Source organism: Neovison vison, chromosome 5 (genome assembly GCF_020171115.1).
Source record: "Neovison vison isolate M4711 chromosome 5, ASM_NN_V1, whole genome shotgun sequence".
Taxonomy (NCBI): Eukaryota; Metazoa; Chordata; class Mammalia; order Carnivora; family Mustelidae; genus Neogale; species Neogale vison.
This window is the reverse complement of record NC_058095.1, coordinates 69,138,466-69,207,021: the sequence shown is the minus strand read 5'-3', so window position 1 is coordinate 69,207,021 and position 68,556 is coordinate 69,138,466. Positions and strand designations below refer to the sequence as shown.

Below are 68,556 nucleotides of genomic sequence, written 5' to 3'. Positions count from 1 at the left end.
AAGGCTGTGCTCCATAAAATGACTTCCAGAAACAGGGGGCGGGTCTGATTCGAACCATGAGCCATACCTTGCCAACCCCGCCATTTCCCTATTTATGGCAACACTTATCTTTTTCCTCTCTTCAGGTTTATTGAAATATAATTGACATGTAACATTGTATAAGTGTACAATGTAAAATGTGATGATTTGATACATTTACAAACTGCAAAACGATGGCCGCTGTAGCATTAGCGAACCCTCCTATCCCATCAGAGAATTTCCGCTCCTTTTGTAGTGAGAACATCTAAGATCTACTCTCTAAGCAACTTTCAAGTAGATAAGACAGTATTGTTGCTGTGGTCGCCATGTGGTATATTAGATCCTCAGAACGTGTTCATCTTATAATAGGAAGTTTGCGCCCTTTGACCAGCATCTCCCCCCATTCCCTGCCCCCACTTCCCACCCCTTGCTAACCACCATTCTACTCTCTTTCTCTGAACCTTGATCTTTTTATTTATGCTTCTTAATTTTTTTTAAAGATTGTATTTATTTGAGAGAGAGAGAAGTTGCGAGAACGAGTGGGAGTAGGGGGAGAGGGACAGGGAGAAGTACAGGGAGCCCCACACAGGACTCGATCCTGGGACCCTGGGATCATGACCTGAGCTGAAGGCAGACACTTAGCAGACTGAGCTACCCAGGCAACCCATGCCTCTTAAAATTTTTTTAATGGTCCGTCCTTAGGTCATCACAGTCAACCCTCAAATAATAAAATACCACTTTGCATAGAGTATAAGAACCTTAAAACAGTAGACTCCCAACACCCCCAGCTTCTGTGTTGCCGTTCTCATGCATTTTCCTTACATGTTCTGTCAACTCTTTAAACATCACTACTATTTTTGCCTTAGAAGTTCGGTACCTTTCAGAGCAATTAAAAATAAGAAAAGCAATGCCTTTTAAATTGACCTTAGTTTCCGGAAACCCTCACTGTCTGGTGTAGAGCCGAGTGTCTGGTAACATGTTCCTTCTGTCTAAAGAACTTCCTTCATTCCTTGTCCTGCAAGTCTGCAGAACATGAATCCTCTCCATTTTTGTTTGTTTGGAAGTCTTTATTTCTTTTGCATTTTTGAAAGATGTTTTTGTTCCTGGGTATAGACTGGGGTTGCCAGTTCTTTCCTTTCAGCATTTTGTTATCCATGGTTTACAAATTCTCTGAAAAGACATCTACTTTGATTCCTCTCTTTGCTCCTTTGTAATCTGTGCCCTCATTTTTTTTCTCCTTTTTATTTACTTTTTAAAGATTTTATTTGACAGAGAGAGAGCAAGCAGTGGGAGTGGCAGAGGGAGAGGGAGAAGCAGGCTCCTTGCAGAACCAAGGAGCCCAAAGCGGGGCTCGATCCCAGGACCCTGAGATCATGACCTATGCAGAAGACAGTCGCTTAACCAACTGAGCCACTCAGGTGCCCTTCTTATCTTTTTAGCAGTTAGAATATGTTGTGTCTAGGAGTTTTTGTTTGGCTCAGGGTTTTGGAGGTGTTTTGTTTTTTAAAAGATTTTATTTATTTGACAGAGAAAGAAAGAGAGATCACAAGTAGGCAGAGAGGGAGGCAGAGAGAGAGGGGGAAGCAGGCTGCTCGCTGAGCAGAGAGCCTGATGTAGGGGTCGATCCCAGGACCCTAAGATGACCTGGGCCAAAGGCAGAAGCTTAATCCACTGAGCCACCCAAGCACCCCTGTTTTTTTGTTTTAGTTTTGTTTTGAGAGAGAGAGAGAGAGAGCGCACATGAGCAGGGGAGGAGGGGCAGAGGGAGTGGGAGACAGAGCATCCCAAGCAGGCTCCAAGCCCAGCACGGAACCCACCATGGGGCTTGATCTCATGCCCTTGAGATCATGATGTGAGCCAAAAACAAGAGTTGGATATTTGACTGTGTGAGCCACCCAGGTTAGGTTCAGAGGTTAGGTTTGGTTTTTACCTATCCTGCTTGGGGTTCGCTGAGATTTTTTTTTTATCTGTAGCTTGACGTCTTTATTATTTCATTATTTATATATTTCATTATTAGAAATAATATATAAATATTATATATTTATATATAAATGTAACTATTATATATTTCATTTTTTCATTATTTATGCATATGGCATATATACATGCCATTCATTATCTCTTCCAAATCTTTGATATTATCCCACAGCTCTGATGCCCTGTTACTTTGTTGGGGTTTTCCCCCCATTCTTTTTTCTCTTTCTGGATCAGTCTGGGTAAATTCTATTGACCTTTGAGCTTACCGCTTCATTCCTCAGCTGTGTTGAGCTTACTGAGGGACTTTGTCTCAATCACACGGGTTTTTCTTCCAGAGTTTCCTTTTGACCCTAATAGCTTCCATCTCTCTGTGGAAGCCCCACCCCACCCTGGCCCCATGCCCTTCTCTCCAGGCATGTATCCCACAGTTTCCATGAGCGAATTCAACATATGAATCCTTTTTTTTTTTTTAAGATTTTATTTATTTATTTGACAGGCAGAGAGATCACAAGCAGTCAGAGAGGCAGGCAGAGAGAGAGGGGGAAGCAGGCTCCCTGCCGAGCAGAGAGCCTGATTCGGGGCTTGATCCCAGGACCCTGAGACCATGACCTCAGCCGAATGCAGAGGCCTTAACCCACTGAGCCACCCAGATGCCCCTCAACATATGAATCTTAATTCTTGAACAATTCCTGCCTAATAGTTTCAACATCCATATCACTTCTGACTCTGGCCCTGAGGAGGGATTTGTCTCTTGGCACCGGGTTGCGTCTTGTAATCTTTCTAACGAACACCAGGTCTGCGTGGGACAGTAGGCGGACTGAAGGAAGGGGGGTGTGTGTGGGGACACAGGCATGCCTGCTCTCCTCCAGGCTGTCAGGGTGAGGGGTCGAGTTGACCAAGCTGTGAGTGGGGCTGGGTTCGGGTTTTGCTGCTGTGCGCTCGCCTTTTGTGCCGTGCTGGCTTCAAGCGCCCTGGGGTTACCATCTTCTTGGTGGCAAGGGTCCTGGGTTTGTAATATTCCTGCTACCCGCTCAGCTCTCTACCATCCCTGTATGCTTCCGCTTAAGGTTTGTTAGGGGCGAAGAGTCTGGAGGGGCCTGGGGACACTTCCAGCAGCCGGGGCCCCATGCGGGCATCTCTGAGGGAGGCTTCCTGCAGCCTCTGCTCTGTGCCCGATATTTTTACGAGATCCAGTGGAAGTCTGTGACAAGAACCTGCAAGAACCTGTCAACTCCCCATCTTCGACGTCCCGGAAGTTCTGTGCTCTTGTGCTAACCCGCACTCAGCCTTCAGAATCCTTCCAGGTGTCAGAGGATCTCCTCTGCCCCTTTCACACGGTGGCTCTGCCATCTTCCCTGTGCTTGGCCACCAGTGGCCACTGCTCATGTCCCCACTCTCCTTGGAGGCAGCCGCCCTCCTTAGACTTCAGGCACCTCTCAGATGGGCTCCGGGAAGATACGGTTTTATGGATTATCTGGCGCTCTTATCACTTGGGAGGGTGTGGTCCTCTCTCTGGCTTTCTCCTTCCTAGGTGGCCCCGGAAGCCTGAGTGATCTTACAAGCATATCATTGACATCATGTCTTTTCACTGCTTAAAACCACCCAATGGGTTCTCAACACAGAAAAAAATCTCAACCTCTTACAAGGGCCTCTGATGCCATGTGCTCTGGCCCCTGGCCTCCTCTCAAACCCATCTCATATCACACTCTGGGCACCCGCCACCCTCCAGCCCCTCTCACCCTCAGCCTCCTGCCCTGGGGCCTTTGCCACTGCTGTTCCCTCCACCAGGGGTGCTCTTTCCTCCATCTTCTCCCTGGGTTGGAGGGGGTGCTCCTAGCGGGCAAAGCTCAGCTCAAATGCTCCCTTCTCGGAAGCCCTTCCCTCCCACAATTTCCCTTCACCCTGATTTCTTAAAGTTTCTAAAATCTTACAGATAATGATTTGGGAAATATCTCAAAATTAATTTTTGGAACAAAGGAGAGATTTCCTCCAGCTGTGCTTCTCTGGCTCTTGATATTTTATTTGGCACATCTGGCCAGCTGTTCTCAGTCCTAGCTGAATGTGAGAATCCCTGCAGGAAAAATCTACTAAAAAAAAAATCCCGGGTAGGAGAAGAATCCATGAAACAAGATGGGATAGGGAGGGAGACAAACCATAAGTGACTCTTAATCTCACGAAACAAACTGTGGGTTGCTGGGGGGAGGGGGGTTGGGAGAAGGGGGGTAGGGTTATGGACATTGGGGAAGGTATGTGCTTTTGGGTAAATTGGAAGGGGAGGTGAACCATGAGAGACTATGGACTCTGAAAAACAATCTGAGGGGTTGGAAGTGGTGGGGGGGTGGGAGGTTGGGGTACCAGGTGGTGGGTATTATAGAGGGCACAGCTTGCATGGAGCACTGGGTGTGGTGAAAAAATAATGAATACTGTTTTTCTGAAAATAAATAAATTGAAAAAAAAAAAAAGAAAGAAAGAAAGAAAAAAAAAATCCCAATGCCTATGTCACACCTCAGACCAATTAAAGCAGATTCTCAAGAGGAGGGAGGACCAGGCATCAGGAGGCTCCCAATGGTTCCAGATGGAGAACCAACTGGTCTGGTCCTATAACGGACCATGTCACCTACCCTGACATTCAGTCTCTTTCCAACAGCCCAGGGACAGGTCCCACATCTGCTTAGTAAAATACCTTGTTTCTTCTTCCTAATTTCTGTTCACACTCTCTCATTTATAGACTAATCAAAGGAAAAACCCCAAACCTATCCTAGGAAATGGACGTATGGGCTTGGTATGGACTTTCCTTTTGAGTTAGAAGACCCATCACTGATCCCAGAGGGCCCCAAGCTTGGCTCTCAGGTTTGGGGTTTTAAAAAGTATTTATATAATTCCTACTCCATGCCAAGCTTTTTCCTAAGCACTTTCCATAAATTAACTCAATTTTTCCTATATAATCATCCTATGAGAGGATACTATTAGTGTCCCCATTTTATGAATGAGGCTCAAAAGTTTAAGTAGCTTATGCAAAGGTACCCAGAACCAGGGTTCATGCTCAGGTAGTCTGGCTCCATATCCTGTCTCTTTTTTTTTTTTTTTTTTTTTTTTACCTTTTTTTTTTCCCAATTTATTTATTTTCAGAAAAACAGTATTCATTATTTTTTCACCACACCCAGTGCTCCATGCAAGCTGTGCCCTCCACAATACCCACCACCTAGTACCCCAACCTCCCACCCCCCCGCCACTTCAAACCCCTCAGATTGTTTTTCAGAGTCCATAGTCTCTCATGGTTCATCTCCCCTTCCAATTTACCCAAAAGCACTACCCTCCCCAATGTCCATAACCCTACCCCCCTTCTCCCAACCCCCCTCCCCCCAGCAACCCACAGTTTGTTTCGTGAGATTAAGACATATCCTGTCTCTTAATCACGAGACTATACCACAGAAAACGTTAAAATTACAATTTAAAACACTAGGGAAGCCGAAACTGCCATTTTAGCATATGCAGTGACATGCCCATGACCGGGTAGAGAGACCATGTGAATCCACCGGCATGGAAAGCACGAAAAATTCTGGCTGGAGACCAAGAGGAATTTTTCCACTGGCTTTTCCGGAGAACCCGCCACAGCACAGGTCAGAGACACAGCGGTCACACGATGTCCTTCCTGCAAGCCTTAGAGACGGGGCTTTTAGAATTGATGGGAAACAACCAGTGCGGGCTGGATCTGACAGCAAACCCAAGGGAGCTGGCTAAGGTGTCCCTCTGGGCCTCAATTTCCCCATCTTGAAGGACACGCTCTTCCTTTTACCTGGAATGTTCTACGTCTGATAGCCCATGCTCAGTCGCTTACTTCACTCAGGTCTCTGCTCAGGGGTCCTCTAACTGGAGAGCCATTTAGCCACCAATAAATAGTACAGCCCCCGTGGTCACGCTCTGTCTCAAGCCTCTCTTGTCTACACACTGCTTCCTACAACCTGACATATCCATGTGTCTGCTCCGTGAGAACAGGACTGTGGTCTCTCGCACCCCAGTGCCCAGAACAGCACAAGTCCCGCAGGATACAGGTTGTTAAATAGTTGCCAGACGAATCATTCAGAAGTCCAAGGGGACCACTGCTGAGCCTTTTCTAGTTTGAAGGTTCTATAAAAATGCAACGTATTTACCTTTCATCTTCCTCTCCCAGCAGCTGGCATTGGCAGCATTCAGGACTGATTGATGTTGCCATCTGGAGAAGCCAGGAGAAAACAATCTTTAGAACAGCCAGACATCAGGGTTGGGATGGAGTTTCCTGACCACCCATTTTTTTCCCCAAGATTTTTTTTTTTTTTGAAGATTTTATTTATTTATTTGACAGAGAGAGATCACAAGCAGGCAGAGAGGCAGGCAGAGAGAGAGGAGGAAGCAGGCTCCCTGCTGAGCAGAGAGCCCGATGTGGGACTCGATCCCAGGACCCTGAGATCATGACCCGAGCCGAAGGCAGCGGCTTAACCCACTGAGCCACCCAGGCACCCATTTTCCCCCAAGATTTTATTTATTCATTTGATAGAGATCACAAGTAGGCAGAGTAGCAGATGGGGGTGGGGGGGTGGGGGGTGGCACAGAGCAGGCTCCCTGCTGAGCAGAGAGCCCAATGTGGGACTCGATCCCAGCACCTTGGGATCATGACCTGAGCCGAAGGCAGAGGCTTAACCCATGGAGCCACCCAGGCGCCCCTTCCTGACCACCCATTTTAAGCTCTGCCTCTTCTCATCTCATAGACGGGGTCAAGGGGCTCAAGAGAATCACTAGCCCCAGGAGCAACGCCAGGGAGCATGGAGCCCCAACTAGAAGGCTCATCTCTTGTCCCCTGAAAGGAGACTTATCTGCTGCGTGAAACTGCTCTTGGCCGGAGCAGGCCAATCTGCTGCCCAAGACAGCACAGAGTGGGGCACGTGGAGCTCTGGTCAGTCCGTATTTGTCTTCACTGATTTACTGCAGGAAGAGCGTTTGTCTCAAATGTACATGTGCTCCCCCGCTGGGATACAGTGCGTGAGGTTCCAGGTGGATACATCAGTCCCCAGGAAGAAGGTGGCATACACCTCCCTCACTGGTGGAGTCCTGTGTGCAGACAGGGAGCTGGGCACCTGGGGAAGGCCGGGGAGATTGGTCCGGGCTGGGGCCCTAGGTTGGCTCTGAATTACAGTGGTTGTTATGCCCCTCACAAGGTGGTGGGGGGGGACTCCCCACTGGTATGAAGGCATGAATCTCAGAGTCCTGGGCATCCGAGTTGTCACACTGGGAGTGGTGGACACTGCGGTGTACACGCCGGGCACCCCCAGGACTAAAGCGCCTGGCTCTGCCCCCCCAGAGGAGTGCCGTCCTCTCATCAACAGGGCCACCTCCCCCACACCACCATCGCCCCCATCCTGCTCAACGTCACATCCTCAGGCCCCCACCTTCCGGGTCAGCCTGCCAGGACACTCTGCACCTGGGTTTGTCCACATTTCTCAGGTTCTACATCAAGGCTATTTCCCGTCCAGCAAGTTCCTTGGGGCCAGGCCCTGGCTCCTTCCCCCTCACCATCAGATTCCTACCATCCAATCACGGCCGCTGCCCATTCACAGCCGCTGTCACAGAGGCAGGGCCACCAGCACTGCGGCAAGTCACTGTGGCTCCAGGCGCGAACTATACCGTCAGTGACCTGACAGTGCATTCCACTCCCATGCCGATTTGTAAAGGCCAGTGGGGCACTTTGCTTTTACTTGGCAGGGTCCACAGTGTACCTTCCCGGTGCAGACTCGGGGCTACACTAATTCTGCTTTCTGCTGTTAAGAAGCGTACATAGGCACTGACTACCTCGATATTCCATCATTCATTGCTCTGGTCGACCATACAGAGGGCGTTCTGCTGACTGGACCTGATAAGCAGGTACCAGTAAATTCTACAAAGGTTTCAATGAAACAAGTGAACCAAAGCACGAGAAATAAGCTTCCTGGAAGTCAGGCCCTTAACTCAATGACGTTTCTGGGAGCTCAGGGATCTGAAGCCTGTCAGGAGAGCCTCGTCAAGGAGAAGGACACACGGCTGCAAGTCACACCACCTGCTACGTGGAAAGAGGTGCAGTGCCGGACCGTCTTGCAGGCTTGGGAGGTGGCAGACACCGAGTCTTGAGCGTGTTCATTCGACCCATCTCTGGAGGCACCGCGATCGGCTCCTAGCTGCCAGGACTACGTTCAGGCCGTCATACACGCTGTACAACCACCCAAAGATACTCGAAGTATCCATAGCAAATAAGGATGCTTCACGGAGCCTCCAGCAAGGGCCAGTAGAAGAGAAACAGCACCAGACCCTCAGGAGTTCAGAGCAGCTCCCAGCTCTGTCGTCCTCTCAGAGGAGGAGGCATATCCTCTTTTCCAGAAATAGCTCCTGCTGGTTTCTTGGACTTAGCAGACCTGTGTGTAATCACAGGACAGGAGCTGACCAGGTGCCCACATCAAAATGAGTGGCCTGACCCTCTTGACCTTAAGGCTGGGCGTGGGCAGCAGCCACTGATCATGCGACAGGAGCGGCAGGTAAAGAGTGAGCGTCCGCACGCGCGGAAGGTAAACCGCAGGAAGAGGCGGCTCAGACTGTCAACGGACACCTGCTGCACGGCATCTGTGTTTTTTGTCACCAGGTGACTGAGAACACCGACAGACTGTGATGGAGGAAAATCCCGAGGGGAAACTTGGGCTGTACCCCTGGTTACCCAGCTGCCTGGAACGGGCAGGGCCAGAAGTACTGATTTACGCTGATTTGTGGTGAGCTGCTAACAGCTTGGCTGGATGGCCGAACATCTGGAACAGGATTCAAAGATTAGAAACATGGTCTGGCAGGGGACAGATGTCTCAATACGGGCAGGCACAGACTATGACTGTATCCACGTGTGCCTGCCAGAGAATCCCTTCAGGCTCTCAGTGATCAGGGGGACAGAACAGCCTGCCCTGTGGACGCGGCCAGCTGCTTCCCCAGCCACCGTGCTCCCTTGGTGGACCCACAAACCAAGGGGCCATCCAGACAGGGGTGGGGCTAGAACTAGGCTCGGTGTCTTCAACCTGCCCTGCCCACGGCTCACCGAGCCAACTACTGCTGAGGGACTAACCAGCTAACGAACACCGAATCCTGAGAATGGCATTTCCCCCGAAGACCAGCTAGCCACGGTGTCAGGTAGACTACACTGGGCCCCTTGCATCATGGAGGGGGCAGAGACCGGTCCCCACTGAATAAACAGATAGTCCAGTCATGGACACCCCCACCCCACCTATCAGCACCACCGCCCACGGTCACCTTCCACAAATAGCTGTTGATCACAGAACCCAAATCACAGCAAGGGACACTCACGACAACGGGCTTGTGTCCATGGAACAAACTGTTCTTACTATATCATCCCCCACCAGGAAGCAGCTGGGCGTACTGAGCTATGGTGAAGGAATGTGGTGCCGTCTCTCACAAGGACTTCCATGCCTTTAGCCACAGACCATGATCTGGTGCTGATTCCCCAACAGCCAGAACATACAGGTCTGCAGATCAAGGAGTGGGAGTGGGGTTGGCACTCTGCAGTATTACACTTAATAAGCCAATCACAGAATCTTTGAGAGAGAGACACACACAGGGAGAGAGGGAACACAAGCAGGGAGAGTGAGAGAGGGAGAAGCAGGCTTCCTGGTGAGCAGGGAGCCCAACATGAGGCTCGAGCCCAGGACTTGGGATCACGACCCAAGCCAAGGGCAGAGGCCCAACAACCGAGCCACCCAGATGCCCCTCACATAATCTTTTTACTCCAGGCCTGGAAAATGTGGGCTTTGTTGGTATGGTGGTCTTAGACGCTAAGGGGGTAACTTCCCCTGAGGGACACAACATTGGTTCTGGGTAAGCCCAAGGAGAATGCCACTCAGTGGTGACAGAGAACTAAGCCTGAGGTCCAGAGAGATTCTCCAGTGTCTCCTGGTGTCTCCACGCAAGGGAAATAAAGCAAAGGGAAGTAACTCACAACAAAGGTTTGTAGACAGACACTTTAGCAATGAAGGTTTGGGTTACCCAGGTAAGGGAGGTTCTGAGGACAAGGTTAAGTGTGGAGGGTGGTTGGGGGTGTCACAAACGTCCACTACAGTCCTGTGAGAGATCACGGAATCCAGGGCAGGACTAATGGCACATTTTCTCTGTACTGACTCACACATGCTCTTTACTCATCTGGGGCGATCCCTGCAAGAGTACATTGCTATACTGCACCCTGGGGCTCGTCGCCAAATGTTGGCAAGGACTCCTACATTTCGAGAACTCCTCAGGTGACAACGGTGACAGCGACCAACTCTGAGAGTGCATAGTTGTCCTGACTCCCAGATGCCTCACCATTATGCCAAGAGCAGGAAAGAGAAGATCAGGGAAGCAGTGAGCCAATCAGAGAAAGTGAGGAAATGCGGGGTGCGCGGACTTCCTGCTACCAGAGCCCTGGCTGCTGAGCTCAGGGCGGCTGCTGCAGCTCCAGGGTCCTACCCTGGGAGCCCTGCAGTGCGGCCGCGCCTCTGCAGCGCCCTCTCTGGCTGCTGTCGGTAGTAAGGGGAGACCAGCCAGTGTTCAGAAGAAAATGTAGCTTTATTATGACATAGGAAAGACTACAAGCCATTAAGGGAGAAGACTTGACAGGTCCTCAAAATGACAGGTAAAAGGGAGGTGTAAACATCTTGGTAATAAAATCCACAGCACGATCATTGGAATCTTTTTCTTACAATTTTTGTTTTCAAGATTATAGTAAACGAAACAGTCACTTGAATTGTCAAAAGAAGGGCCATGTGGCCCAGGGAAAGCATACACACCAAGCCGAAGGACAAGAGCGAGGGGCTATGTGTTGTGGGGTCAGGGGCATTGCCGCGGGAAGGAGGCCTCAAGATGACCCTGCGCCCTGGAGAGGCGGCCTGGTTGCTCGGGCTGCCCGCTGGACCCCCACACTCCCAGCACGGACCCAGCTTAGAGCTCATGTCACAGCTCTGGAGATGGAAAGCCCGGTTCCCTATGATGCGGTGAAAGGGCTGCCAACGTCTCAGAAACACAGATTATTTTAAAACCACTGGTGGGAATGTGGGGGGGCCAGTGGGGATCACCCGATGATCCCTTTAGTGTCAGATGCACTTGGTAATGACCTGAACATGTATATAGGGGTCTTTACAAGGAAACAAGAGAGCCATGTTCCTGAATTTAATGCCTGGCCTGGGAGCAAAAAGAAACATTCCCAGGCCCACCATGGAGCATTCTGTGAGTCACAAAGTAAATCCCAGCGACCGACATCCTGCTGGCCAACACTGCCCACGCACGGTTCCTACAGTCACAGGAGCTTCCCAGCGGCAACTTGCTAACGCTGGTGTCAACAGGGAATAACAATTAATCTGGATACAAAAACTTAGAGTCATGTCTACAAAAGAGAAATGTGGCCTCATCACCTATCTCCAGACCTCATGCTCTTGGATCAGGTGAGCTCTCCCGAACATGAGCAGACACAGATGTGGAAAGCAGAGCTGGCCAGACCACAGGGAACCTGCCAGAAAACCCAGGACCATCCAGTATAGCCAGGTCTCACAGCGGCAGAGCTCAGGGCTCGAACTCCACAGGCCAGCTTCAGCCAGTTTCTTGCTTGACTCGCTCCTTATTAAAGGGCAACGGCGCTCCCACAAAGCAATCTTCACAACAGTTCCTCTCTTACATACACCACCCAGCCACGTGGGGCCATTTCTGAAAATCTGCACCCACCCTTGTTCCTGATCATTCCTGCTATCACAGAACACGTATTCCCAAACAGCAGAAATACACTGAGCATGAGCTGAGCAAGAGCTTAAAAGCTGCATCACTAAAGGCTCTGTCATCCAGGATGCTGCCGCAGCATCACTGCTGTTTCACATATTCCAGCACGCTCCACACGGAGCGGTAACAACTCAGCGGCTGCTGTTCCTACCCACTTCCTACCTTGACTAGCTGACGAGCCAGATCAAGCCCACTGTTTCTGCATGGCCTACCAGCTCAGCATAGTTTGCACATTTTTAAATAGAGAAAAAACCCAAATTCCATAACAGGTGAAGACTGTCGAATTTTAGTGTCCGAAAGAGGTCTTCCTGGTACACAGCCATGCTATTCTGTTTCTGTACTATCTACAGCAGAGACCCCGCGGCCTGTAAAGCCTCAATTTATTTACTATCTGGCTCCATAAAAAATTAAAAAAAAAAAAAAAAAAAAAAGGAAAGTAAATATGCTGAACTTGAAACAGAGGGTTCTCTTCTCCAGGAACAAACATTCCACAGCTCAAAAGCAGACCAGGCTCCTAGGACAAGCACTGCTTGTTCCCCAAAAAGACATTAAAGCAGCTTTTCCACCCCCACGTCTGGGTTGTTAAGTTCTCAGAAACGGACAATGGAAGTTTGTGTTTGGACAGACAAGTGCATGCAGGGTATCTTACAAGGACCAAGGCAAACTGTCCTGTCTCCTCCAGCAGCTCCTCCCTCTTCCTACTAGCTCGCTGGCCCAGCAGCCTGCCCCTGCTGCGGCTCTAACTACATCAGACATAGGGCGGAGGCAGCAGCACGAACCGCAGGCTCCACCCGCCGCCACTCCAGCTTCCATCCGACCCACGAGCCGCCACGTGGCCACAGGGAGAGCGAGTGGGACGAGGGGCCAGGAAGAAATAGGAGGAAGGAACAACGAAGCCCCTGGAAACACTTCACTTACTCAAAAGATCTAACAGGACAGAGACACTTACTAGCCTCAGCCTGATCCTCGGCCGCCGCCCCCACCAGCCCTCACCTGGACGGCGGATGCTTCCAAAGGGGAAGGGAGGAGGGGAAGCAACAAAACCAGCACCGATGAAAAAGCAAGATTCACTCTCGAGAACAAAGGAAAATGATCTAAATTTCTGTATAAATGCAGTAATTCATTCACGTTACTACCATTACATTGATGAAAGTCACCATTGTGGAGAAAGAGAAAAGGGGAGAGAGCTATGAAAGTGCCTATTTCTAAAAAAAAAAAAAAAAAAAAAAAAAAAAAAAAAAAACCAAAAAACAAACAAAACCAAGAGAGACCACCTGGGCTGACACCTCCACATGCAGTTGGGTGCTAAGTGATCTGCGCAACAGACGAGCTTGGGAACCCGCTGGAGTCCTCGGTTCCGCGGGCTCGGTGGGGGTGGGAGGGTGGGGGCGTTCCTCTATCTGCTGAGCAGACGCAGTCTAAGTTGCACGCTATCTATGTTTGATACTAAACCCGCAGCGAGGAAGGTGCGCACAAAGTCCTCTGTCCTCACACCACGTCTTTGGCTCCTGTATTTCACTGTTTTAATAGACCCATGATAGAAAACCGGGTTGGCGCCTTTTTAAACTGCTCTGTCACGCAGCCAAGCCGCAGCCCCGGGACCCGCTGCTCCCCCCACCCCCGCCGCACGTGGTCTCGAGGAGCACAGCAGACGCCCAGGGACGCACCCCCGGGGCCCCTCCCCACGCAGGGCACATCCCCCCATGTCGCTGCGTCCGCTGCGCAGGTCCCGGAGCCTCCTTCGGAGAGCAGCGCTCGTGCACGCGGACGCCGTGATCCTGGGCACCCATGTGGCCGCAGCTGGGCCCAGGCTACAGGGGAATCCGATGCTCTCGGGGGCACTTCTGTGGTGGTGGGGTGGCTTCATGAAGTCGGGGAAGGCGGAGATCACCTTGGGAGGCTGGCCAACTCATCGCCTTCATTTATGGGGACCAGCCGCAGGTAAGGCTACTCATACTCCAGAAACTGTTTGTGGTAGAACAGCAGGTATCTGAGAAGGCAAAGACAGGAAGCGCGCTGACACTCCAAGTTACCGGAGGCAGAAGCAACACCGCGCCTCACCACCAAGACACCGGCGCGGGGGTCTCAGAACCCACTGACGGCCTGACGGCTGGCCTGGCTGGGTTCTGGCCCCGAGGAGGAGGGGCCTTGGTTGGGCAGCAGGTTGCCCACGGCGAGTGCCCGTCCTGCTCCATCTGCCAGAAGTCCGGAGTCCATTAGTCCCGCCCCCACAGCTCCTGAAGCTTCTCCAGCTGTCCACCTCAACTGCGCCTGTGGCCGCGGCTACTCCAGGGAGACTGTTGTCAGGCTTCTAGTCCAAATCCGCCCCTTTGGGTGGCTCCTCTGGCTGCCTCTGCGCCCACAAAGCTATCCTCTCGCACACAAATTGTTCTACAAGGCTCTCAAAGGGCGCCCCACTGCTTGGCGGCGATAGAAAGCGCACACGCCTCAGGAGTGCTCTGGGAACCTTCTGAGCCCATCTCTGGTGGGGGTGGGGAGCGGTCCATGGACAGTCTCAAGCCAAGTAAGGACTTCAGGGCAAAAGGCCAGGGAGGAATGAAGCGCCTCAGGAAGAAAGGAGCTCCCCAAGACCCCACGTGGTCGCTCAAGCCATGGAGAACAGAAATGACCACCCCCACATTCCCAGTGTTAGGGTGCTCACCGAGAGTGATCCCGCCCACCCAGGCTGGCAACCTGTCCAGAACAAGCCTGCACGTGGGAATGGATGTACACTCAGGGAGCCGGCTGCCGCCCGGACGTACCCCTCACTGTCCAGCACATCCTCAATGCTGGCCTTGGTGATGATGGCATCGTCACACTTGAACCACTGGTCCTTGTGCTGCCGGATGAAGCTGGTGTAGTGGCCACTCTCCAGGGTCCCTTGGTGGTTAACTACAGCAAACAAGGAGTACCTAGTTTGGGAGTGTGGGAGTGGGGAGAGAAGAAGAGAACTTAATCTGATCACCATCAGAAGCCGTCAGAAGTCTGCATGGTGCGTAGCTAACAGACCCCAAACGAAACACCCCAGGAACGAGAGCAGGAGCCCGGCAGGCACACAGGCCTGCCCAGCCCACCTAGCTCTCGAGCTGCTTTGCGGAAGCCACATTCAGTGGAAGCGGGGACAGCAAGCTGCACTGGCGATGCTTTAAGCCCACAGTCCTTTGTTCTTTCCCCCACAGCGACGGTAAGCAGGGGGTGAAGGGAAGAACAGAGGCCTTACTGCAGCGCCGGTGGAGGCAGAGGCCGAAGGGCCCCAAATTCAGACACAGAGCTCTCATGCTAGCAGCGCTGTCCGTGGCCAGTGCGAACCCTGCTCCCGTGCAGGAGCTGGGGCAGAGGGGGCAGGCTCCTACATCGGGCAGCTTTATGGTACGCCTGTGAAAATCCTTCCCCAAGAGGATTTCAGTGTTTTCAACAGGGGCAGAGGAGCAGCAAGATAGGCAGCCGGCCAGCGGCCAAAACAAAAGAGGAGCTGTGCCATAGGGGGCCTCCCCGCATGGCCCACCTATGGTCCCATGCTCCCTGCTCATGCTGGAGACGCGCCCACCCACGAGACACCACTTACTTATTGTCATTGTTGAGACTGTCTGTTGGCTGCTGGTACTGTCCGTTCATCCTGCTCTCTTTGCTGTAACAAAAAACAGCACTTCCTCAGCATCATTTAAAATAATTAACCAGGGGCACCTTGGTGGCTCAGTGGGTTAAAGCCTCTGCCTCCGGCTCAGGTCATGATCCCAGTATCCTGGGATCACATCCCGAATCAGGCTCTCTGCTCAGCATGGAGCCTGCTTCCTCCTCTCTCTCTGCCTGCCTCTCTGCCTACTTGTGGTCTCTGTCTGTCAAATAAATAAATAAAATCTTAAAATAAAATAATTAACCAAGCAGATGCCTGGCTCGAATGACGGTACCCCTGGGTACTACCACTGGGGCCTCCTCTGCCAGATGTGGCACTCGGTGCACTTTAGACATGCTTTCTAATTCTTCCAGCAGCTCTGCTTTCTAGGGGAAGGTGAGGAAGCGGAGGCTGGAGCTGGAGAACCAAGCTGCACAGAGCCAGCCCAGATGGACCGGACTCTCCTTGGCTGCTTCCAGCCAAGCTCGTGGTGATCTATTAGACTGTAGGAGATAATGCACATTTCACATATGAGGGAGTGTCGCTGTGGTTTGAAGGGCACATTTTAAGTGGTCTGGGATATCAAGATTTGAATCTGTAACTGCAACACTAACTGCTTAATGTATCCAAAATCAGTCCCATCAGCAGCAGCGCTGCCTGCCGGGATCCCACCGCGACCGCTCCCCACGTCTGAGGGCTGCTAAAGGAGCGCCGGGGAAAACCTGAAGCTGAGGAAACTCCTCTGTGTCCTGGGTTAAGACCAGGATAATGATTCAGTTTCAACAAATGCGCTTCTAGTAGCCTCTATACCAGCTGATCGCAGACCCAGAGTCGATCCTGGACCCTATGGAGCCACAGCCCTCCTGATCACACAGCGGCCCAAACCCTTTCATACCTGGACGCCATGAAGGGGGTCATGTCCAATTCCAGGGGAAAGGACACATATGTAGTGATCTTCCGCCTCAGCTTGGCCGAGTGCTCGAATCGCTAGAGAAACCGGGGAGAGGGAGAGAAGGAAAGGGATGAAGCTGTAGAGGTTTCCTCTGATGGTGCTTCTCTGGACACTCCCAAAAGTGGGGCTTTTTGTGGCCTTTCTGACTTGCCCTTTGGCCACATCTAGAACTTACAGACTCAGTAACACAGTATTAATCTATACAAATCTAATTTATGGGGTCCAAAAATGCAGTCTTGAAATGATGGGGTTGTTCAAAGTGAATGACACCAAGTGTGCAAAAAAGTGATCTTACAACAAACCCAGCGAAGGGCAAGGTGGAAGGAAACAGAACAAACATCCATGAGCTCCGGGAGCAAAAACGGACCTACTGTTCCTTTCAGCAAAGACATTCCTCTGACTAGACTGGGGCCACTAAACCAGGCAGCAAGCCAGGAATGGCTGGGGGTTTTTGCTGAAAGGGTCATAAAATGACCATAAAACAAAGATCCTATGTGGCCATGAAGCCTGAAATATTTACTCTCTGACCCTTTATAGAGAAAGCTGACCAACTCATAACACTCACGGTCTCGTTTGCTTTTAAGTAAAAGGAACCCAGAAAACTCTGGCGTTGGAAGGTGGGGAAGCTGGGGAGGAGGAAGAGGAGGAGATTCTTCACCCCCGCCCCCAGGAGAGTAACTCACGTCCTACTGTCATCATGAAGCAATCAGTCTGGCTCACCACAAACCCCTTGCGCAACGGAGGAGGGCAGCGTCACAGCGTACAACCCTCCTGCGCCCTCCATGCTCGTCGCTGAGTCATGGCAGTTGTACAACGTGCTTCTCTACACCAAACCGACAGGCTCGCAGTGGTACCAGGGACTGAAAACGGAAACTGCTGCGGGAGTCTGCTTTCTAGAAAACTTACTTTGAGATGAAAACAGGCTACAATGGGCAGTTTCTTCATGGTGAGCTGCTTTGTGGACTCCTGGTAGCTGTGGCAGCCGCTGCACTTGATCTTGGCACTGCTCCCTAAGTGCTCCGGTCTCGTGAATCTGCAGGACACGTGGACAGCACAGTTTAAGAAGAAGAAAAAAAGATGGAGAGGTAAGAGAGGAAAAGATGGAAAATTATTATTCTGTCACTTTCCGTGAGTTAATTTCCTACTAAACATGCACAGAGTTAGTGTTTATAATTCCACAATGAAAAAAAGAAAAACTCAACTATTTCTTCCTTCATCTCTTCCCCTTAACACTTCAAGAACGGTCTTAATTCTTCTTTGAGTTAAAAAATCTTGTGAAACAGTAGTAACTTTTAAGACCCAGCAATTCGAATTTCAGGAAAAGGAGAACTCACGTTCATGAGAACAATGGTACACAAACGCTCTGAGCGGCTGCACCCGGGACAGCTGAACACCGGGCAGCTATCAGTGCTCTCCAGTACGCAGACGTTAAAGCAGCGGCTACAGGACCCCCCCACAGAGTACTCGTGGGCAACAAACAGCGACAAACTACGGAAACACACAAGCTGGAAGAATCTCCAGAGACCTACGGCCAGGAGCCTGGGAGATTTCAGAGGTCATATGTTCTACAATTCCATTTACACGACATTCTCAGGACTCCCGTGGCTGCCACGGGTTATGAGGCAGTGGTGGGGGGAGGGACAGGTGGGGATGGAACTGTCCCGCATCTCAACGGCATCGATGGAATATCCTGATGACACTGCACTGTAATTTCAGAAGATGTTATCACTGGGGGGACTCTGTAGAGGGTAGCCAGTTTTTTTTTTTTTTTTTTTTTTTAAGATTTTATTTATTTATTTGACAGACAGAGATCACAAGTAGGCAGAGAGAGAAGAGGAAGCAGGCTCCCCGCGGAGCAGAGAGCCCGATACAGGACTTAATCCCAGGACCCTGGGATCATGACCTGAGCCGAAGGCACAGGCTTTTAACCCACTGAGCCTCCCAGGCACCCCAGCCAGTTATTTCTTACAAAAACGGGGAAATGATGGTTTCCAAAGGATGAAGACTGACCACGACACAGCAGGGCCGCACTGAGCAGGACAGCAAGCATTTGTGGCACAGGGTGGCTACCCATAGAACAGACGTTTCAATGTGATTTATGTCAAGTTTTTTAAGTGTGAGGCTGAAAAACAAAGTTGACCTTTTCACAACTGGGTCTGGAAATCTCCATTTATCCATCGGAAATTCGTCATCTTCCCAGAACAAGAAAATGCTCCCTCCTGACTCGCAGCTGACCCCGCCTGCCCCAGGAGGTGCCCCGAAAGTGGGAAGCCAAGGGGAGCAGTCAGATCTCGTAGGGAGAAACATGGGACAAGGCATCGGAGCGTGTCTGCCCCAGCCTGTAGGAACTAGCCCACAAATGCAGTTGGCAAAGTCCACAGGGAGGGTAATTCTGCGAAAAACAATCTTGTCTTCTCAACACAGACACAGCAAGGCAACTGAAGAGGGGGCTGAAGCCATGGATTTGCAACCAAAAGTAATGTGCAGGGGCGCCTGGGTGGCTCAGTGGGTTAAAGCCTCTGCCTTCAGCTCAGGTCATGATCTCGGGGTCCTGGGATCGAGTACCGCATCGGGCTCTCTGCTCGGCGGGGAGCCTGCTTCCCTCCTCTCTCTCTGCCTACTTGTGATCTCGCTCTGTCAAATAAATAAATAAAATCTTAAAAAAAAAATAATAATGTGCACACCTAGTCTGGATTCTGACTTGAACAAACTGTACGGAATACTTTTTTAATAAAGACTATCAGGGCAGTTTGGACACTGGGTACGTGACCGAAGAGAGAAGAATGTTCCCATGTCTATAGTGAAGACTCTAAAATAACGTAACTCGCCACACGCGACCCCATAATGCAGCTTTCCAACTCAAACCCGTGTGGCCCCAGCCCACCCAAACTGCTTAGGAACACACACCAGGGGCCACAACTGCTTCCCTGACGACTAGCCGAGCTTCTCCAGTCAGCACTGACAGCAGGGAAAAGTACTCAGACCGTGGGTTACTACTGGGCACAGAGAGCACTGTGCAATGAGGAAAAACAGGGACTTTTACAACTGGAAGCCCAAAGCCAGCCCAGAGCAGAAATCAGGCAGAGGATTCTGTCCGTCCAGCAAGCAGTCAAAAAATAGGTGTCTGATGGTGGGGAGCAAAGTCCCTGAGGCAACAAAGCTACCAAGCCGGGCTTAAAGAACACTTCCGTGAAGGAGTCCCCAGGCACCTTCTCCAGGGGAGGAAGGAAGCGCCTGGGGCTCAGACCACAGGAACTCTCCCCTGGGACAGGTTGGAGCTTCCTGAGACATAGCCTTCTGCGGCTTGTCAAGTCAGACTGGGGGTGGAGACATTTTACTTAGCCTCAAATCTGGATACACATGCGTCAGCCAGTTACAACCTCTCTGCTAAGTATCACCAATTAAGCACCTGAGCAGTAAGCACTCTGCTTCTCCTGCAGACATGCACTGCAACAGACAGACGCCCGTCCAGTATAAAATACAGAGTCCAAAATCATCTTTTGAGGTTTTCCCATTTTGTATTCTTCGGGAAGTTCCTGATTTTTGGTCATTTTTTTTTTCCATGTGCTCCTAAGTGCTCATCCTCCCTGCCAAACTACGCAAACTTTCCGACACCAGATAGGTCAACCAAACCTGCTTCAACACTCAGAAAATGTCCCACATTAGCTGCAAAGACGGTTTGGCTTCGAATTCACATAACTGTGAGTAAAGGATGGAAGGACCACAGAGCTCAACCCCCATCATCTCCTCAACTATCTGTCCAGGCCATCCCTAACGTTTGGGGAACTTCCAAACCTAGGTGGGAGGCAGGGCTCATCGTCCTTCATAGAAGGTTACCACAGAAGTTTGGACACCTGACCTAGGCTTGGCCAGCTGGACACCCTTAATGAGGACTCTGTATCTGGGAAAGTCGCTCTTGAGAAGCATCTGCAGGAAGAACTGGTTCGGCCAGGAGCCCCAGCTCTGCTGCACCCAAGAGCAGCAGGCCGATGGTGGGCAAGCCTTGCACGGTGACCACATGTTTGCTAAGCTGGGTCCTCTTCAGCCTTCCTGGGGATGTGGTGACACCCAGTACCTTTTCCTGCCTAAGTTCAGCAGAGCCCCCTCCTGCCACTTGCGAGCGGTCTGACCCGGTGCACCCTCCTCACGCACACATCCAGCAAGGACCACCACCATGCGAGGTGTGATGGCGGGAGAGGAAGGGAGTACAAGGCAGTCTCCTGCCCCGAAGAAGCTGCATTTCAATCTGGGCTGAGGAAATACGGCACAGACAGCAGAAAGCAGAGACAGCAATATACTGACGAGAGCCAAGGGCACAGCCTGAGGCCAATGCAGGAGGAGCATGGACACCAAGGAAAGCGACTGGCTTGGCAGAGGGCTCCCTCATCACCAGGGCCCCTTCTGTCTCCCACTGAGTCCACCTCCTGCCTGCAGAGCTCCAGGAATACAGGCTGAGCACTGCCTGGAGGCAGTTCCCTAAGGTGGTGGCCACCACTTACCCTCATGAAACACTACAGGACTCGAGGGTCTGGAGCTATGGAATTCCATCTACCTTGACTTCCTCCTGCCGGGTTTGCAATCTGCTCTCAGCCTAACTCAGAAAGGGTCCCTTTGCTGTTAGCATGTTCAAGATGCATGTTCTCTGCCCTTCCCCAGCCACTCGGCCGCGGACCTAGCCCCATGTGGCCCCCAACCAGACAGGGGCCAAGTGTGGCTGCCCCCTCCGTGCCCACTTGGTGGGCAAAGCTGCAGGTCGCTGAAACATAGGACTCAGTGTAATGAAGCTGTAAACACTCCCTTTGAAAATGGTGGGCTTTTCATTTCCGATGTTTTGCTTAGTTTCCAAATTACAAGTTTGATGTCCCACTTAAAACTGGACGTATCAGTGTGAAGGAGCTGACGCATTTAAAAATTCTTAGCAGGGGTGCCTGGGTGGCTCAGTGGGTTAAGCCTCTGCCTTCAGCTCAAGTCATGATCTCAGGGTCCTGGGATCGAGCCCTGCATCGGGGGCTCTTTGCTCAGCAGGGAGCCTGCTCCCCCCCCCCCCCCGCCTGCCTCTCTGCCTAATTGTGATCTGTCTGTCAAATAAACAAATAAAATCTTTGGGGAAAAAAATAAAGTAAAAATTCTTAGCATGCACCTCTTTGAACCTGCTGACTATACACAGGAGGATAAAAACCCAGAAGTCTGCCCCTCTGCCCAAGGACACACCTGCACTGACCTTTAATTAACGTAAAAGAAAATAAAGGCTGTAAAACACTAAAAGACCATTAGAACAGTTTGGCGAAGGTCTCTGACCTCCCCGCCGTTACGTGAGCGCTGCCCGAGCACAGTGACAGCAGCGGTGCCCACACCCAGCACTCGTGTCAGGCAGAGACGAGGTGACCGGACAGGCGCAGCACCACAACAGGCCTGCTGCCCGCAGAGAGGGCCCTGCCTGACGCCGGGTTATCAGCCACAAACGGTGACCATTACTGAGCTGCCCCCTCAGCTCTCGGGTTGGTCACCCGGCGGGGTGGAGCAGAGCTGTAACGCACACAGGCTCCCTGCAAGGCTTTCAGAGCCAGGAGAGACTGTCCAAGCCGCTGGGCACCACCTACAGCCGCCTGCAGGCTGTCCCGTCTCATTTTCTATACCCAACACGTGAGAGAAAATTCTACTGGGCCCCAGACGGTCCTGAATTTCTTCGGACTCTCCCCTGACCAACCAGTACCTCGAAGAACCTGAAGGCAAGAGAGACAAATGCTGGCCAAGAAAGACCATTCTCTGTCTCCAGAGGGGCCGGCGGTTTCTTACCTTCGCAGGCAGTCCGTGAGCGTAGTGGTTCCCGCTACGTGGCTTTCCCCGTTCACCACGCTGCCCTCGCTCCCGGGGCTCAGGGGCCAGAATGGGGTGGAAGAGCCAGGCAGATCCAAACTGATGTCCCAGAAGGGGTCTATGGTGGTAGACACTCCACTAGAAGCAAGAGGAGATTAAGATGCAGGAGAGAGCGGACGGCCACGCAGCCTCCGAGGCAGCAGCTGGCCCACGGCGCCCACCGCCAGACACAGCTCTGCTCATCCACCCACAGGACATGGAAGGTCAGACATCGCAAGACAGCTCCCACCCAACGTGTTCTGGCTCTCCAGGGGGCCCTACGGAGGAAGAGGAGGTAAACCACTTCACGCAAAGGCTGCTCCGAAAGCAACGGTTACCGAACCCAGAAGATCATCATGGTCATTGTTGGGTTTTCTGAGAACCTGGGCCCGTGTCCGTTAGTTCTGAACTGATGAGCCTACCTCAGCAGCATCTGAATCCGGGTAGGAATCTAGAGCCCCAGGCACGCTGCCTGCGGAGAACACGCCAAGCAGGAACGGGCCCTAACTGAACAGAGCCGTCTCCCTCTTACAGACGGACTGAAGGACAGGCTGGGGGCTTCACTCCACATATTTAAACCGGACATAAACCTGAGACCATCTCCTGCTGCCAGAATTCAGCAGCACGGAGTCGACAAGAAGCTTCTTTAAAATGGAGAGTCTAAACACTGGAGTGCTGCCCACCCCGGCATCTCCGTCCCAGAACACTGTGTGCACGACCCAGGCCAAGCTGCTCCCCTACCACCATCTCTATTCTCTACCATTCGCACGGGGGAATCTAGCAGAGGTTCCGAAATAATTTTGAGTAGATCGTGACCAGAGTTTTAAAAAACCCTGAAATGGAATAAAAAACAGGGCTGCCTGGGTGGCTCAGTGGGTTAAGCCTCTGCCTTCAGCTCAGGTCATGATCTCGGGGTCCTGGGATAGAGTCCCGCATCAGGCTCTCTGCTAGGCAGGGATCCTGCTTCCTCCTCTCTCTCTCTCTCTACTTGTGATCTGTCAAATAAATAAAAAATCTAAAAAAACAAAAAAAAAAAACAAAAAAAAAAAAACCCAAAAAAAAACCAGAGGAGCGTGCGTGGAGGTCAGGAGGGAAGGTTCCTGCAACCTCACTGATCAACGCCTCCTCTTCCTGGAAATCAGAGTTCTTGCATGCTGAGCCAAGCCTACAGCGGTCATCAATCAGGGAGCCCACGCTGGAGAATATGGAAACGGAAACCATGACGTGAAAAGCAACACACTTAGGAGCTCGGGCACCAAGGATCGCCCGCATGTGCGCCAGTCCCTCTGAAAGGCAGGGCTCGCTTATGTGGCTCCTGTAGGGCAGAGATGGGGGATGGGAATAAAGACGGCCCTGGGGACCCTGCTCCGGATGACCTACAGTGTTCGGGAGGACCTGCCCCCCAATGGGTCTTCTCTGCCAGAGTGGTTTCCTCTCAACACAGCCGATGGCTCAGCTGCTGAAATTCAACTGGTCCTGCTTCACGTCTGGCTGCCGCTGCACAGGCTCCTCAGTAAGAGCCAAACCCCCCGGTCCATCCCACTTCACCAAGGAGGCACAGCCGTGGGGCACCAACTGAACTTCCAGCTCTAAAAGTTAAACTTTTAAAAGCTGCTCAGAACACAGCAGTGTTGTTGGTTGAAAATTTCCCAGGATGTTCAGTAAGCAGCACCTAGGGTCCCACATCGCAGTCTGGGCAGCACAGACCAGGCGGGCCCTCGTGTTCCAGAAGAACGCTTGGGGCTATGCCAGGAGCCTCACACTTACTGGCAGACTTGGCATGTGACGTCGGACTGCAGCCCACCCGTGAAGATCTGGTCGATGATGCAGTTGCAGTGGTTGGGGTTGTTGGCCTTCTTCCCATTATCATCACCTGGGGAAAGACTGTAGCTGTGACGTGCATTCAGCCCAAGTCAGCTGGCTTCCCAGCGCCATGGGCCCAAGGCGCAAGGCCATTCGCCTGCAGAGGCTCACAAAGCCCGATACAATCACACGGGCGCAGAAGGACCCTTATGAGAACAGGGAGGCTTGACGGGGAAGGAGGTAACAACCCAGCTAACTTATGTTCAGTGCTCTTTTTTCTCCACTCCCTACCATCCGCCAGGCTCCTATCTAGGCACCAAGATATAGCTAACGCCCAGTCACGGGGGAGTTAAGGATTCCCATCTGCCTGCACAGGACAACTGAGCAGCCCTGCCACGGCGGGCACCCCACGCTGCTGTGCCTGATCTCCCCCTGCACTGCACAGTCAGGCACCTGACTTCAGAAAGCTTCTCTGCAGGACTCCCGCCGGGTTGTTTCCCCATCAGCTCCTGCGCTCTGTAACCTCACAAACAGCCCTGCTTTCCAAGAAGCTGCCCCCAGAGAAGTACCACTCCCATCCTCTCTAGCTCAGTACGGGTTTTACTGATTATCTTCAGGTGCAGATACTGAAACGCAGCGCTTACATGCGGAACATGATATGTGTTCATCTGTACCCTAAGTACATACTATAGAACTTCCATTGAACAAGATGAAGGGGAGAGACTAGGTCTATCTGTATGTACGTTTCTTCTCAAAAAAGTGGAATTATTACCTAGGAATAAAGGATGCCCACGGGGTCTTTTGACAGCACACTGCCTAGAGAGATTAGATAGAAAATCATACCCAGGAAGATTTCAAATTTATAGGAGAAAATGTCAGGACACAGGAAAATACATGTAGAAAGCCACAAAGGAAGAGAAGCCAAAAGGTCCCCGATGCCTGCAGTCACACAGGAGCACGACCAACCAAGTCAGCCAGCAAGGCCGAAGGGACTCAGAACACCCTACTCCGGCAGGAGGAGCCACGCACGTGAGACCTGCGGAAGGGAGTACATCAGACCACTGGGTCCCTATCACTGTATCTGTTTCTGTCCGATGAATGTTTGCACAGCAATGCACCTGAAGCAGCTGATTTTCAGGACAGACTCCTGCTGGTTACAGAAGTCTCGTGATTATCCTCAAGGGCCTGGAATGATAGCAGTCTTACACAGCGGCTCTTTTCGGTCTGCGTGCTACACTTCCCACTAGAAAGCCAAACCTCACCTAAACTGTTAAGCCCTGTTCAACTGGGTTCCTCGGGCGAGCACTGAAAGGATGTGTTTTTCAGGAAAAGAGTACACACAAAAGCCAGAACCCAAAGCCACACAGCTGATGAGAACAAGCCATCTTATTTGGAGTTTGTCTTGCTTTGAGGTTGTAATGTCAGACCACGCGGGGCATCTGGGAGAGCAGCCCCGTGACTGGACAGAGGCTGAGCAGGAGCAGGAGGTGGCCTGGAAAACAGAACTGTGGCCCAATAGAATCACCAAAACCCATGGTCTCAGCCCAGAGGCCACAGGTAAGCAGGTGACGTGGTCACCCGGACACACATCAGCTACACCTGAGTGTGCTCTGTGAACTGGCACACGAGCATCACCAGGGACCCAGCAGGAATGACAACTGCTGACCCTCACCACACCCACTGAACAGAAACAGCAGCATGCCCTCCAAGGGACTCTGAGCCACACTCAAGGTCGGAGAATCCCCGTCACCTAATCCTGTGTCAGCACACTTGGGCACAGGGCCTTCAGATGGGGAACCCCGCCACAGGGAGGGCAGGGGGAGGGACCCAGGGCCTTGTTATTCAGTCCTAACCTTCTGCCCCGAGCCCGAGAGCTGCTGCCCAATGTCCCCTTTCCCAGACTATCCAAACCCACCCATGTCTGAGACCCCTGGGGCGGCTGCCCCGCTCTTGGGGCCAGGCTGTGGGAAAGAAGTCAAGATCCAGAGACTTTTGAAAAGCCCCTGGCTGGACCCCAAAATGAACAGGACTTGGGTCACGGAAGCATGGCAAGCATGCAGGTCCCGTTTTGTATTCTCAGCTCATTCCGGCGACTATAGCGCCACAACCAGTCCTTCTGGAGACCCCACGAAGGGAGGGAGCCAGTGCTGACAGTACAGCTGCACTTGGAGCAGATGTGGAAGTTTCTGGCCTGCCAGGGGCCACGATAACCTGGAGAAGCTGCACACCAGCCCCCTCACAATCAGGCCGAGAGGAAGCCGGCAGCAAAGGATGAACTTGAGGCACAGGCCCGTCAAGGACGGAGAGCTCTGTTCACTGTTACCGTTTTACAGGACCGACCACCATGCTCCTCTCCTCCCAGCAAAGTCGGAAGACAATACCTCCAAACTGTTCCCTCCTCTCTTAAGACAAATTATGAAGAACCTCTCTGGGGTATTAAAGATGAGAAACAACACAGTCAGAACACAAGTGCCATATACAAGATTCCCTGCCCCTGGCGTTGTGTGACAGCGCCCCCTCCCTCTCCTGGGGGGGAGGGTAGAAGTGGGGGGCACGGAGCCTCACCTTTGCAGTGTCGGTGCAGGACATCCAGGGCAGCGATGAGGAACTCGTGCGCGTCCTGCTGCTCGTACCCCGCCAGGTGCCGTGCATGAGTCCACACCAGGTGCAACAACTTGTAGGGGATGTGGGGGGAGCGGTGCCCCGAGTAGAACTGCTCCCAGAGACAGGAAGGGAAGGGGAACAACTGTCAGCAGGAAGTACCATACACGATTAAAAAAATCTGTTAACAACCACCTAGAACTTCTTGCAGCTACTCTGACAAAAAGGTTTCTGTTTAACGCGTTCCTTTTTTTTTTTTTTTGGAAAACGTATTTTTATGTGGACTCACTGGACTTTTTAAATCATTTGTCCCTTCCGACGGCTGATTTTCTACGGATAAGCCAAAATGATGAACTGGGAGTGCGTGACACAGACACAAGCCCGGGCAGGGCCTGAGAGCAGCCTAGGATCCAACCAAGCAGAACAGAACCTGCTGTTTGGGGTGGAGGGCCACAAAGACAGAGGCATTCTAGCGAAGCACATGGAGGCCTGGCAAAAGGACCACTTTCCTTGAGAACAGAGGACAGGAGGCAATCAGTGGAGGGTGAAAAGACCCCAGCATTCACAGACAAATGTCTTCCACCGGCTGCCCTCTTCCAAAGGGCTCTTCTCATCCTCCAAATCGGCACGCCGCCTCTAAGCAACGCCAACAGCCCCTGACAATTCCCTTTGGGAAAAATGTCCCATAAGAAACGCACGCATTATTCACTGTGTAAGGTTTCAGAAACCTGCCTTCCTTTCCTGTGTCAACGTGATTTCATTTCAAGGAAAAACACAACATGCAGTTACAGAAATGGTACGCCGCCCACGCCAACAGTGCTCACCTCCTGAAAAAGCGACGACATCTCGCAGACCAGACAGGAGCTGGGGCTCTGCATCTCACACCTGTGCCTATCAGAGAGGAAGAAGTCTCGCAGCAGCGGCGTGTGGGTGAGCGCCTGGACGATGCAGTTCATGAAGCAGGTGTTGCCAAGGTTGATCAGCCCTCGCAGACCTGGGCAGGATAAATGTGAATCTCGCTTACAGGACAGACTGTCACGGCCCCAGGGGCAGTGACTGTTTCTGTCCATTACCACGAGGCCCCCTAAACCTAGCACACCTCCCCCGGGGGCTGCAGGTGCTCCAGAAGTAGTTGGTGGGGGGGTGGCAAACGATAAAGGCTTATACAAGGGCTTAAAGAGAACCACACCAGGAAATCCTCCCGTTCACGTCTACTTTGAAACCCAGAGAAGCCAGCCTTGCTGGCAGTCGTCACAAAGCCCCGCTCCAAGCACTGTCGCCCACCTACCTATGGTGCAGTTGGAGGTGATCTTTCGCCTTTTCGGGTTGTGCTTCAGTAGTTCCAGCTCCCGTTTGGTAGGTTCCCAAGTTGAAAACTTCTCCCCAACGCCTAAGCGGATGGAAGACAGGTTTTCATCAAGTGTGTTTATACATAAAAGCGATGGTGACAGAACATTTAGATCGGCGTGTGTTTCAAAGCCACAACACGAGGTCTTTCCAGACCATATTATATTGCAACGGGCTAGAAAGAACACTTAAAGGGAGTTTCTTTTGGAAAATGTGTGGTGAATAAGCAGTTTCCTGTGAGAAGGGCAACACCTCCCATTAACAGTACTGTAGCATTAATGCCAGTATGGGGATTTTCGGCCAAGCCTCTAACCCTTGAGCACAGAGACTGCAACAGCCCCGGCGGAAAGAGCTACACTTGGCACTGAGGTGAGGGGTCTCCGTGAAAAGACTGAAAGCGACAGGGAGAAAACGCACTTGCCAAAGCACAGTTTGAAAACACCTTGTGTTAAACAGCTGTACCCATAAACGATCTGCACCACAGACAATGGTGCGGGTGCTAATAGTCACAACTCATCTTAATACGTGCAACAACTGTTCCATGTGACTTAACATTTCTGCAACATTCAATGAACTTGAAAAGACATTTTATCTCACTGACACATGGAATTATAGAATAATTTTAGAAGAGTTGTTTTATTCCGGGTCATTCATTTCTGAGCTCCTGTAACTGAAAGACTTAGTTGCAATGTTACTAAATTTTTGAGGGAGAAAAGAATAGGAGGTTGGTTAAAGAGACTGTTCTCCAGAAAAGATCTGTTACAATTGTGATCACGGAGAGCACCTGTTCCTATTGTTCCAGTCTCAAAAAATGGGGCTGCTTAAAAGCAGAGCAATTAGGGACAAAAACTGTGAAGCAGAGACAGGGTTTCTATGTTCTCTCTGTGAACAGTGGAAGCTGTGTTCATGGAGAGATGCTCACTGGTCAAGTGGGGTCAACCGCACCTCCCACTGTTGGAACCCTCTTACTGTTCCAGCATCTGCTGGAAATGAAAACTAGAAAACCATCAAGGAAACAATAAGAAATGAACAATAGGGAAAACACCCATGTACTTCTGTGTGTCTCCCCGACTATGCATCTGATGAAGAAAGCATGTGAGCACACAGGAGGACAGGGAGGGGAAAGCTCGGAGAGCCCCACGCTGGCACCAGAGCTACTGCCAGAAAACATACTGGTCTCTGCCCCTGGTCCCTGGCACAGAGCTCCTCAAACCCTTATGATTTCCTAAGTGATAAGAGCACTAGGAGCATCTTTATTCCAATGAGGGGACTCCTGGGGGCGCTCCTCGAGAGGGACCGGCTGCCAGAAAGACCACGCCAAGAGAGGCTTGGCATTTCCAGCCTTGACCCCCCCCCCATCCCCCGGCCCCTGCAGAGGGAGACTGAGTTCCTGTCTGGTCAGTCACCTCATCTGCTTCTCCCAGATCCTCAGGTGGCGCCTACAAGAGGAAGCAAGCAGGTGTGGGGGGTTCTTCCCAGCAAAGCCAAGTCCAAACTGCAACCACCCCTCCTCCATAGCTGTCCTATCTCCCAACCCTGACCTTCTCCCTAGATGTTGACCTTTTTCCTGATAAGCTCTGCCCTTGACAGGCAACTAGGAGACAAAGCAGACATGTAAATCTAGGCACAACCAAACCTTGCAGTTTCCAAGCTCTGCGCTGCTCCTCTTTGGCGATGATTTCTATGTCCTTGTCATATATGTAGTCGTGGCACAGAAAGCAGTAGATGCCACCATACATCAGCTCTATGGCTGGAGAGAGAAGCGGGGGAGAGAGATCACACTGAATTAAAAACTTAAAGGTAATGCTTAAGGTCACATATGAAACATCTGAGTGTTCTGGGCATTTTACTGTTTCCACCACGTCCCCTCTCTCATTTCAGACCTTTACCCTAAGCATGTGAGGGATGTGTATTATCCCTGGGAGCTCAGGACTTCTGAGGCTGAGGGGATTGGACTGCAAATGGGAGGCATCACACCCCTATTTTACAAAGGATCTCAAGTTATCAGGACCCTCTGCCTAGTCTCTGAAAGTAAGGGAAGGGGCGCCTGGGTGGCTTAGCCAGGTAAGCGTCTGCCTTGAGCTCAGCATCCCTCCCACACATCCCCCTCTTCTGCTCGTGCCGTCAAATGGGAAAAAAAAAGGGGGGGGAACCTTTCACTGAGTTATGATCAGCCCATAAGGATTCTTAGCCACCTGGACTGCTTTAACTGTTTTACTACATCTACAACTCCTGATATGATTACAAAAATGAATGAAACATCTACTTCCTACTCTTACTTTAACGACAATGGTAAAACATCATCTACCCAGATAATCTTCACTTCTTGACCCACACAGGTGACTCCTGCCTACCTTTGAGTGGATCTTATGCATTTTCTCAACTGCATCATCCATAAAAACTGGCTTTTAGTTACTTCATTATAAAGTAAAATAGTGTCCTTTACTTTAAGCACCTGGAAGAAAGGTGTCTCAATTCAACAAATAAAAATTTTTTCTGGACTGAATTCACGGTGCAGTGGAAGGTGTCTGGGGGCAGTGGAGCAGATAGAGCACAGAGTTAGAGTACCGGGATGGATCCCACCTGTGACCAATCACTCCACTTCCCCGGGCCTCAGCTTCGCTCTGGTATGTGGTGATGGTTACAGCACGAACAGCTCAGAGGTTCGTATGGCGCTTTTATAACGTTACAGCACACCTAGCGCACTGTCTTCATGATCACCGCCTGTATCGTACTCCGAGTCTTCAGCTGCCCGGACACAGATCAGTCTCTGATGGATCTTCGAAGTCCTCTAAAGCAGCCGTGTTAAAGTTCAAGGTTCCTACACCCTCTCACCCCAAACCGACAAAATTCCTACAAATTCCTTCAAAGTCCCCGTCAAAGCTGTCACAGGGAGTGTGGCTGCACCTCGGCACTGTATGCCTTGCACCGGAGAGCTCCCGGCATGGGGGTAGCAGAGCCCGAGGCGGACTACAGTGAGGGCGCCAGGCATTTTCAGGAAAGAAGACATATTCGCTGACACATACGCAAAGGGAGCAGCACAACACAGAGGGCTCTGTACTCGGCGGGGAGTCTGCTCCAGATTCTCTCTCCTTCCCTCTCCACCTGCCCCTTCCTCGCCTCTCAAATAAGTCAGTCAGTCTCAAAAAAAAAAAAAAAGAAAAAAGAAAAAAGAAAAAAAAAAGCTGGCAAATGGCCATAAGGCCAGCAGCACAACTACCAGCCTGGGGAAGGCATGTAACTATTTCATGTGTGTTCAAGTCCCCCTAAACAAGCTCCTCTTCAAGGCACCTTTCCACACCCAACTACTCACCACTACTCACTGTGTGAGGCTAATGGAGCCAACCAGGTGCCAAGACCACTCAGTGGGGGGAGACCAGCCTCCTTTACCAACAGTGGTAGGACAACCAGACACCCACCAACAGAAGCGGGAAGCCCAATCCTTACCCGCCCATCATACAAACACGGACTCAGAATGGGTTAGCAACCTCAATAAAGCACTAGAAGTAAAAACTATTAGAAGAAAACCCAATGGGGTCAAGTCTTCATGATCTCAGATTTAGCAATGGACTCAGCCGTGACACCAAAAACATGAGAACTAAAGAAAAAAAAGTGATAAATTGGGCTTCATCAAAAGCGGACTTTGTGTCTCAAAGGACATTATTAATAAAGTGAAAAAACACCCCACAGAATGGGAGGAAATATGTGCAAAGCATGTATCTGCTAACAGTTCAGTATCTGGGAAAGAGAGAGAGGTATCTATCTCCAAGAGGTATGTGTGAGGGTGTGTGAAGAGACAGATTTCCATAATAAAAAATATATACATATATATTTACCTCAAAGTACAACAAAAGCCCAACCCAATTAAAAACATGACCAGATGACTTGAATAGATATTTCTCCAAAGAAGGTACACAAAGGACCAAGAAGCACATGAAAAAAACATTTAACATCCCTGGTCATTGAGAAAATGCCTGTCAGAGCCACAATAAGATACCACTTCACACCCATCATAATGGCCTGAGTTACTATACAAAAAAGAATGCAAGTGTTGGCCAGCATGTGGAGAAACTGGAACCTTCCTACAAGGCTGGTGGGAACAGAAAGCAGAAAACCGTGTGGCCGCTGTGGGAAAGTCTGGTGGCCTCACAAACACTCAGCAGACTTACCATATGACCCTGCTGTTTCACTCCTAAAAACAGACCTAAAAGAAGTGCAAACGTCTGTCCACACAGAAACTCGCACATGAGCATTTGTTTGTGTGGCATTACTCGGAAGCGCCGAAAGGTGGGAACCACCTGAATGTCCATTAACGGACAAAAAGATGAACAGAATACGGAAGATCTGCGCGATTCGTGATTACTCAAACACACCAAGGAACGAGGTTCTGATGCCCACCGCAGCATGGATGCACACCGAAAACCTGCTAAGGGAACGAAGCGAGACACAAAGGGTCATCTACTGTGACCATTCCTTTTATAAAATACTGAGAACAGGCAAATCCAGAGAGACGAAAAGCAAACTGGCGATCTCCGGCGGCAGGGTGGGGGGAGAATTCATTCCTGGAGGCGGGGTGTTCTTCTGAGACGATGGAAAGTGGAGAGACGGCGGCTGCATAATGTGGCGGGTGAATGAATGCCACCAAGCGCACGCTTTGAACAGCTGGACTGTACGCTGTGTGAATCCTACCTCAAAATAAAATGTAAAAGCAACACCTACGGGAAAGGTAGTTCCCTTGGAAAATTATTTCACAGTCAAGATCGGGGTACGCTGGCCTCGTTGGGAATGCCCGAAGCCACGGCTGACACAGGCATCACGCCTGCAGGCACCACGCGAGGGCCTTCTCCCTGCGTCACAGGGTGACCTAGGGAATGGAGGGCGACACTACCCGGTGCTAAGTGGGCTGAAATCCCGCCCCCACCAGCACGTGCTCTTCTGGGGGCAACTACAATAACTCTTCTTTTTTTTTTTTTTTTTTAAAGATTTTATTTATTTATTTGACAGAGAGAGAGATCACAAGTAGGCAGAGAGGCAGGCAGAGAGAGAGAGGAGGAAGCAGGCTCCCCGCCGAGCAGAGAGCCCGATGCGGGACCCGATCCCAGGACCCTGAGATCACGACCCGAGCCAAAGGCAGCGGCTTAACCCACTGAGCCACCCAGGCGCCCCTACAGTAACTCTTCTAAGACACGTGGAACGAGGCTAAAGGCATTACTTTTGTACCTTTGTGGCTCATGGTGGCAAAATCCAAGTACCGCGTGACTTGCCATAAAAAGAAGCTAGAGAAACTGAGAAACTAGAAAGTATGAAATCAAACAGCTCCGAGTCGGTGGCTCATCCTCCTGTAGCAGGCCCCGCCGTCCGCTAGAACTGCAGCACCCGGCTGAGCACATGGACCAGTCCGGGTCGGAGGACACCAGCCTCGGAGGGACTAGCCCGAATGAGCGGAAGCTCTCTTGCCTTAAGTGTGTATCTATCACGTCGAATTAAGGCAACTTTATAGGGCAGGATGGACAAAGAAGTAGAACCTTCCATCAGACTGCTGTCAGACCCTCCTCGTCCCACACCTGACTCGTATGTCCCTCCGCAAGACCTCTGGCAATGACCTTACTGCTACTAACACTGTTCTTAAGTGCATCACCCACAATATTCAGAGAAGACTCCGTTTAGGCCTCTTTCACTACTCCAACTAAAAACCAGACGCCTGCTGAGAATTTTCCCAATAATCCATTTCCAGTCCCAACACCACACTACTGAGTGTCCCCTGGGAGGGGAAGAAACTACCACAAGGAAATCAAGGTTCCTCAGTCCTCACAGCACTGCTCCATTAGCCCCCCCGGACATCCAACAAAATACTCTGTATAAAATGACGCCCAAAATGTCGACAGCCTAGAGGCTGCTCAGGAGATGACGGGCAGGAGCGGCAGTGAGATGCCCAGAGTGGAGGGCGGGCAGGTGCTCCAAGTCGGAAAGACAGAGACCAGAGGATGAGGTGGGAAGTCGGACTGCCCCAGGTCACTTCCTCACTTCAGCTTCCCTCACCTGTGCCCTCCTCTCTACCCGGACAGAAAACTAATTTCTACCTTGGTTAAACACACAGACAGAGAGTCTTCAATAAATTCATGGACTTAATACAGCATTTCATTAATTCAGCACTCCCATTTCAAGGTTTTGTTTTGTTTCTGAAAGCAAACTTTCTAAAACTTATTCATCCTGGAAAAGTAGAGGCAGGGTTTATCAATCAGGAGGACGAAATGAATAAATTTCTGAAGTGACTTTTACAGATGACTCCGGGTGACAGTAAGATTTTCAGATAGCTTTCCTAAGTGCAAATGTATATGCAACCTTCCACAACCCTTTACCCACACGAAATCCCTTCCCAGGCATGACAGCAGCGTGGCCCCAACGGGTCTGGTACGAGAATCAGACATGGCAGGAATCTTCTTCAGCTGTATTGTAAAAGCACGTATGTACATTAAGTGAATACTAAACAACTTTAACACCTCCACACTGTCCCGAGGAGGGTCTTTTCCCTCGGGTTAGCCAGAGTAAGAGATCACCGGCGACCTCATTCCTCCGTGGGATGTAATTCATGAGAGCAGCACTGCCCCATTAGCTCTCTTTCCGAAAAGGCCAATCAGCTCATCTTCGTAATTCGAGCCCCTCGCTCCAAGCAGCAAGCAGCCTTCTCACCAGCGCTTTCTGTGAGTTCTTGTGACAAGCGGGGCCGTCCCAGAGGGAGGACTCCGTTAGTACATTCCACTTGTACTATTTAAAAAGGCTGGTAAAGAGCTTTAACTGGAGTCACTGAGTCCCCATGAAGTTTCCCTGGCCTGGACCTAACCTCGCCATCACTTAAAACATGATTCTGAAGGAGAGAATCATTTAAGGAGCACAGAAATAAAGCCAAGGACAAAACTTTGCTTTATGTAACTTCCAGAATGTGGGACAGTTGGAACTTCTAAGTTTAAGAAACATTAAGTTTATCTCGACATCACCCTACTGTTAGCCTTTCCATGGCTCTGGGTGATCAGGAACAGTGAGAATCCATCATAGAAAGCAGTAAAAGCCACTCGGCCGGGTCACTGTCCATGCTGACATCAATAACCCAACACTGCATCCAAGATCTTTCTTTGCAAATTTTCAGTTCATCAAGCACCTAATCATGCTTTTCAGAGGGAAAGATGGCTCTGAGGCTGCGCTAAAGAAAGATCCGGAACAGTGAGCCTCCACAGTTTATCATTTCAAGTTACACAGAATATGAACTTCAACTCCGATGCCTGAAAGCAAGCTAGTAGGTCCATCAGCCCTTGGAGTCCTACGTGTTTCAGTGGCTCTGACTTTCACTGGAACTTCACAGCAGCCCCTGGGAAGAGGGCTGCCTCGAGCCCCAGGGCAGGGATCAGAAGGGCCGGTGGGGGCTGCTGCACCAGGGGGGAGGGGGCTCACCCAGGTTGTGCCGCTTGGACTTGGCATGTTCGTGGATGTGTTTCTTTGTGAAGCAGCCAAAGAAGACACAGTGCAGGCAGGAGTGAAGCCGGTTCAGGTGGACGCCGCAGACATGACAGACGCACGACTTCGCCTGAAATTGAGAGCAGAGAATTAGAAACCAGGTGCCCTCGGAGAGAAAGTGGCCAAGCAAAGTGATCCGTAACGGATGAGGCGACGGGAGGAAGCGAAATCACGGTATCATCAGCCTCACTCAAGAAGAGGTCACCCTGCTAATCCTTTCAACAGCTCCAAAGGGTACTCCAGCTCATTTAGCCCAAAACTATCAGCTCCACGTAAGAAAAGCTCAGCCCACAGCCTCAACTACCAAACCCGGCTAGCTGCTCAGAGGTTTGCCACATGAAGCTTTAGGAGTCTCCGCCTGAGCCCCATTGGGAAGCCACCAACCCTCTCGGCTTCTGTCCCCGTTTCAGACCAGCAACTCGCAGCCTTGCCACCCCTACCATGGACATCACTGTATGTTTGCTATTCTAGCTCCCACCACCAAAGCCAATTCGGCAGCCATCCATCAACGAGTATAGGACATGAGTCAAAGTGATACAGAATAACAAGAAAAAGAAACTTTGCAGCCAAGAGTAAGACCGCAGAAACCTAAACTTGTAATCTCAGCCAATGTGAGCAGTGATAATTCTTACACACCCAAACCACCACAAAACACCACTGCTTCCACCACAGTAGGACCTCGACACTGTAGTAGTAACTCTAAACTCCCTGCAGGAGTCAAAGTGAATTTCCGGCCTCTGAGAGGACACCCTGGTGTCGGATTTTCCTCTGTGATGGGGGGGGCAGGGAGCTGGGCCAGGAGGAAATAAACTGGGTACCGGGAAGGGGAAAATTAAGACAAGAGCGTGCTGTCGACACACACACTCCACAATACCCGATGAAGGCACCAGACACTGGGGCCACGGGCAGAAAGTGGCCACATCTGAAAGATGCCACACCCCAGTCAAGGCTCACAGCCGTCCGCTGGTGATGGTTCTGGGCTCTTCTGACATCTGAAGGAAGTTACTAGTGTATATGGTTGACCACTGAGCCTGTGTGTGTGTGTATGACACACAGTTAGAATGTGGAAGAGGACGTGCCTAACCCCAAGTGGCCCCTGACCCTGGAGGCAGCCCCAAGCTTCCCACCGCACCCATAAGATCAAGTCAGGTGCCAAAACCCGCGGTGACAGGCTGTGCAATCACTTTGAATGGGTGGCATGGAGGGAGGAGAGGCTCTGGGGACCAGGCTCAAACCATATTTACCTAAGACATGAATCACTGTTCTCACCTAGCTGGTAACTGCCTGCAGGGAATCCGCGTGCAGAAACCGGGGGAAGCAGAGCAAGTGCACATCAGCTGGGCAGGGATGGTGCCTCAACGAGCACAGAGCCCTGTGGCCAAAGCCCAAAGTCAGGAGACAAACTAGACGAGCTCCTCTCCCTGGCCCATCCCCACCTTGTGCACTCTCTCAAATAAATAAATCCTCAAGACAAAAACAAAAAAATAAATGAATAAAACACCATATTAGTAGAAGTTGTGAGTTATATCATCTATTGATTCTTCAAATGATAAATTAAAGAAATTAGGTAATCATAATTGTTTTTAGGAACATAGGGGACATTTTTAAATTACACATACAGCTATAGTTGATGTAAGCAAGTGATACTTCCAGGCATCATGGGAAAATGTCCCTTTAGCTATAAATACTGTAAGCAAGAGATGCCTGGAGATTTAGTTATAACCATGAGTGAGAATCCATTTACTATTCACTATAATTACAGACACAAAAGAATGGGAACGATTAAGAGGTGTCCTTTATTTTTATCACTCAGGATATTTTAAAAACGATTTTTAAAGATTTTATTTATTTATATTCCAGAGATAAAGAGAGAGCATGCACAAGCAGGGGGAGCAGCAGGTGGAGGGAGAGGCAGGCTCCCTGTGGAGCAAACAGTCCCATGCGGTCCCAGGATGCTAGGATCATGACCCAAGCCGAAGGCAGACACTAACCAACTAAGCCACCTGGGCATCCCATCACTCAGGATATTTTAAAAAACTGGTATTTAAAATTCCTCTATGGGACACCTGGGTGGCTCAGTGGGTTAAGTCTCTGCCTTGGGCTCAGATCATGGTCTCAGGGTCCTGAGATCAAGCCACATGACTTGCTCTCTGCTCAGCAGGGAGCCTGTTTCTCCCTCTCTCTCTGCCTGCCTCTCTGCCTACTTGTGATCTCTCTCTCTCTCTGCCAAATAAATAAATAAATCTTAAAAAAAAATCCTCCATGCCCTTAAAAACAGTAAATCCAATTCTATTTATGTAACAAAAAAAATTCCAGAGTACGATTACCTTCAAAATATAAGCTTATTGGATAATTATATAACTAACAAAATTTTGCCTTAAAACACACAAAAAAAAAACCTTTTAAAAAAATTTATGGGAGGGGGTAGGGGCAAAGGGAGAGAATCCTCAAGCAGACTCAAGCTCATGCTCCTGAGCACGGAGCCCGACTTGGTCCTCAATCTCACGAGAGCTGAAATCAAGATCTGGACATTCAGCCAACAGAGCCAGCCAGGTGCCCCAAAACCCAGATCAAGTTTTTTAAAAGATAAAAGTTAAGCTCTGAACTTTCAATGTAAAAATATATCACCTGTATATATCACCTGTTCTTACGCAGAATTTCATGAAAGAGAAACCTGCCTGAGGAAAAAGATCCTCCAGAACTCAGCTGCACAAACACTGCAGCAATTGTAAGGAAGCAGAGAGCTCCAACTGAAAACACAGAAACTGATCATGTCCCGATGCCACCAGGTCAGGGGAAGAAAGCCTCAAATATAAATAAATGCACACACATACTCACACTTCAGCTAGGTATTTTTCATTTAAATAAAGCCCATGGTTGGGGCACCTGGGTGGCTCAGCCAGTTAAGCATCTGATTCTAGATTTCAAGTCAGGTCGTGATCTCTCGTGAGACTGACCCTGTCTTGGGCTCTACACCGGGTGTGTAATCTGCCTGGGATTCTCCCTCTCCCTCTCCCCCCAAATGCATGTACATGTGCACACACACTCTCTCTCAAATAAATAAATAAATAAAATAATTTCTTAAATAAATAAAGCCCATGCTCGATACTCATGTTAAGGCACACATTAGATTTTACTAACTGGAGCTCCCCTGGCACGTTCACCATGGATATAGGTCATGAATCTATTATCCATAAACACCAATGACCTGCCACATACCCTAGCCATGAACAATTAATTAATTCATACTTCCTATACAAGAATGAACATAAATGGATACCTCTTATAAGCCACTGAGTCCAACACCAAGAGAGACACGTGAGGAACAATGGGAGCCCACTTAAGGGATACCCACTAGACAATTTTGGTACAATTTGAGCATACAAATGAGTAACAACAAGAACAGATTATATACTAAATAAAAAAGAATTCTCAAGTCCATTCTATTACTAATACTACACAAACACACACACACAGTGTCTTAATGGTCTTCTTCCCCGGAGAATTCCATCTAATCAATGTAGTAGGAAAGACAAAACTACACACGCAAAATCTTCATTTTCTAATCCACACTGTAATAATGGATTCAGGCAATGATCACCAGATGCTAAAACCACAGAGAGAAAAGTACTGGGTCATTTGCAAGAGCTAAAAGGGAGAAGAAAAAGCCCAAATTTCCAACAATGAACAAACTAATATGCAAACATAGTATATCCACCCAATGGAGTATTACTCAGCCATAAAAAAGGAATGAACTTCTGAAACCGCAACAACACAGATGAACCTTGAGACATAAAGCTAGTGAAAGCAGCAGACACTGAAAGTCATGTAGTGTGATTCCATTCACATGAAATATGAAGAATATTAGTTCTTTGTAGAGACAGAACAGAAATCAGAGGCTGCCACTAAGGACTAAGAGAGAATGGGGAGGAGATAAAAGTTACCTCGGGGCACCTGTCTGGCTCAGTAGGAGGACCATGCCAATCTCTCTTTTTTTTTTTTTCCAATTTATTTATTTTCAGAAAAACAGTATTCATTATTTTTTCACCATACCCAGTGCTCCATGCAAGCTGTGCCCTCTATAATACCCACCACCTGGTACCCCAACCTCCCACCCCCTCACCACTTCAAACCCCTCGGATTGTTTTTCAGAGTCCATAGTCTCTCATGGTTCATCTCCCCTTCCAATTTACCCAAAAGAACATACCCTCCCCAATGTCCATAACCCTAGCCCCCTTCTCCCAACCCCCCTCCACCCAGCAACCCACAGTTTGTTTCGTGAGATTAAGAGTCACTTATGGTTTGTCTCCCTCCCTATCCCATCTTGTTTCATGGATTCTTCTCCTACCCACTTAAGCCCCCATGTTGCATCACCACTTCCTCATATCAGGGAGATCATATGATATTTGTCTTTCTCCGCTTGACTTATTTAGCTAAGTATGATACGCTCTAGTTCCATCCATGTTGTCGCAAATGGCAAGATTTCGTTTCTTTTGATGGCTGCATAGTATTCCATTGTGTATATATACCACCTCTTCTTGATCCATTCATCTGTTGATGGACATCTAGTTTCTTTCCATAGTTTGGCTGTTGTGGACATTGCTGCTATAAACATTCGGGTGCACGTGCCCCTTTGGATCACTACGTTTGTATCTTTAGGGTAAATTTCCAGTAGTGCAATTGCTGGGTCATAGGGCAGTTCTATTTTCAACATTTTGAGGAACCTCCATGCTGTTTTCCAGAGTGGTTGCACCAGCTTGCATTCCCACCAACAGTGTAGGAGGGTTCTCCTTTCTCCACATCCTCGCCAGCATCTGTCATTTCCTGACTTGTTGATTTTAGCCATTCTGACTGGTGTGAGGTGATATCTCATTGTGGTTTTGATTTGTATTTCCCTGATGCCGAGTGATATGGAGCACTTTTTCATGTGTCTTTTGGCCATCTGGATGTCTTCTTTGCAGAAACGTCTGTTCATGTCCTCTGCCCATTTCTTGATTGGATTATTTGTTCTTTGGGTGTTGAGTTTGTTAAGTTCTTTATAGATTTTGGACACTAGTCCTTTATCTGATATGTCGTTTGCAAATATCTTCTCCCATTCTGTCAGTTGTCTTTTGGTTTTGTTAACTGTTTCCTTTGCTGTGCAAAAGCTTTTGATTTTGATGAAATCCCAAAAGTTCATTTTTGCCCTTGCTTCCCTTGCCTTTGGTGATGTTCCTAGGAAGATGTTGCTGCGGCTGAGGTCGAAGAGGTTGCTGCCTGTGTTCCCCTCAAGGATTTTGATGGATTCCTTTCTCACATTGAGGTCCTTAATCCATTTTGAATCTATTTTTGTGTGTGGTGTAAGGAAATGGTCCAATTTCATTTTTCTGCACGTGGCTGTCCAATTTTCCCAACACCATTTATTGAAGAGGCTGTCTTTTTTCCATTGGACATTCTTTCCTGCTTTGTCAAAGATTAGTTGACCATAGAGTTGAGGGTCTATTTCTGGGCTCTCTATTCTGTTCCATTGGTCTATGTGTCTGTTTTTGTGCCAGTACCATGCTGTCTTGATGATGACAGCTTTGTAATAAAGCTTGAAGTCCGGAATTGTGATGCCACCAACTTTGGCTTTGTTTTTCAATATCCCTTTGGCTATTCGAGGTCTTTTCTGGTTCCATATAAATTTTAGGATTATTTGTTCCATTTCTTTGAAAAAGATGGACGGTCTTTGATAGGAATTGCATTAAATGTGTAGATTGCTTTAGGTAGCATAGACATTTTCACAATATTTATTCTTCCAATCCAGGAGCATGGAACATTTTTCCATTTCTTTGTGTCTTCCTCAATTTCTTTCATGAGTACTTTATATAAAGTTTTCTGAGTATAGATTCTTAGCCTCTTTGGTTAGGTTTATTCCTAGGTATCTTATGGTTTGGGGTGCAATTGTAAATGGGATTGACTCCTTAATTTCTCTTTCTTCTGTCTTGTTGTTGGTGTAGAGAAATGCAACTGATTTCTGTGCATTGATCTTATATCCTGACACTTTACTGAATTCCTGTATAAGTTCTAGCAGTTTTGGAGTGGAGTCTTTTGGGTTTTCCACATAGAGTATCATATCATCTGCGAAGAGTGATAATTTGACTTCTTCTTTGCCGATTTGGATGCCTTTAATTTCCTTTTGTTTTCTGATTGCTGAGGCTAGGACTTCTAGTACTATGTTGAATAGCAGTGGTGATAATGGACATCCCTGCCGTGTTCCTGACCTTAGTGGAAAAGCTTTCAGTTTTTCTCCATTGAGAATGATATTTGCAGTGGGTTTTTCATAGATGGCTTTGATGATATTGAGGTATGTGCCCTCTATCCCTACACTTTGAAGGGTTTTGATCAGGAAGGGATGCTGTACTTTGTCAAATGCTTTTTCAGCATCTATTGAGAGTATCATATGGTTCTTGTTCTTTCTTTTATTGATGTGTTGTATCACATTGACTGATTTGCGGATGTTGAACCAACCTTGCAGCCCTGGGATAAATCCCACTTGGTCGTGGTGAATAATCCTTTTAATGTACTGTTGAATCCTATTGGCTAGTATTTTGGTGAGAATTTTTGCATCTGTGTTCATCAAGGATATTGGTCTATAGCTCTCTTTTTTGATGGGATCCTTGTCTGGTTTTGGGATCAAGGTGATGCTGGCCTCATAAAATGAGTTTGGGAGTTTTCCTTCCATTTCTATTTTTTGGAACAGTTTCAGGAGAATAGGAATTAGTTCTTCTTTAAATGTTTGGTAGAATTCCCCCGGGAAGCCATCTGGCCCTGGGCTTTTGTTTGTTTGGAGATTTTCAATGACTGTTTCAATCTCCTTTCTGGTTATGGGTCTGTTCAGGCTTTCTATTTCTTCCTGGTTCAATTTTGGTAGTTTATATGTTTCTAGGAATGCATCCATTTCTTCCAGATTGTCAAATTTGTTGGCGTAGAGTTGCTCATAGTATGTTCTTATAATAGTTTGTATTTCTTTGGTGTTAGTTGTGATCTCTCCTCTTTCATTCATGATTTTATTTATTTGTGTCCTTTCTCTTTTCTTTTTGATAAGTCTGGCCAAGGGTTTATCAATTTTATTAATTCTTTCAAAGAACCAGCTCCTAGTTTGGTTGATTTGTTCTATTGTATTTTTGGTTTCTATTTCACTGATTTCTGCTCCGATCTTTATGATTTCTCTTCTCCTGCTGGGCTTAGGGTTTCTTTCTTGTTCTTTCTCCAGCTCCTTTAGGTGTAGGGTTAGGTTGTGTACCTGAGACCTTTCTTGTTTCTTGAGAAAAGCTTGTACCGCTATATATTTTCCTCTCAGGACTGCCTTTGTTGTGTCCCACAGATTTTGAACCGGTGTATTTTCATTATCATTTGTTTCCATGATTTTTTTCAATTCTTCTTTAATTTCCCGGTTGACCCATTCATTCTTTAGAAGCATGCTGTTTAGTCTCCATGTATTTGTGTTCTTTCCAAACTTCCTCTTGTGGTTGAGTTCTAGCTTCAGAGCATTGTGGTCTGAAAATATGCAGGGAATGATCCCAATCTTTTGAGACCGGTTGAGTCCTGATTTAGGACCGAGGACGTGATCTATTCTGGAGAATGTTCCATGTGCACTAGAGAAGAATGTGTATTCTGTTGCTTTGGGATGAAATGTTCTGAATATATCTGTGATGTCCATCTCATCCAGTGTATCATTTAAGGCCTTTATTTCCCTGTTGATCTTTTGCTTGGATGATCTGTCCATTTCAGTGAGGGGAGTGTTAAAGTCCCCTACTATTATTGTATTATTGTTGATGTGTTTCTTTGATTTTGTTATTAATTGGTTTATATAGTTGGCTGCGCCCACGTTGGGGGCATAGACATTTAAAATTGTTAGATCTTCTTGTTGGACAGACCCTTTGAGTATGATATAGTGTCCTTCCTCATCTCTTATTATAGTCTTTGGCTTAAAATCTAATTGATCTGATATAAGGATTGCCACTCCTGCTTTTTTCTGATGTCCATTAGCATGGACCATGCCAATCTTGATCTCAGGAATGAGTTCGAGCCCCATGCTGGGTGCAGAGATCAGTTAAAAATAAAATCTTAAAAAAAAAAAAGTGATCTGAAACTTGGCAGATGTGGGGTGATGATCGTATAACATCATGAACACAGTGACTTGTTCGTTTTATTTTTGAATTGTTCATTTCAAAGTTAATTGTTATGTGAATTTCACCTCAATAAAAAAAACATTAAATTTTTTTTAAAAGATTTTATTTATTTATTTATGACAGACAGAGATCACAGTAGGCAGAGAAGCAGGCAGAGAGAGAGAAGAGGGGAAAAGCAGGCTCCCTGCTGAGGAGAGACCCTGGGATCATGACCTGAGCTGAAGGCAGAGTCTTTAACCCACTGAGCCATCCAGGCGCCCCCAAAAATACATTACATTTCTTATATGCATGTGTACATGTGTGTATGTGTCTACATATGTCTGGATGTCTGTACAATGGAGCAGAGGGTATTTAGTTTCAAAGTATCACCCCGGAGACTACTTTTGTTGATTAAAAGAGAAAAGGTTACCTTTAGAACAGAGAACTCTGGCCAACAAGGACCACCTCATCCAAACCTTAATACCCCCCAAAGAAACTGACACACATGAGAGAAGTGCGTATACCGAGGACACCAGAAGACACACAAAGGAGTATCATAACTGTAATACCCAAACCTGAAAATAAAAATATTCGGCAGAAGCAAAAAGAACGAACTGTGGTATAGACAGTGAGTGGAATGACCAGAGCAGCAAAGGAACTCACAGTAGGACGAATCCCAGAAGCCAACACAGAGGAAGCCAGCCACAGAGAAGCACGCACTGCAGGCTTCGGTCATAGGAAGTACTGAGGAGGCAGGCAAAGGTCACCAGCTGCTTATGGAAGGGCGGATGGGACGGCGGCTGGAAAGGGCTTGCAGGGGACATAATGTGGAGTGCTGGGTGCTGTCCATAAGGACAGGAGTGCGTTCACTTTACAAAAACTCACCAGGAGTGTGCCGTAACAGGAGGGATAAACAGCTGTAACACAAAATAGTAAACACACCGCTAACAGATGCGGTTTGCGGTCATGCTGAGAGACGTAAACCAAATGGCTGTGCAATTTAAAAGGAGAACCACCACACCTGATTGAGGAGGACGAGAGAACTCTGAGAAGTCTGTACACAATTTCTGCTCAAATTCCACGGAATTCTATAGGACAAATGTTTCTTACAACGGGTATGACCAGTTCAGCTGAAGAAGAGAACTAACTCCAAGTGGGAAGACCTGCTCTTCCGAAGAACAAGAAGGAAAGCGTGTAAGGAGTCCGGACGTCACTTCTTCCTCTGGGTGACCAGGTCCAACACGTCTAAAGAACACCAAGGAAGCTCTTCTGGAGGCGGCTGAGCGCTCGCCTGAAGGGCTGTTACTGAGCTGACAGATGCCAACAGCTGTGAGACCAATTCTCCAACAGTCATCGAGCAGCCCGCCGACCAACTAAACACTAACCACAGAGAGCGGGAATCTGTCTCTGACGCGGACTTTTGTCATTTGTATCAGCACAGTCCATTACAGGTAGAAGTCAAACAGGCAACCAGGAAACTGGGTTTTTTTATTCTACTGCAAAGTCATTACAAACAACACACGTGGCTAATGCCTGGCGTTCAGGACGGCACAGCTCTAGATCCTACAGTAAGGCATCACTGACTCCCACGAGGAGTTCGTAAAATCTGTGTCCTGAGTTCATTGACCCCGAAGGTGGAGCACAGAACCCAGAGCGGCTGGACATAGCCCTGGACGTCCCGAGAAGCAGTAGACACGGTACCCACATTTGCAGGTCTGACACCAAATCTCAGGATGATAAAATAAAGGCAAGTGCTTAGTCCTGCCAAGTACGAGTGAAACATCCACTATTTCCTCACAGCCAGCTCCCAGTTAATTCTTTAAAAATATTGCTTGCAGCTGTGGCCGATCTGTGACCCACTCAACATCCGTTCTCAACTTCCGGCTCCCACCACCTTCGCCGTGAGATACGAGCAAGTTACAGGATTTTTCCTGCCTTTGTGTGGTGACTTTTCCACCTCACACAGGCTACCACCAGGACTGAATGATTCGATGCTTTTCAGTGTACTGAGGACAGTGCCTGTATGTGTTAGGCATTAGCAGTGGGCTCACAGCAGCTCCCCAAAAGGTGTGTCCCCATCTTAATCTCTAGAATCTGAGAATGTTACCTTAGGTGGAAATTCTGCATATGTAATTAAGTTAAGGGTGTTAAGAGGTGATTACACTTGATTAGGGAGGTGGGCCCTAAATGCCAGCCTGAGTGTCCTTGGGAAAGTCACAAAGACCTTGGGCAAAGGAATGAAGGCCAGGTGAAGGAGGCAGACACTGGAAGGTGGGGGGCTGGAGCTGGCACAGGCCGGCGCTGTTCCTCCCTTTGAGCCTCCGGATGGCATGGTCCTGCCAACTCCAGGGACTTTTGTGGGCTTTTGGCCTCCAGTACTTGTTCTAACCCCCCCCCCCCCAGTTTGTGGTCACTTGTTAAAGCAGCTGCAGTTAAGAATACTGAGTTCACGTTAGCTAGTAGGACTCTAACCCGCTCCTACTGACACTGGAAAGGTTAGGACACCTGTGCACCACACACTACTGGTCTGAGTGGGCCAGGGAGAGGCACAGAGGAGCCAGGGTTCCTCCCTCAGCCCATCCTGTTGGGAGAGGCGGCACTGTCCACTGCCCTGGATTGGGGGAGGCAGCGGAATTCTGGAGTCTGGTGGGGGTTCCGAGAAACTACCCGGAGTCTACTGCTCCTGGAGTTCTTGCAAGGATTTCTGTATTAAATCCCTTTCTCCCATATATTAATTCAAGTAGATTCAGTAGCCTGCAAGGAAATCCTGAAACACAGCTAGGATTTTACTGACAGGAAAAGCAGACAGGGGTCAATTGACAGTTCTGTTTGCATCCACATGGATAAAGCTAGAGAGGATTATGCTAAATGAAATAAGTCAATCAAAAAAAGACAAATACCCTATGATTTCATTCCTGTGTGGAATTTAAGAAACAGACAAATGAACAAGGCAGGGGGAGAGGCAAACCAAGAAACAGAAAGTACAGAGAATGAACCAGGGGTTACCAGAGAGACAAGGGTGGGGGGATGAGGATTGAGGGGGCACTTGTGATAAGCATGGGAGTTGTATGAAAGGCCTGCCTCACTGTATTATAGATCTGAAATTAGTATTATGGTATATGTTAACTGGATTTTAAATAAAAACTTAGGGCGCCTGGGTGGCTCAGTGGGTTAAGCCGCTGCCTTCGGCTCAGGTCATGATCTCAGGGTCCTGGGATCGAGCCCCACATCGGGCTCTCTGCTCAGCAGGGAGCCTGTTTCTCTCTCTCTCTCTGCCTGCCTCTCTGTCTACTTGTGATCTCTGTCTGTCAAATAAAACAAATAAAATCTTTAAATAAATAAATAAATAAAAACTTAAAGAATGGGGCGCCTGAGGGGCTCAGTGGGTTAAGCCTCTGCCTTCCACTTGGGTCACGGTCCCAGGGTCCTGGGATCCAGCCCCGTATAGGACCCCCTGCTTGACGGAGAGCGTGCTTCAACCTCTCTCTCTGCCTGCTGGTCTGCCTACTTGTGTTCTCTCTTCCTGTCAAACAAAATCTTTGAAAAAAAAAGAAAAGAAAAGAGAACAGTTCTGAGCTTACATAGTGTAAGAAATGCAGAAAAAGTCCATTCACTCAGCCCTAATACTATTTCCCTGGATACCCTAATCTCTATGATTTTCCTTCTCATACCCTCCTCCCCACCCCAAGAAGGATGGGGCGGGGGCAGACAGGGCCTATGAAGTCAGGGATGATTCAGTTGTACCATGAATTTTGAGCTCAGCTTAAAGAAAGCGACAACCACAACACAGCACCTTGAGAGCTAACGCACAACTTCCCACCACCACTAGTCTATTAACATCTGACAAATGTTAAGGAGGGAAGTTTAATTGTTTCTTATTCTCTTCAATGACTTTTTCAAGGGCTCAAAATACTCTTCTACCATCACAGACTCTGGTATGAGCAAAGGGACAGGAATAAGTATTCCATAACTGAGGCACTAAGAGGCAAATACTTAAATGGAACAATCTCAAATGTCCCAACCTCAGAAAGCCACAGTCGGGTCTTGGAATCTCTGCTCCAATAGATCTGTTTACTCCACTCCCTCCGGCACAAAAGGGACAGTGAGACAACTGGGAAGGAAGAAAAAATACAGAGTTTGGTCTTCCTTCCAAGTTCCAAGAACAAAGGTCTTAAAACCCTTGGAATTTAAGTGACCTTATTGATAAACGTGTCTTTTGTTATTCAAAAAATTCAACAAGTCCCTTTCAACACGACTGACATTTATGTTAATGAGCTGATTTTTGAAAGACTTCTGGAAAGCCTCCGGGTGGGGTCAGGGTGCCAGGGAGCGACCAGGCCATTAGAGAGCTGGAACTCTCAGCTCCACTTCAACCCCCACCAGTCGCCAATGATTTAATCAACCATGCCTCTGTAACAGTCTAATCAGTGTCTGCTTAATCGATCAGAACTATGTAATGAAGCCTTCGTACAAACGCTACAGGATAGGGCTCAGAGGGCTTCTGGGTTGGTTAATGCATCCATGTGATGTGGGAAAGAAACAAAGGCAGAAGAAAAATTATTCAATTTCCTTACTACTTCACAGCCCACTGACAAAATCCTTGAAACAGTGACACTCCTCTAGGAACTCAGGTGCTTCAATGTTAATACTTTGCTAGGGGCAAAAGGCAATCTCAGGCCACCTGACCCCCAGGATCCTTTATCATATAAAAATTCCTTTGGGGGCACCTGGGTGGCTCAGTTAAGCAGCTGCCTTCAGCTCAGGTCATGATCTCAGGGTCCAGGAATGGAGCCCCATGTCATGCTCCCTGCTCAGCAGGGAGTCTGCTTCTCCCTTTTCCCCTCTGACCCTCCCCTCCACTCATGTATAAGGGCACACCCATTCTCCAAAAAAAATTCCTCGGGTATCTGGGTGGCTCAGTTGGGTGTCTGCCTTTGGCTCAGGTCATGATCCCCAGGTCTTGGGATCAAGCCCTGTGTCACATGGTGTGTGTGTGGGGGGGTCCCTGCTTGGCAGGGAGTCTACTTCTCCCTCTCCCTCAGTCTCTCCTCCTGCTTGTGCTATCTCTGTCTCTTTCAAATGAATAAATAAAATCTTTAAAAATAAATTAATTCATTTTAAAAATTCCTTTGGAAATTTATCTCTACCCCCCAAAATATATATTGGCAATCATCCCGCAAGCATATGACCCATAGATATTACATCTGCAGGATCTCCAGGCTAAGGTTTTATTAGACGGTAATAAATAACCTTTTCCCAACAACAGCTAGACCCCTCAAAGTCCTAGAAACCTTGCTTCCAAAATTCCTTAGAGACTTACGCTGTCCCTAACCCCCACCCACCTTGAAAGTATATAATGGGCCACTCCTCATGACCCCAGTACAGCTTTTTCTGTCCTGTCCCTGTGCTTTAATAAAATCATCTTTCTGCCCCAAAGACATTTCAAGAATTCTTTCTTGCCACTGGCTTCAAACCCTAGCATCTTTCCTACCTCATATGCACTGGAGTGTGGTGCATCCCCAGTCCACTGGACCAAAGCTGCTATGCACAGGGCCCTCCCAGACCCCTTCTTATGTACCTCTTCATCCGGCTGCTCATCTTATACTTTATAGTATCTTTTACAATAAATTGGTAAGCGAAAGTAAATGTTTCCCTGAGTTTTGTGAAACTTTTTATTTTATTTTTTTAATTTGAGAGAGCAAGCGAGTTGGAATGAGCAGGGAGGAGGCAGGGGCAGACTCTTACTGAGGAAGGAGCCTGACGCGGGACTCGATCCCAAGACCCTGAGATCATTACCCCAGCCGAAGGCAGACACTCAACCAACTGAGCCAGCCAGGTGCCCCAGTTTTGTGAACCTTTTTTTTTTTTTTTTTAAGATTTTATTTATTTGACAGAGAGAAAGAGAGAGAAATCACAAGTAGGCAGAGAGGCAGAGAGAGGGGAGGAAGCAGGCTCCCTTCGGAGCAGGGAGCCCGATGTGGGGCTTGATCCCAGGACCCTGGGATCATGACCTGAGCCAAAGGCAGAGGCTTTAACCCACTGAGCAACCCAGGTGCCCCAGTTTTGTGAACCGTTTTAACAAATGACCAAATCCAAGGAAGGCGTCCTAATCAGCTGCAAGCACAGGAGCCAGTCTGGACTTGAGATTTGTGTGTGAAAAGCAGGAGCAGTGCTCTAGGATTGGAACCATTAACCTGTACAATCTCACACTGTCTCCAGGAAGTGTCCGAGTTGAGTCTAATTTGTACAACATACAGTCGCTGTCTGTGAGATTAGAGAATTACTTGGTGATGCTGTAAAACAGAATAATTCAGTGGGAGCACAAACTGCAGACTCAAAGTAACCTAATTTCAAGGCCCAAATTTGGTGTTCCCCATCAGTGCCCTTACATAGGTTAGGAGACTTACCTGCCACACCGACTTAAAACGTTTATCGCGAGTACCAACATCAAGTGAAATTATGTATGGAAAAATGCTTTATAGAATACAAAATGCTTTGTAAATATAAAACACTATTATCATAAATGAGAAATTAGAGACACTCAAGAGAGACTGGGGGGACCCAGGTGAATCACACTTTTGGGCAGAAGCAAGGACAAAATCCCCACGGTACTGACCAGCTTGGGCTAGTTTTTCTTCCCCTTGGGCTATTCTCAATTCAAATTCTACATCACCTCCCAACTGTCAGTGTAACTGTGTATAGGGAGTGATCAGATTATCCTAAACCCTCATTTTAACCTCCTTTTTCCACTTTATTCCCCAAAGTCTTTTACCAGAGCTGCTGATGAGTAGTAATAAGAGCTACTGATTCTGGCTTAATTTCTCTCTCGGCTGCAGGAATCTGTCAACATAAGGTGAACGGCAAGAAACAAACCTCAGATATCTGCTTAAGGTAGGTCATCCCAGTACCTGAACACTGAGTTTAACTTAAACTTCTTAATTTTCACCGCACAAAGGGAAACCATAATATATGCAAATCTGTAAGTAACTGGTTAGGCGGTCAGAAGATGCCAGAATGCAAAGGAGGCCATGACACAAAAATATGACTGTATGACAAATAAACGTATGTGATAATGCCCATGTATGTAGAGTGCACGACACAACATGCCTAGGTAACATGAAAAGAAGTGTAAGGTGTAAAACAAAAGGCAAAGGAGCCACATGTAAGCCAGGTGAGAACACTGCTTCCCAAGGAGAGGAAGAGCAACAGTTCTGAAACCACTGCTGGGAAGGGAAAATTTTTCCTCTACCCTTCAAGATTCTTTCAAGGGGCCTAAGATTTAAATCGATGAGAGGCAGATTAACAAAAGCAAAAAATAAAATAAAAATTAAAATAAAAAAAAATTAATTATGTGCACACAGAGACCAATACTGACATTAAGACCCAAAGAAATGACAAAAGCTGGCAGAGAGACAATAAATCTGAGTGGAACTGACAGGACAAACACTTATGTTCAGGAGCTTCAATTAATAAGGAATTAAACACAGATTTGGGGCTGGGCCTGAAACTGGTAAAAAGTAATAAAGGTTATACAGCTTTCTCGGTTTTAAAACCACTATCTCTGCCAGAGTGCTCTTTCATGGGCCTTTTTAAAGGAACTTTTCATTCCGAATAGACAATATGAGGAAGTGTCACATCAGGCAGCAGACTACCCTTGTCTCTATACCACTATACAAGTCAACTGAAATAAAACAGGTAACTACATGGATGGTGGGCAGTTTCAGAGAAGCTACAGGTAAGCATGAGGAGAAGGCTAGAATGATCCACACAGTACTAGATTAGAGGTGGAGGCATCACTATGAACTCAGGTCTAGTTTCATAAGGCTGGGGATGAACAACCACGGACATGTATGTACATGAACCTATATACACACGTTTGTTTCTTAGTTCTGTCCCCTGAGGGCTGAGAAGCCACATCACTGTTATCAACAGGTACAGCCATGGCCCAAATCGTAAATCCTAACTCTATTCTCCAATAAAGGGAACTAGGGCCCCTTGGAGAAATGGCAGATTCTAACACCAGGGCAGAAAATATACAATATAAGCCTAGAAACTCACAGTACCAGAAAGTAAGGAGGTCCTCAAAAACAACAATAAACCAAACACACACTGGTAAGGCTATGTCAGAGTGACAGAGAAGACAGCTGGAAGAGCTCCCACTGGCTAAAGCTGGGACAGTCTGAGCAACAAATCAGAATACTGGATTATAACCCCTAGCATGAAATATCTGTAAATCTATACCAACACAAAACACTGAATAAATACTAGAAAGGACAGATATTTCTCATAGAAAAAGTCCAAATAATTTCTGTAGTTACCCTGGCCTCAAGAGGTAGAGCTAACTGCTCACTCCTTAAACGTGACCTGTGCAAGTGACTCTGCTCCAGAGAGGACACTATGGAAAGGAGGAGAAAAGAGTCACTTTACTGTTGAGCAGGATGAGAGCTACGTGGACAAGCTTACCACCTGTATTTATAAGTCATGTCGACCCCTTCACCCTTGACAGAGCTTGGTAAGGGCACAACACCTCTCTGGTCTTCCCAAAACCCATAACCACAGCTATGAACCATTAGGAAATCAGACAAGCCCAAACTGAGGGTCGTTCTATAAAATACCTGAGCAATAGGTATTTCAGAATAGCAATAGGTATTTAGAAGCCTCAAAGCTTCTAAAGTCATCAAAAATAAAACAGTGTGAGCAAATGTCACAATCCAGAGGAGCCAACGGAGACATGACTACGAAATGTAAAGTGGAATCCTGAACGGGATTCTGAGAAAGAAAAAGGAGACCAGGGAAAAACTAAAGGGATCTGACTTTCAGTTAATAACAATGTATCAAGCTTTGCCATTGGTTGTGACAAAAGGTACCGCAGTAACAATAAGTTAACAATCAGGGAGACTGGAGGGGGCGTGGTCTGAATAAAATGGGTACACTGTCATCAAAGACGGACATTGTTAATATTTTATTACAGTCTGCAAGATGTTACCATTGGGGAGAACTGTGTGAAGGGTACAGGGATCTCTATGAATTATTTTTTCAATAGCACGTCAATCTCTCTGCCTACTTGTGATCTCTCTCTCTGTCAAATAAATAAATAAAAATCTTAAAAAAATAAAAATAAAAAGACATACCCAAAAAATGAACTGAACTTAAAGGAAGGAAGGAAGGAAACAAAAAACCCGGAGTGGGCTCAGCAGCATTCTCAACATCATGGTTAGGTGCCAGGCTGAGTCAATGAAGACTAACTTATCTCAATGGTGAAGCCAGCAACACATGAACATCTAACGGTTCTCAGTTCACGATCTCCCAGTGTGTCCTGTCACGCCAGGTATGCTGCCTAAGCCACCAACGGCAGAACTGTTTTCCCCCAAGTATGACCTACTAAAAAGTTCAAATGAATCAAAGAGATTCAGTCAGATCTGAAGGCACAGATCTTGGACTTCAGAACTAAAACAGCACTTTAAAAAGACATGACCAGGGCGCCTGGGTGGCTCAGTGGGTTAAGCTGCTGCCTTCAGCTCAGGTCGTGGTCTCAGGGTCCTGGGATCAAGTCCCGTGTTGGGCTCTCTGTTCAGCAGGGAGCCTGCTTCCTCCTCTCTCTCTGCCTGCCTCTCTGCCTACTTGTAATCTCTCTCTGTCAAATTAATAAAATCTTAAAAAAATAAATAAATAAAAAATAAAAAGACATGACCAGTGCACACCCTGGACTAGTACATCTTTTTCTGAAACACATGGCAAAGTACCACTGACTCAAGAGAACTAGACCATTTTCCTGCTGCAATGACTTCCGTTTCCACAGAACAGCCCAACACCTGAGCCACACTTGTACAACCCTGACTGTAAGAGCTCCTCTTGTCTGAGGCAAGTGTCCACTGGCTAGTGATCTTTGTTTGTCGCTTTGTAAAGATTCAAAATGAAAGGGCACTACACTTGTACTCTCTGGAATTATACTACCTTAAACTTTTATGTTTCAGGCACCTGGTAGCTCAGTGGGTTAAGCGACTGCCTTCGGCTCAGGTCATGAACCCGGAGTCCCAGGATTGAGGCCCACTTCAGGCTCCCTGCTGAGCAGGAAGTCAGTCCACTTCTCCCTCTGACCTTTCCCCCCTCATGCTCTCTCTCGCTTTCAAATAAATAAATAAATATTTAAAATAAATAAATAAACTTTAATCTTTCATACTTAAGTTTTTGTACTTGTCTCCTTTTCGCCACCTCCCTCCCCATGTTTTTCCATAAATAAAAGTGCACTTTTTAAAGACATCTCAGGTTTGATGTTAAGTAGACAAATAACATTTCGATCCCTCAGCAAACAAAAACATCCATAAAAACGACTTGCCGAAGAGTATTCCTTCTTTAAACTGATTACCAAGCTTAAGTTTTACAAACTGTTAGTAAATCCTCCAAACTGAAAGCTTGAAAGAAAGAGGAAAATACACAGTACTGTTTGCATCCAATGGAATACTTTCTTTTTTTTTTTTTTGCATCCAATGGAATATATTTTTTTTCCAATTTATTTATTTTCAGAAAAACAGTATTCATTATTTTTTCACCACACCCAGTGCTCCATGCAAGCTGTGCCCTCTATAATACCCACCACCTGGTACCCCAACCTCCCACCCCCCCACCACTGCAAACCCCTCAGATTGTTTTTCAGAGTCCATAGTCTCTCATGGTTCATCTCCCCTTCCAATTTACCCAAAAGCACATACCCTCCCCAATGTCCATAACCCTACCCCCCTTCTCCCAACCCCCCTCCCCCCAGCAACCCACAGTTTGTTTCGTGAGATTAAGAGTCACTTATGGTTTGTCTCCCTCCCTATCCCATCTTGTTTCATGGATTCTTCTCCTACCCACTTAAGCCCCCATGTTGCATCACCACTTCCTCGTATCAGGGAGATCATATGATATTTGTCTTTCTCCGCTTGACTTATTTCGCTAAGCATGATACGCTCTAGTTCCATCCATGTTGTCGCAAATGGCAAGATTTCGTTTCTTTTGATGGCTGCATAGTATTCCATTGTGTATATATGCCACATCTTCTTGATCCATTCCATCCAATGGAATATTAATGACACAGCTCAACAGATCTGTATGCGTGGGCAGTTAAGTGAAAGATGGAAACAAGATACACAGCATGTATGTTTACATAAATAGAAACACATAGCTTTGCTTTATACGCAGATTTATAATTTTTTAAAAGATTTATTTATTTATTTCCCAGAGAGGGAGAGACACCACAAGCAGGCAGAGTAGTAGGCAGAGGGAGAGGGAGAAGCAGCTTCCCACTGAGCAAGGAGCCTAATGCAGGGCTCAGTTCCACATGCTGGGATCCTGACCTGAGCCCAAGGCAGATGCTTAACCAACTGAGCCACCCAGGTGAACCTGTAATTTTTAAAGAAATCTCGAAGACCCAGGCAGCAAACATATCTTAACAGCAGTTGTGTGGGGTCAGAAAAGACTCACTGTATACATTCTATGTGCCTATAAGGTGTTTTATTTTACCAATTAAGAATATATTCATATTGGGAGATCTGGGGGGCTCAGTTAGTTGAGCGGTTGCCTTCAGCTCATGGGATGGAGTCCCGCCCCCATCACACTCCCGGCTCAACAGGGAGCCTGCTTCTCCCTCTGCCTGCCACTCCGCCTGCTTGTGCTCTCTCACTCTGACAAATAAATAAAATCCTTAAGAAAAAAACTTCATATTGTCACCTCTGTAATTTTTTTTTAAAATACACAGATTCATTAATGCATTTTACTCTTCCTCAGTAAGACTAACTGACAAGCATCTAGACTTATTTATACCTTCCTGTATGTGTTCAGGCTCTAATTACCCTACATGTAAGAATTAGCACTGGGCATCTACTAGTAGTCTAAATTTTAAGGCAGATATTTATTATCTGACTGTGTGACACCTACTATTTAACTGCCTTTTGACAATTACGATTTCCATTCCTCAAGACAGAAACCCAGGATTCAGAGCTGACTCTGGGATAGAGAGAGAATGAGAGTTCCAAACAAACAGGGAATCATTCCACTTTCTTCCAAAGGGTACCCATTCCACATTTAAATTGTGGTGCAAAGACCACAAAGGTCAAACAACACAATGTTAGGAGTAAGTAAGGTAAGACTACTGGATCTTAGAGCCCTCCGGCCTCTCACTTACTATTTCCCAGGTACGTTTCCTTCTCTCTAGCTCCTTTCTCAAACAAAGTATTTCCCTAAGAATTTCTAACCAAAAGCTTGTTTTAGGCCCCAAATTTTGTGCCTCCCATAGAAACCTTCAAAGGCAGTTTACTATCCTCCAGGTTACTGACCAAACGAAACCAAAATCCGCAATGATCCAAAATTACAGGAGGTTTGACAACTCTTCTTCATTTGTGTCAAAGTTTATCTGGCAGAAGTACTTACTACAAAGAGGACTCTGTGTGTGTGTGTGAGTGTGTGTGTTTTAAAATTTTCTTTATTTGTCAGAGAGAGAGAGCAAGAGCGCACGCAAAAGCAGGGGGAGGGGCAGGCAGAGGGAGAGGCAGGTTCCCCGCTGAGCAAGGAGCCCCAAGTGGAACTCGATCCCAGGACCCTGGGATCATGACCTGAGCCAAAGGCAGACACTTTACTGAGTCACCCAGGTGTTCCAAGAGGGCTGTACTTTGAGGACAAGCTGCTGCAAAATTTTAGAGTCACAGAAACAGTTCAAAAAAGAGAAATGATTATTTAAAAATTTTTTTCTGTCCTCTCAAGTATCTCTATGTTCACAATACAATGTAGACTTTGTTATGCCTAATAACGGATAGCACTGTAAAACCTTGATGTTTTCATTGTCGGTTTTTTCACACACAAACCCTAAAATGATAAGGTATTTGCTATATTCAACACACACGAGAAAAGCAGGGTCCACTGTGGCAGCATTGAGTCCTAAATCATGAACATAGGAACATTTTTACATTCAGTAGTACCCAAGTCTTACTGCAATTCAAGGCTAAAGTGAACAGAAAGTTACACATCTGATCATGTTCTTCTTACTCTGTGCCTACCGAAAGAAGAATCAAAGGTGGATACAAAAACCATAACCCATTAGAGAAAGCTCTCCTGTTATCCAAGGCTTCATTCCTATGGTCACATTGTCGCTGAGACTTCAACCTCAAAAGGCACCTTTGTTTATTTACGGAGATTACAACTTAAATTGAAGTATTTTTATAGGAGACTTCATATTATTAAAACCAAAATATACTAAGCCTACAGATCTACTGAGAATCCCACACGCGGTGAAAGATGCATTGTTCATTGTTAAACATCAGGGTTAAACCGCTTGTCAAACCAGCTCTTCCTTGGCTGGGCCACTAGAGAGTGCTAGACATACAGTTACACAGGACCAAGTGATACAAAAATTACCGCCGCCCCCCCCCCCCAATCTGGAGCAGAGAAGAGGAAGGGCATTAGGATTTCTGCCTGGTATACCACCAGAAGGTTTTGCAACACTGACAGATCTGAAGCTTGAAGTAAGTATTTATCACCACCTCTTGTCTGTCAACAGCTCAAGTTCCTTCCAGTGAGTAACAGAGATGTGCTTCAACAGTTTCCAAACTAAGTAACTGAGATTAAAGGATTAATCCAAGACATTACAGCAAACGAAAAAGTGATTCCTTCCTTTAGGAACAAAGACAAATCAATAATGGGTTAAACTGGACTCTTTCAGCTTTGTTAAAAATTTAAAGGGGAAGGGGAGGGGAGAAGAAAAAAGCAGGGGATTTCTAAAGTTAGGAATCCAATGTGGCGAGGACTGTTACACACACCATATAAACCTAAACCAATACACTAAAGACTTGGAGCAGTAACAAGATTATCACCGGAAGACCACCGGCTTCAGCCCCGGTATTTTTTTAGGACCACACGATTCCATTAGCAAGAATCTCCCTGTGATCTTAACAAAACTCATCTCTGATTTTAGTTCATTCTAAGAGGTAATGCTTCCCAACACCATCACTAATAATAAGAAAGAAAACTGGTTGCTCAATCCCTACAATCTCAGTGGATGTTAGTTTAAAAAAAAAAAAAAAGATGTTAAAAAACCTACAAGTTTAAAGCCTCTGCCTTCGGCTCAGGTCATGATCCCAGGGTCCTGGGATCGAGCCCCACATCGGGCTCTCTGCTCAGCGGGGAGCCTGCTTCCCCCTCTCTCTCTCTGTCTGCCTCTCTGCCTACTTGTGATCTGTCAAATAAACAAATAAAATCTTAAAAAAAAAAAAAAAAGCTACAAGGTAGAAAGAGCGTAACACACCTTCCAGCCTCACTGAACTGCAAAATCGCATTACACTGTAACAAGATTCAGGTAATACCGTTACTTTCTGACTTCCACATCATTAATAAGCTTAATGGGACGTTTACCTGAAAATGATAACGCTAAATTTAATTTCCTCAACGTCTCACGGAGGTGATCAGTTTCTTACGAAAGCCTCTTAACGGAGAAGGCACGCCACCGTCCAACCTTCCCATCAAACCGATCTTTTAAAAATCCACTCCTCCATGGGGCGCCTGGGTGGCTCAGTGGGTTAAAAATCCATTCCTCCGTAGCTACAAACAACTCTCCAAAAACACATCGTGCTGGTAACGAAATGGCTTTCCCAGATACAGGTGGCTCGACTTGCTCCATTTCCAACTACTCAGCACTTCTCAGCCCCTCCACCCACGTCCGGATCTGAAATGGGGCGGGGCGATGCCATCTCGCTGCATTTGCTGCTGCAGACCCTGGAGCCCGTGCTGTGCTTTGCCCAAGCACCACCACACAGTTGTAGCTTCACCCCAACAACTCCCGGCCGCGACACACGGTTCCGTTTCCCTGACCGAGGTAAGCTTTCATTCACACTCCAGATTAATGGGTGCTCAGTACGGTGGCAGAGGACGGACCCACAGCAAACCACCCAACATGCCCCGGAGTCTTTGTCCCTTTTCTCTGTTCTAAGCCTTCTCACTGCCCCCATCCCCTGCCCCCCGCCGAACCCTCCCGCGCTCCGGAGGGTTCCTGGGTGAGGCCTAGCGCTGGAACGTCGGACACCTACGTCCTCAGTACCAGGTTTCCACCTCCACCTCAGAGGAGAAAACCGCCCCCTTCCAAGAGGCGCCCTTGCCCACCCCCAGAACTGGACCCGCCCCAAACCCCGCCCCTGTTCCGTCCCTACCCCCGCAGTGGAGCGGGGGAGGAAGACGGGGGAGGGGAGGAGAGGCCGCGGGAGGACCGAGGCGGCTGCGAAGAGGAGGGGGAGGGGTAAAGGAAGGGGGAGGGGTAAGAAAGGGGGCAAGGAATAAGAAAGGAGAAGATCTCTCACCGCGCCCCCCACCGCCCCCAGCGATCGCAGCCCGAGAAGGGTCCCCAGGAGGCTAACAAGCCCTCCCTTCCTCCTCCTCGCCCCCAACAGGGCCCAGAGCCCCCCCCACCCACTTGCTGGGCAACGCTGCAAAAGAGCTGCTCCCCGGCTCCTAGGTCAGCCCGCATTTTCCCAGGGGGAGAGGGGGTCGCACCTTGCGCTTGCGAGCCTCCGCCGTGCCGCTCCACACGAAGCACTGGTAGATGGCCCGCAGGTTCTGCTTCCAGTTGTCCACCTTGAAGCTGCTCAGGTGCGAGCAGCCCGGCGGCGTCACCACCAGCTCCGCGTCCATGGCCTCGGTCTCCGGCTCGGGCCGGGAGACCATGGGGGGCAAGGCCCGGCCGCGCGCGGGGGGCGGCGAAGGGGACGAGGACGACGCCAGCGCTGCGCGGTGGGCTGCTCGGCGGCGCCCCCCAGCCGACCAGCGCGGGGAACAAAGCGGGGCCGGCGGGGCCGGCGGACAAAGACCCGGCTGCGCGGACGCCCAGGGAGAGGCGGCCGCCAGCCAGGCGCCGCCCGCGCAGCGCTCTCCCGGTTCGCGGAGCGCGGCGCGGGGCGGGGCGCGGAGGCCGCAGGCGGAGGTTACGTCATCCCCGGCCGGCCGCGGGCGCCGCACTGCGCAGGCTCTAGCCGCTCCCGGACCCGCCCCCCGCCGCCCCACACCCGGCGCCCGCAGGCTTCGGGGGGACCCGCGCCCGAGCGCAGGGCGAAGGCGTGCAGCCGGCCGGGGTCCGCCCCCGCGTTTATGCCAGCGGGGGTCGTTAGCTGTCAGTACGGGCCGCCGGGTTCAGAGCGGCCTCCCGGGAAGCTGGCCACTTGCCCTTCCCGGTCCCCTCGGAGAACTGCGGAGGCGGGGGGCAGCGGAGGATTGGGCGACGCGGAGTGTCCGTCGGGGCACTGAACCGGTTTGCACTGGCCTGAGCTCTGCCGCAAAGAGGCGGAGCAACGGGCTGGGCCTTGGAAATCCGTGCAGTCTCTCTGGGCCTCCCGATCCGTGCAGATCCCTAACCTGGGCTTTCCCACCCCAGGCGGTGCTGTGCTGGTTAGGTGTCAGTTTTGTTGTCGACGGGAGTCCCTCATCTGGGACTCTGCAGGCCTCTCCCGTGTTCATGGCCTGTCAGGGAGTTGCTGGGCATGGAAATGATTAAGACCATATCCTACTGTGAGGAATCCAGAATGGATGCCATATGATTTCCCTCACTCAGAATTGAAGAAACAAATGAACAAAGCGGGGGGGGGTGGCTCACAAACCCCAAAACCCCAGACTCAGAAAGAAATGGCGGGTGCCCGAGAGAAGGTGGGTTGGGTGCATGGGTGAAATAAAGGGGAATAAGAATATACTTAAACTGATGAGCACTGAGAAATGTATAGCATTGAGTAATTGGATTGTACAAGTGAAACTAATATAACATTTTTAAAAAGATTTTATTTGACAGAGATCACAAGTAGGCAGAGAGGCAGGCAGAGAGAAGGGAGGAAGCAGGCTCCCTGCGGAACAGAGAGCCCAATGCGGGACTCCATCCTAGGACCCTGAGATCATGACCTGAGCCGAATGCAGAGGCTTAATCCACTGAGACACCCAGGTGCCCCCTAATATAACATTTTATGTTAATTATACTTCAATAAGAAAAAAATCCCAGAGTGGAATGTCAGTTGATGCAGTCACTGTGGAAAACAGTATGGAGGTACCTCAAACATTAAAAATACAAATACCAATGAGCCAGCAATCCCACTACTGGGTATCTACCCAAAGAAAATAACACTAACTCAGGGATATATGCACCCCTCTGCTTATTGTAGCATTATTTATAATAGATATGATAAGATATCATATCTATAGATATGATAAAAAGCAACCTAGAAGTCCATCAATACTTGATTGGCTAAAGATGAACGATGAATGGATAAAGATGTGGTATGTATACGCAGTAGAGTATTGGCCACGAAGAAGAGTTAGAGGACACCTGGGTGGCTCAGTCCTTAAGCCTCTGCCTTCAGCTCAGGTCATGATCCCAAGATCCTGCCATTGAGCCCCACGTGGGCTGCCTGATCAGCAGGAAGCCTGCTTCCTACTCTCCCACTCCCCCTGCTTATGTTCCCTCTCTTGCTATGTCTCTGTCAAATAAATAAATAAAATCTAAAAAAAAAAAAAAAAAAAAAAGGATAAGAGCTTGCCATTTGGGACAGCATGGATGACCAAGAAGGTATTAGGCGAAGTGAAATAAGTCAGACAGAGAAAGACAAATACTATATGATTTCACTTATATGTGGAATCTAAAAAACAAAATGAATAGACAAAAAAGAAACAGACCTGTAAACACAGACAACAATCTAGGGGTCGCCAGAAGAGAGTGGGAGATGGGAGGGGATGCGCAAAAAGGGGTGAAAGGAAATGGGAGGTACAGGCTTCCGGTTATGGGATGGATAAGCCATGGGGATGAAAGTTACAGCATAGGGAATAGTTAATGGTATTGTAATAGGGTCAGTATAGTGACAGAGGGTAGCTACACTGATGGTGACCATAGCATAATGGATAGAGTTGTGGAATCATTATGTTGTATGCCTGAAGCTAATGTAATATTGGGTGTCAACTCTGCTTGAATGAAAAAAAAGAATCCCACAAAGTAGTGGGATAAGTAGCAACAGTAGCAGGCAATTACAGTAATATGAGATTGCAGAGATAAAGGAAAGTCCAGGTAACATGAAAACATTCCAAGACACATTAACCCTAACCCTGCCTCGCAGTCATAGTTGGGGGGGGGGGTCCAGAAATGTTTAGTATGCCTTACATAAGCATAAAAGGATGAGTAGGAGTTGGCCAATTTTCAAAAATAATTGACATGGTGAGGGATTTGCTGTAAGCCATATTTCCCACCATCCATGGGACTAACATAGTCTAAAATGTTAGTCTCTCTATTTTTTTAAATTTTTGTTTTCCATCTTAAAGGAATTTAAAACACCCCTGGAATTGTGCTTCCAAGATGGTCAAGTAATAGCCTACATGAATTATCCCTCTGATAACAACTATGATCTTTGTACAGGATACAAAAACAAACACCTGAAAACATCAGAGAATAAACCAAATCAAGCAGATTCAGGAGGGAGCAGACCCTTGGAAGACAGGATTTGCCCAAAGGAAGTAACCTAATTTTTTCTGGCTTAACGACTGAGGACAGGCTACACTTGGAGAAACCCATGTAGGGAGGCTAAAACTCTGACAAAAGACCCCCCCCCCCTTTCTGGACTGAGGAAGCAGAAGAAGAGTACAGAATAAACCACTGAAAAGTGAGGAGAGAGAAAGGGGGCCCCAGAGTCTATGCATGAACTACACCTTGACCACTTAGTCACTCATGACTAATTCCAAGCCACCCAAGTAGAACAAAAAAAAAGTGAGCAGAGATTAAAGCTGCTGCCCAAGAAAGAGTTTAAGTCTAAGTTAGTGCCTTTTAAAAACAAAAATATCAACTTTCTTTGGAGGTATTTAACAAAAGCCATACTTAAGAAATAGAACATTTATAACATTCAAGTTACGATCCAAAAGTATTTGACATATGAAGAAAAATATGAAAATATGATTAATTGCCAAGAGATAAGACAGTCAGTGGTGAACAACCCTAAGAAGTATGAGGTGTTAAAATTAGCAGGTGTTGGGCCGCCTGGGTGGCTCAGTGGGTTAAGCTTCTGCCTTCAGCTCAGGTCATGATCTCAGGGTCTTGGAATCAGGCCCTGTATTGCTTCCAGCTCTCTGCTTAGCAGGAAGCCTGCTTCCTTGTCTCTCTGTCTGCCTCTCTGCCTACTTGTGATCTCTCTCTCTGCCAAATAAATAAAAAAACTTTAAAAACATAAAAATATTATTAGCAGGTGAGGACTTCAAAGTGGCTATGATAACTGTCCTTGGTGAAGTAAAGGACAATGTCCTTGAAATGAATGAAAAGACAGGAAACAGCAGCAGTGAACTATTAAGTAAACTTGAAAATAGATCAATTGAAATGATCTAATCAGAACAAAGAAAAATATTGAAAAACTGATCAGAGCCTCACACACCTGTGAGACCATATCAAAAGGCCTGAAGTATGTGTGATTTAAGTCCCAGAAGGAGAGGTGGGAGAATATGAGAGTGAAAATATGTTTGAAGAAATCATGGCAGAAATTTGCCCCAGTTTGGTGAAGAATATAAATGTACAGATTCGAAACCACTATTGAATCCCAAGTAAAATAAATGTGAAGGGGCACCTGGGTGGCTCAGTCAGTTAAGTGTCTGCCTTCAGCTCAGGTCCAGTCCTGGGATCGAGCCCCACTTCTGGCTCCCTGCTTGGCAGAGTGTCTGCATCTCCCTCTGACCTCCTCCCCTCTTGCGCTCTCTCTCACTCTCTCTCTCTCTCAAATAAATAAATAAAATCTTAAAAATAAAATAGAAACAAAAAAATAAATGTGAAGAAAACATGAGGCACAACACAATTTACTAAAAACAAATAATAAAGAGGAAATCTTGATAGCATCTGAGAAAAATAAGACATTATATATAGGAGAACAATGATGTATTTTTTTTTAGTGGCTTATTTTGCTTTAATATCCCACAATATTCGTGTGGGACTATATCGCAAAAACAAGGCAGACATCTGTAGACAAGTACGTCTCACTCTGAGGAAAGAACTGATTGGAGAGAAGGCACCAGAAATTGGATTTTGCTGAAACACATGTAAACAGTGAACGGGGGAGGAATTCACCAAAGAAAAACGAGCTTGCACTATCATTTCACTGGGACAACCTAAGCATGAGAAATGGCCTCACTGGCTCCCACTCAGCCTCCATCCCACGTTGTAGTGAACAGGAGCAGGTGGTTGGGAGACAAACACCTGCACAGAAGCAGGGCTTAAGGGCACAACATGGAGTGACGTTAATAAAAGCCCCTAGGTCCTCTTGCCCACACGGCATCTCAGCTGGCCCTGTCACACTAATGGGCCAGTCATCAACAACTGGTTAGTGGCAAAACCAAACTTAAGAAGCCTGGGTGGATACATTTTGTTTGTCCATGCTCTTCAATCAGATGACTTGGAGGGTCCTGAGGCAGAGGGACGTACCGCAACTGGCCTATCTTCTTAGGCGATAATGGTGGGTGCAGTGCGTCCCGTCCTCTCCTGGAGTTGGGACACCTTCAGAGTGATGGAAATAAGGGGGGGCCAACATGACCTGAGGGTCCTGGTATATCTTAGCGATGTCCTTCTCGTAGTTGTCAATGTACAGCCGAATCATGGCCCCTGCGCTCCCCGTGCCACTCAGCCGAAAGATGATGCGGGAACCATCAGCAAAAATGAGCCGCAGGTCCTGATTCCTTGAAACGCTTCCATCCACTGGATCACTGTATTCAAAGTATCAATTTTCTCCACAGTGTAAACTTTGTCACCCACTGAGAACTGCTTCCCCACGAAGGAGCGGTCAGAAATCAGGGCCTCCAAGTCCTTCATCATTTTGTTGGCGCCCTCAGCCTCCACCTCCTCATAATCGTACCTAGTGAAGAAATTCCGGCCATACTTCTGCCAGTGATCTTTGAGAATGTCCTCCACACTCTGTTTGCGGGTGGCTAGAATGGAGAGCCAAGCGAGGACAGCCCAGAGTCCATCTTTCTCGCGGATATGATCAGAACCAGTCCCGAAGCTCTCCTCCCCACAGAGGGACAATTTGCTCGCATCCATCAAATTCCCAAAAAACTAACAGCCCTTTGGGGTCTCATACAAAGCAATCTTTGTAGCATTAGCCACCCGGTCCAGGGCCCCACTGGTGGGCATGCTCCGGGCAAAGCCTCGGACCCCGGTTTGCTGGAAATACGGAATGCTGAACATGTTGGCAGCAATGACAGCTACGGAGTCCGAAGGGTTCACAAAGAACCCATACTTGCCCAGAATCATGTTTTGATCCCCATCTCCATCAAAGGCAGCCCCGAAGTCGTGCTCTCCTGTTTTCATGGTCTCCACCAGGTCAGCGGCGTAGGTGAGGTTGGGGTCAGGGTGGTGACCTCCGAAGTCCTCCAGAGAAACACAGTTAACCACTGAGTTGGCAGGGGCACCCAATTCTTCGCAGAGGATCTTCTTCACGTATGGTCCCACAACTCCATGCATGGCATCGATACGGATCTTCAGTCGGTTTGGACCAGAAAGCAGTTCTTTCAGTGCATTGAAATCAAAGATGTTCCTCAGCATGGTAGCATAAGCTTCCACGGAATCCACAATTTCCACTGTGAATGGTTTGAACTTGTTTTCCAGGTCAAACTGCTGCTTTCCCAGAACCCCAAGGTCTACTTTCAGGTCAGGGCAAATTGCATATTGTTCAATTGTCTTGCTGATTTGGAAGATTTTATCCGTTATTGCTTCTGGAGCAGGACCTCCATTGGAAATATTAAATTTGATTCCAAAATCTCCATTGGGCCCTCCTGGGTTGTGGCTGGCTGTCAAAATGATCCCACCAATGGCTTTGATCTTTCGAATGATGCAGGATACGGCAGGGGTGAAAAGGATTCCATTCTGCCCGATAACCAAGCGACCAATCCTGTTGGCTGCGGCGATGCGGACGATGAGCTGGATGGCCTCCTTCATGTAGAACCTGCCATCCCCGCCCACCACCAGGGTGGCCTCCTGCCGCTGCGCCGGCTCCACCGTGGAGATGATACTCTGGATGAAATTCTCCAGCAGTTGGTGCTACTCTGAAACACTGTCACCCGCTTCCGCAGCCCGCTCGTGCCCGGCTTCTGGTCCGGGTACGCCTAGGTCTTAACCGTCACAATCTTCACCATGGTGGCGACTTGCTTCCTGGGGCCGGAGCTGACTCTGCTAACTGTGGGGCAGCCAGAGCTGTGGCTGCTGCTGCTCTGGGGTGAGGGTTCGGACGGGGGGGGGGGCACGCCAGCTCTCTCGCCTGCGCTCGGCCCTCCTCCTTAAAAGGACAGGGGACAGGGCCCTCCCTCCGCCGCTGGCCCCACTTTTCAGGTCCCAAGTGGGAAGGGAGCGCCCACCTCCAGGCCTCTAGTGCAGTGGGTCGATGTTGTATTTTTTAAATCGGAAAACTTGGAAGCCAGAAGACAGTGGAACAGCATTGAAAAAAAAAGTACCGAAAGACACTTAAGTATTGCAAAAGTCAGGATTTCTTTTTTTTATTTTTTAGAAAATATTTATTTATTTATTAGATAGAGAGCGTGCACCCAAGTGGGGGAGGGCAAAGGTTGAGACTCTCGAGGAGACTCATGGGTACTGGGGCTGGATCCCACGACCCATGAGATCATGACCTGAACTGAAGCCAAGAGCCAGATGCTTAACTGACTGAGCCACCCAGCTGCCCCAGGATTTCTTTTTTATGGCTGAATAGTACTCCATTATATTTGTAGAGATGTGCCACATTTTTTGCTGTTTTCAATGGAATACTATTCAGCCCTTAAAAAGGAAATCCTGTCATCTACAAAAATATGGATGGACCCTGAAGGACAAATACCATATGATCTCATTTATGTGGGGTATGAAAAAAAAAAAACAGAAAATTAAAAAAAAAACAAAAACAAAAACCTCACAGATACAGAGATTAGATTGGTACTTACCAGAATCGGGGATGGAGGGTTGACAGATTTTTATGGTGATAGATATTCATGAAACATATTATCATATTCATTCTGCAATATATACTTACATCAAATCATTTTATTATACACTGAAAATTAAGGTTATCTGTCAAATATGTCAATTTAACGACAATAAAAATAGCACACAGTAAGGTTTTATTTAACTTATTAACAAGGGAACAACAGGAAGATATAGACAAGTCAAAAGATCACATGGGAAATGGAATATTTTTGGTCAGTGGGAGAAAAGGGAACAATGAGATAAGGTTTTCTAATTATTACTTTAAAACTTGGTTAATGTCCTAGAGCAGGGGTTCTCAAACTGGAGCATACGACAGAGAAACTTGGGATGCTGGGCTTCTCTTCTAGAGTTTGTGATTCTTAGGTCTGGAGTGAGACCTAAGAGTGAGACCTGAGGAAATTCATTTCTAACATGTTCCCAGATAATGCTGCTGATGATGATCAGGGAGCCAAGCTTTGAGAACCACTATACTCCAAGGAAATGCAGCTGTAAGCTTTGGGGTAGACATTTCCGCTGGTCATGAAAGAAAATCATCATACCTTACTACTCTCTATCAGTAATCTTTAAGCTTAGAAAATTGTAATATATTTGGTTCCTAACTGAATAAATGGTGGGAGAAGCAGAGCTATGTTTCCTTAGAGAACAGATGTCTAGCACATTAAAAGTCATGCAGTCATCTTTTACTTTGTTTCTTTCTTCCTTTTTTTTTTTTCTTCTGAGAGAGAGAGAGAGAGAGAGAGAGACCATGCGTAGAGAGAGACCGTGCATACGTGCACGCTAGAGCAGGGCGGGGGTGTTTAGGGGTAGAAGGAGAGGGAAAGAGAGAATCTTAGGCAGGGCTCAATCTTACAATCCTGAGATCACAACCTTCGCTGAAATCAAGAATCGGATGCGTAACTGACTAAGCCACCCAGGTGCCCCCTTTCACTTTGTTTCTAAGCTTTGAATAATATTTCTGATCACACAAATGTATCGTTAGATCATTTCTTCTGCACTGAGTCATCCAAATTGCCAAATTAGAGATTGGTCTATATCACTTGGGATAATAATTTCTAGTAACAGGAAAAAAGCAGTGAAGAGAAATATTGCCAACCTTCTGTGTTATCCTTTATAGATTTCAAAGGGTTTCTACAAGTGTCGTCTCATTTGACCTTGTCATAAGCCTATGAGATAGTGTGGCTTTATCTCATTTTCTTAGAATTAAGTAACCTGAGCCTCAGGGAACTTAAGTCACTTGCTCAAGGTCACAGTGAATGTGGAATGTGTCATTTGCATGGAATGAAATTTGAATGAGTCCTGAAGTCAGTGAGGATGTGGCTCTGGCCGCAGCCTTGCTGCCTCATAGCCTCTTGTCTTCTTTGTTGTTTTGTTGCTTATTCGGTTTCACAAAATGAAAATCTTGCTCATTTGCCCTAGCAAACTGGGACCTCTTGAAATACCTTGGCTATTAAAATCTTCTCTGTATAGAAGAAAGGGCTGAAGAAAGTTTTTTGTTTTTTTTTTTCTTCTTCTAAAATAGCTGGGAGTAGGTGCACACGGGTGGCTCAATTGGTTAAGCCTCTGCCTTCGGCTCAGTTCTTGATCCCAGGGTTCTCAGGATTGAGTCTGCTAGTGATGATGAACATTTTTTCATGTGTCTGATAGCCATTTGTATGTCTTCATCATCACTAGCCATCAGGGAGATTCAAATTAAAATCACATTAAGATACCCCTTACACCAGTTAGAATGGCCAAAATTAGCAAGACAGGAAACAACATGTGTTGGAGGGGATGTGGAGAAAGGGGAACCCTCTTATACTGTTGGTAGGAATTCAAGTTGGTGAAGCCACTTTGGAGAACAGTGTGGAGATTCCTCAAGAAATTAAAAATAGGGCGCCTGGGTGGCTCAGTGGGTTAAGCCGCTGCCTTCAGCTCAGGTCATGATCTCAGGGTCCTGGGATCGAGTCCCACATCTGGCTCTCTGCTC

General features: G+C 48.0%; 1 protein-coding gene and 1 pseudogene across 1 annotated transcript; both read right to left on the bottom strand.

Annotated features, from left to right (window-relative positions):
* Positions 1–13,008: 13,008 nt before the first annotated feature.
* On the bottom strand, positions 13,009–59,436 carry USP22 (ubiquitin specific peptidase 22). The gene is made up of 13 exons (XM_044249259.1): positions 59,120–59,436; positions 35,412–35,544; positions 29,602–29,715; positions 27,907–28,008; positions 27,443–27,612; positions 26,583–26,730; positions 23,982–24,087; positions 22,155–22,313; positions 17,265–17,391; positions 16,302–16,393; positions 15,359–15,421; positions 14,556–14,705; positions 13,009–13,783 (listed from the first exon to the last, which is right to left on the bottom strand). The coding sequence occupies exons 1-13, from the start codon at positions 59,288–59,290 to the stop codon at positions 13,741–13,743; spliced, it is 1,578 nt and encodes a 525-aa protein (XP_044105194.1). The 5' UTR covers positions 59,291–59,436; the 3' UTR covers positions 13,009–13,740.
* Positions 59,437–63,859: 4,423 nt separating this feature from the next.
* Positions 63,860–65,755, bottom strand: LOC122906846 (annotated as a pseudogene).
* Positions 65,756–68,556: the final 2,801 nt, after the last annotated feature.

Bases quoted from the DNA above. Each gene is read 5' to 3' on its own strand.
- USP22 (XM_044249259.1), bottom strand. From the start codon at position 59,290: ATGGTCTCCCGGCCCGAGCCGGAGACCGAGGCCATGGACGCGGAGCTG. The intron at 26,731-27,442 runs GTGAGCACTGTT...CTCTGGGAGCAG, and splicing joins TGTCGTCGCTTTTTCAGGAG to TTCTACTCGGGGCACCGCTC. The intron at 17,392-22,154 runs GTAAGAAACCGC...CGTGTCCTGCAG, and splicing joins CTCACGGACTGCCTGCGAAG to ATTCACGAGACCGGAGCACT.